Raw genomic sequence first — 72,089 nt, 5'->3', positions numbered from 1 at the left:
ACGCTTTTATAAAAAAAAACTTGCATCTTAGGGGGGACAAGTTTCTCTCTCGACACCACTTAGGGTTAGGGTTTCGAGAGTGCGATAAACTTGAACCTATCTAAACTCAACTAGGGTTTTCGAGAAGAGAGGGGAACAATCTACCTCTCAACTTAAGTTGCATGATTGAATTCAAACAAGTTGAGTTTGAATTTTAAATTCAAACATCAATTATATATACCATAATTCAAATTGAGATAATTCATTAAACAAATAGATAATCAAGTATATAAAACAATACAACACATAATTAAAGCTCATTAGAGAAACCTTGAGCTTTATTGATTATCATACAAGATACATTGTCATTTACAATATCCACATGAATAATCATTATTACAACACATTACAGAAATAGAAGAAATGAAAAAGAAAAGTAAAAAAGATTACAAATGATACTATATGGCTAAGCTAGCTAATCATTCAAGGAGTTTTGATCATCAAGTGATGAATAGCTTCTTGATCATCTTCTTTAACCCTGCACAAAGAAACAACAAAGACAAACACATTGGTTATGCCAAGTGGCAAAGCCACTTGGCAGATTAGAGAAGAAATGGAAATTTGGTGGATAATACCACAACCCTGCCGAGCTGATTCACCACAAGCTCAAGTTCCAAGCCACACACACACAGGCAGCACACAAGGCCTGCTGCATGCTTAACAACACACACGGCCAGGGGAGAGTCACCAAAGTGACCTGGTGGTGCTGTCGACCAGAGAAGCAAGGTACAAGGGGGTATAAAACCTTTTCACAGCCAAACCCTAGCTGTTCATCGCCAGATTCTTCAAGGGTAAGAACATCAAGAACAGGAAGAACAGCCAGAGCTGCTCAACCTTCCAAATACCACCAGAAATTAATCAAGCCAAGCCAGCAGGAGGAGCAGGGCAAACCTTGAACGATAACCAGAAGCAAAACCTCTACATCAGCACACTTTCTAGGAGCTGGAGTGAGGTATATCAGAAATCATGAGCAAGCACTGTTTTGCTCATCCAAATTAAACATATGCATAAGCCACTCAAGCCAGAGGGTTGAGATACCTTGTTTGTATCATCATTTGGCTACCAGCCATATGGTGCAAGCAAAATAATGGAAAATCCATTAGGAAACTATCCAAGGGAACATTGATTAAGCCAACAGAATTATAAGTGGCATAATCAAGGAAATCCAGTATGGATTTAATCCCTATCTAGCCATCCAGACTCACCTAGCACCACACAGCTAGTTATACCATCGGAACATAGACATCTACATGTCTATTTTAATTTCAACATCAAAAGCTACTGAAAATCCAGTCAAGGATCAACCAGATAGCATGAGAGAGTCACAACAAAGCCACAGAAGGGGGAGCCACCCTTGGACAGCACCAAGGAGCTGTCAGGGCTACCTCAAACCCACAGGATCACTCACCAAGCCACTGCATCATGACCCAACAGGGTTCAGCATGAGCTAGGGTACCCAACCAGTGCTTGGCATCCCTATAGCTCCATTAAACCAAACTATGAGATCATCACTGCTAAGCAGTTCACATCATGTATCCATTCAATTAAATAAGGCAACACAGATAAATGATATACACAAGATAACTATGCATTAGAGCCTTGCATATGATCCAATGGATCATTGCAAGCATCAGCAAGTGCTGAAGCAAGCAGCAGCATGAGCCAGCAAAGGCTTGAGTGCCACACAGACTCAAGGAAGAGTATCAGTGAGTCACAAGTTATAGGATAGCAGCCATCACCAAGTAACTGATGATCATATAATCATCAGGGCTTGCCAGAGCATGTAAGAACATGCTAGAACCAAGCCTTGCATCAATTCATTGACCAGATAAGATAAATAGCCACAATTTATTAACAAATGCATCACAGATAATCAAATAAGTGATATATATTTACATCCAGAAGAAAACCATCTAGGGGCGGAGCTGTATAGACAACAGCTATGCTCAATAGAGCATTTCCATGATTCACAGCTCAATAAGCAACATTCCAGAGGCACTGGCTCTTACAGATTGCATGGATTACACATAGTAATCAAGCCAGGGGCCAAGATTATGAACACACAGGATAGCCTAGCAGCAGTAGCAATATCAGGAGCAATCCAATAAACCATGAGCATCACTGGATGCTCATGAACAATTACAGGAGTGCCACAGCAGTATTACAGCATGAACAGAAGCAGGTAGGAAGCACAGAATCATGCACAGCTAGTCAAGTAGAGCCGCACAAGATTGGGCATGAACGTAGCAACAGCACACAGCAGCAGCAGCACACAGCAGCATACGCACAGCAATAGCAAGCACTGCAGCAGCAGCCAATAGAGCAGTAGCAGCAGCACGGCATAGCCTCTCCATGAGGAGGAGCAGCCGCCGCTAAAACCAGAAGCAGGAGGAGGCACAGATGAGGGAGAGAAGGAGAAGGGCACATACCAGGGCGAGCAGACATGGGTCGCGGCCATGGCGGCCACGGCGGCACACGCCAGGTGCACGGCAGCGCCAGGCCAGGCCAAGCCACGCCTTGACCAGCGCCGCAACGCCCAGCACCACCACGGCGAGGTCACGGCAGCACCGCAGCCTCGGAGCATCGGCGAACACCAGATCGCCGCGAACCCGTGTCCGCGTGCAGACGAGAAGGGGGCGAGCGGAGGAGGCGACGAGGACCGAATCGGCGCGGACCAAAGGGTGCGCCATCGAGTGGCGGTTCGCCAGTGACTAACCACGTCGCCGGGGATGGCCGGAGACGGTCGGTGAAATTCGGCGACGGCGACGCGAGTCGCCAGAGCGTCGAGGAGAGCTAGGGTTAGGGGAGAGGCAGCGTCTACGACGCGACTGGGTCGGTTGGACCGAGCCCAGTGGGCTGGTCCAACCTAACCAGCTCGGGCCACCTGACAGGTGGGACCCGAGGGCATTTTGGTCATTTAATAAATGACCATTTAATTGGATATTTCCAGAATTTTTTATAAAACAAATACAGCTCTAAAAAATAAATATAAATATAAAAACCACTCAGAATAAAATTCTCTATCATAATAAAATGTGAAATAGAATTTTTGAGACAAATAAAATTGGACCATGATTTAAGGCAAAGAATAAATATTAAAAATACTCATTAAAAATAACACACCATATTTTTAATGATAAAATAAGTCCATAAAATTCTTTTGGACTTTAAAAACACCTTGGCAACATTCCAAGGTAGCATTTTGCCTTAAACAGAGTATCCCTAAATTATTCTTAGTAAACACCTCTTACATGAAATAATAAAGCACCGGGGAGGGGAAACCAAACCCTAAAATGTGGAAGGCATGCATAATTGCTTCTTTAAACATTGCCCTTATCGGACAATGATGCTTCTTTCAGAAACAGAGGATCAGGGTCAATCCAAAGCATCCAACTGCATTACATCGCAGTTGCCAGGCAAGTTCATCGCTTGCTCATGTCATTTGAGTATTTTTACCAAATTACTTGCAAAGTACTATACTTATCACTCTTGCATGAAAATCAAAGATACTATTTTCATAACTATGAATATGACTATGTGGTTGGCAATGGAACCATGGTATGTGTTGATATGGTGGAGGTTCCATTGCAAGGGTTTATATCCATCTAGGATTAAACAACAAATGTCGTCCAGTGATTCTTGTGCCGTAAAACTCGTGTTAACCATAAGATCTGGAGTGGGACGGAGTAGTCAATTGTATTTCCACCTCTCGTACATCAACGGATGCGCTTACCGTAGACACTTGATCCAGTTAAGGACAAGTGGTAAGGTGGGGAACCCGTTAAAGTCCCCACGGTAATGCGGTCTATGATGGGTTGCATCTACTGGCGAAGGAGTTTATGGTAGTTGGCCCAGAACTATCGTCGTGGTCAGGGGCCATCCTTAATTGGTATAAGTACACCGGTGAGGACCCAGGGTCGAGAATTGCAACAAAGGGTGGGTGTGCGAGGTAGCGGAGGAATATGATTGTCTAAGACCTTATACCGGGCCTCACACCAAAGGAAGTGTGGACGGGAAAGCTGCCCGGTTGGTACCATGGTTAAGATCTCTTATGGGTAAAGCAACACACCTCTGCAGAGTGTAATGAATTGTGACCTGTCACTCCCTGTTCCGGGTTTGGAACTGCGAACGCTGCCGGAAAGGAACTCCATGAAGTTCTAGTAAACCGGTGAAGGCTGACGGACATAGTTCTTCTAAATAAAAGCAACCTCTTGAAGAAATGATTATCAAAACCTGCATTGGTATTAGACTTTCTAGTCTAGTATCGTAGTTAGTGCATTAAACACCTCTTTCCTAATATGAACTTGTTGAGTACGCTCGTACTCATACCACTCTTAAATCCCTTGCTTAGATTGCCTGAATCGTCTTGAGGAGGACATCGACAACCAGGAAGGAGCAGAAGAAATCTGCTATGAAGAGCCAGACCTCTCCGGAGGTGTAGAAGGCGTAGACTATCTTATAGTCTACGGAACCGGGAACGGTTCCGAAGGAGAACAAGCCTAGGATCGTGGAGTAGTCGTAATAACCTAGCAGTATGAACACTTAGTACTTAGCTGCTCGAGGAGAATAAATGTATAACCTGCTAAGACTTCTATATTGTAAGTTAAGCTGGGTTCACCTCGAACCCAGGAGTATTCCTCTCTGGACCCAGGAGGAACTCCGTGATGATATGTACATATGGTTTGTAATAATAAATGAATGAGTTATGGACCAGCTATGTTCTGTTGTACTACTCTGAGGGATGTAATATTTGCGGATTTGTACTTCGTGAATGTTATATCAACGTCTGGCATACTACAACATGCAGTGGTATGCAAGGTCACCACAGGAACATCTCTATCATATTCTCCCCTCGTCGTTTTCCTGCCAGATTTAAAGCTAGCGGGATTAATAGACATATTGAGAAACATTGTTGACTATGGCCCGCGAAGCCGATCTTGCAGCCGACCTCGCCGCCGCCGCCACCTCCGGTGCGCCTCCCCCTACTCCACGCTCGCCTCCCTCAACCTCTCCCCCTCTTCGTTTGCCTCGTTCACTTCGATCTCGCAGGAGGGTTTCCTGATCAATCGGAGAGGTTTCGTCGGTTCAGATGCAGATCAGTTTTGGTTAGCGACCGATTCTGGAGAGAAGATTCGATCATGGGGGAAGAATTCGATCGATAAGATTTGTTTTGGCGCGAGAATCTGCTTTGAAGATCTCGGGATTTGGATCGGGCCGCAGCTGGGTTTGATTCGTGCACGCGATTTTCAGCCCGCGCCGCCCTCTGTGCGTGCGTGCGCAGTAATCCGTGTTGGGTCGCAGGCCGGTAGAGCTTCTCCGAGTCAATCCATGGCGCTGTTGGGCGCTGGGCCGCAGCCCAACACTGTGCACCAGACGGAGGTTATACCAGCGAATCGTGGGAGTATCTGGCATTTCTCTTCCTCTCCGATCCGTCTCAACCCTAGATCTACCGATAGAGCGCGGGTGGTCTTCGTCCCAAACCCTAATCCCCAAATCAACAATCGCAGCTTCCAACCCACAAATCCTCCCCAAATCTGGCAAGGAGTTAGATCCGGCGACCGTAGATCATACGCTCTTGTTGCTGCTTCCCCACCAACCATGGATCGTAGATATGGAGGTCCTCGGAGGTCTCCGCCTCGCAGATCTCCCACTCGAGGTCGATCTCCTCCGCGCAGCTACTTTGGCAACCGACCGCGCGTTGGATCTGAAGCAGATCGACTTGAGGAGCAGCGGCGATGGGAAGAAGAAAGACGCCGTGAAGACAACTGGCGTTGGGAGGAAGATCGACGCCGTGAGGAAGATCGGCGCCTCGCCGACCAAGAAAGGCTCCGTGAAGAAGAGCGACGGCGTGTGGAGGTGCGCCGTCGACTTGAGGAAGAACGCCGTCGTGAGGCGACCCGCAACACAGAGCGGCTCGCTCGTGAGCGGGCGCTTGCAGAGAAGCACCGCCTGGAGGAAGAAGCTCGTGCTAGGGATCGCTGGGCGCATAGACCTGAGATGCAGCCTGGATCCTCCATCAACCCCTCTTCCCGCAGCAGATCCCCCGATGTAAGTCGTAACACCTCTAATATCCCTCAGAATGATGTTGTAGTTTCAGTGAGTGCGCTCCCAAATCAACCTGCTCAAGATAATCAACAGCAGCAACATACTCGTGTGACAGCTAGATCCATTTCTCTTTCTTCTGTCCCTGATCCAGTGGGGTCCTTTGCACCACCACTGGTGACGGCTCCCATCACAACAACTGCAAGACAACAACGCCATGCTTCTGATCATATTGTCTGTAGTAGGTGTGGTTTGAACCATTTGCTTGAGGTGTGTCAGGAACGTGAACCTTGGGAATATGTTGCTCCTTATTATGGCAGTGAGGAGTTTGGCTCTGGTTTTTATTCCATCCCTGCTGCAGAACTTGAGTCCCCTCCTTTAGATCAGATGAATTATGCTCATATTACTGTTGAAAAAGGTGAGGTGACATGCAGAAATATTGAACATGAATTTGATGTTTGGGCTAACTCCATGAAGATTAACTGGAGATTCTTTGCAAAAGTGGTGTCTCCCACTGAATTCAGAACAAGATTTCCATCTGCAAAAGCAATTGAAGAGTTATCCCACTTTGGAAAACTGTTTATGAGAACTGTCCCTGAAGCAATTATTAATATAGAGAAATGGTCTGGAGACATTGAGCCTATTAGTGTGATGCAGGAAGCCTGGTTCAGAATCAAGGGGATCCCCATGAAATTCAGAAGCAAATCAACTGCATATTATGCTGCAAGCTTTGTAGGGAAGCCCTTGGGGCTGGACAAGAATTGCTTGAGAAACTTTGCCTATGTAAGAGTAAAGATTGGCTGCCAGGACCTCTCCTTGGTACCTAATACCAGGATTGGTGAGATAAAGAAGGGCTTCTATGAATTCCAATACACTAGAGAGCTTTTTGAGCCAACTCCTACTTCTGGTAATAGAGCTGGTGTTGCTGAAACTACTGCTGGTGATGGTGGTGACCAAGGAACCCCAAAAAGGCAGAGGACAGGTGGAAATGATTCTGAGACAGGCTCCCAATCTGCTCCTCCAGTTGTTGGCACAGGTTCCTCTACTGGTACCCAAAGACAACTTAACAATACACCTCAGGCCAGACAATTCACTGAAGCTGAGAAAGGGGAAAACAAGGTAAGTGATGACAGCTCCTCTGGACAGACATGTGGTATGCAGGCCAACAGCCAGACAGTTCTGAATGAATTACAGAGTGATGTTGTGACTGCACTAGCATTTGCACAGCCCAACAGTGAAGATATTCTTCTTACTCAACAGAATGACCCTTCCTTTAGAAAGTTTATTAGTGAGCTTGCATCCTCCAATAGTGATAAATCCTTCCACCTGAAGAAGCAGTTTGGTCACTTCCTCCCTCCTATAGTGGAAAATGTAGCAGAGAATGAGGACATGAATGATGAACTGGTGGACTATGAGAGTGACACTGAGAGTGGTGAATCCAGCCAAGCATCTGACATGCCTTTCATTGAACCATGTAGGGGGATGCTTGCTCTTGCTGCCCCATCCCTCAGGCATGAACACACTGCTGTTGTCATTCCTGTTGATGGATCCTAGCCTAAAGTTGAATGCACCCAAGAGGAGCCTGCTTCACAGGTGGACAACCCCACAGAAGATGAAGGAGAGCAACAAGCTATGCAAATTGATGCACCTGCTAGGAGGAGCTCTAGGATGAACAACCAAGGGAGCACATCTACCAGAGTGGATGACAAGGCCAAGGCAGCTGCTGAGAAAAAAGATTTATCAGGTACTTCCCTTAACACATCCAATTCCTTTGCAATTTTAGATGATGATGATGTTATTGCTAGAGCTCTAGAAATGGGTATTAGTCATGATTCCTTACCCCTTAAAAAAGTAAACTATCTCAAAGATTTAGAGATTGCTAGACATGCTATCAAGGAAATGCAGGAAAAAGAGGAAGCAGTTATAGACAGTGAGCCAAGTAAGATCTTGCTGTTGGGATTCAGTGATAACATGGAAGATGATATGGTAGATTACATTCCTGTGGTATCCAGGAGAACAAAAAAACAGAGAAAATCAGCAGAAAAAAGGAGAAGGAGAGGGACACCAGCAAAATCAAGTGTTGCCTCTGGAGGAGCACTAGCAAAATCCAGTGCTGCCTCGGTGAAAGTCATCAATGACCACCCTTTGTGTGGCATTATGGAAGTAGAAAGAAAAATCAAAAGTATCTATGATAGGTGCTACTTTAAATTGCAGGGGTGTTGGCAAGAAGGGTATGAGTGTTTTCCTGTCAGATTTGCTTAGAGCCCAGGAGGTTGATTTCATTGGTTTGCAGGAGACAATAAAGAAAGATTATTCTCCTACTTTCTTCAGAAAATTTGATCATATGAATGATTTTGAGTGGAGATGGATTCCTTCTGTTGGCAGGAGTGGTGGGATTTTGGGTGGCTTTAGGTCATCCAGGTTTGACATTTGCAAGACCAGTGTTGGTAGATTCCATATCAAAGTTACTCTGTTTGATAAAAAGATACATGTGAAATGGAATTTGATTATTGTGTATGGAGCTGCTCAATTAGAAGACAAGGAAGATTTTCTGATTGAGCTGGGAAATGCCTGTAGTGATCAAGAGTTGCCTTTACTCATTAGAGGAGATTTCAATATCATTAGATTCCCCTCAGAGAAAAATAAAACCATGAGAAGAAACAGATGGACTGATATGTTCAATTCCATTATCAACAGTCATGGTCTGAGAGAGATTTACTTATCTGGTGGTCAATACACTTGGTCAAACAACCAGCAAGATCCTACCCTGGAAAAACTTGACAGATTCTTGATGAATGACTCTTGGGAAACTTTATTTCCCCTCACAACTGTTCATAAGCTTGTCAGAGAGATGTCAGATCACAATCCTTTGATTCTAGACACTATGAAACAGAGAGATAGGGTTATCAGAGATTTCAAATTTGAAAAAGTTTGGCTACAGGAAGAAGATTTCGTAGGCAGGGTATCCAGGACTTGGCAAATTCCAGTAAGAGCTTCTGACAGCTTGGGGAAATTACAACAGAAGCTGAAAAATGTCAAGAAAGATCTGAAGGGCTGGGGGGCAAATCTGAGAGGGAGAGATGTCAAAAGAAAAAAGGAAATTAATAGGGAGCTGGAAGAGTTAGAAAGATTGGAAGAAAATCAGTCCCTGACTGCCACACAGATAAGAAGAAGAGCTCAGATACAGCATGAGTTGCTAGCTATTATTGATAAAGAGGAGAGCTACTGGCAGCAGAGATCCAGAGAGTGATGGCTTCTCCAGGGAGACAGCAATACTTCTTTCTTCCATAGAATTTCCAATGGTTGCAAAAGAAAGAGAACTATTTTCTCTATGACTAATGGTGATAATATTATTCAAGGAACCACTGATCTTCTAAATCATGCCACTGCTTTCTAGAAAAATCTCTTTGGTCCAGCCACTGATTCTGGCATCAGGTTGAATAATCAGATTTGGTCTGCTGATGAAAGAATAAGCACTGAAGAGAGAGATATAATGGATAGGACTTTCAGTGAAGAGGAAATAAAAAATTCCATTGACCAGATGGAAAACAACAAGGCAGCTGGACCTGATGGAATTCCTGCAGAATTTTATAAAGAATGATGGGATATTATTAAAACAGATATGATGATTGCCTTCAATGACTTCACAGACATACAATTGACCTGAAAAGGATCAACTATGGCATTATTACCCTTGTACCAAAGGGACCAGATGCAGACAAAATACAGAAATACAGGCCAATTTGTCTCCTACAAGTCCTTTTCAAGATTTTCACAAAAGCTTTGACTATTAGAGCAATTCCCATAATGAACAAAGTTATACATCCCTGCCAGACTGCCCCTTAGAGATAAGATTTAAATGATTTAAATTAGAGATAAGATCTATCTCTAGATTTGAATGGTTTAAATAAGAGATAATGGTTTGGGGAGAGGTTTATCTCCTCCCCTCTTCTTGGTGCGACTTGGTGAGAGGTGGGGCCAGCCCTAGCCACCCCTCCCTCTATATATAGAGGTGAGGAGGCTAGCCGGCCCCCCAAGACTCCCTCTCCCAAAAACCCTAACCACCGATCTCTCTCCTCCACCGCTAGTCTGCTCCGGCTTGGCGAAGCCTTGCAGCTTTTCTCCTCCACCACCACCACCACGCCGTTGTGCTGCTGGGATTCTGAGAGGATCTAACACACCTCGGCTGCCCGCTGGAACGGGGAGAGGACGGACTACACCGACACCGTAAGCGCGACCGAGTACGGAAGTGCTACCGGATTGCAGCCCCGGGATGATCGACTACATCAACAACGAGATCTGGTCTCGTAAGGCTTTGGATCTTCGAGGGTTAGTCTTCATACATCTCGTTGCTTCGATCTTCATAGATTAGATCTTGCTTCTTCCTAGATTGGATCTTGGTTTTTGTTCATGTTCACGGTAGAATTTTTTTGTTTTCCATGCAACGAACCCATCAGTGGTATCAGAGCCGTGTCTATGCATAGATCTATTGCACGAGTAGAACACAATGGATTTGTGGGCATTGATGCTTTTGTTGTCTTTAGTTATGTGTTCTTTGCATCTTGCGGGATGGTGGGATGAAGCGGCTCGGGCTAACTTTGCATGACCGCATTTCATGAGACTTGCTCCACGCTTGACATGCAACTTGTATTGCATAAGTGGCTTTGCGGGTGTCTGTCTCTCTCACCATAGTTAAGATTCAATTTACTCTTTCAATTGACAACACTAGTATCACCGTTGTGGTTCATGTTCGTAGGTAGATTGGATCTTACTCGAAAACTCTAAACTACGTAAAATATGCAAACCAAATTAGAGGCGTCTAACTTGTTTTTGCAGGGTTTGGTGATGTGATATGGCCATGATGTGATGATGACTATATTTGATGTATGAGATGTTCATTATTGTATTATGGCAACCGGCAGGAGCCTAATGTTTGTCTTTAAATTTGTTAAGACCTGCGTGTATATTCATCATGTAATAGCTTTATTTCAAGTAGTTGTTATAGTAGCTATAAGTGTTGGACAACCATGAAGCGGCGCCATGGACCTTGGTGCAATGCTGGTGATGATGGAGATCATGCTTGTGTGCTTTGGAGATGGAGATCAAAAGCACAAGAAGAAAGGCCATATCATATCACATATTATGAATTGCATGTGATGTTAATCCTTTATGCATATTATCTTGCTTAGATCTCGACGGTAGCATTATAAGATGATCCCTCACATTAATATCAAGATAATAAAGTGTTCTCCCCTAGTATGCACCATTGCTAAAGTCCATCGTCTTGAAGCATCTCGTGATGATCGGATGTGATAGATTCTACGTTCACATACAACGGGTGTAAGCCATGTTGCACACACGGAAATACTTGGGTTTGCTTGAAGAGCCTAGCATGTACAGACATGGTCTCGGAACACAGGAAACCGAAAGGTTGAACACGAGTCATATGGATGATATGATCAACATGTTGATGTTCACCATTAAAGCTACATCATCTCACGTGATGATCGGACTTGGTGTAGTGACGATGGATCGTGTGCCACTAAACAACTATGAGGGATGTTGTATTAAGTGGGAGTTCATTAGTAATTAGATTAAAACTTGAACTAATTATCATGAACATAGTCTGAATAGTATTTTGAATTAAATTTGTAGAATTGGCATCCGTTATCTACCATGCGCTAGTCTAGTAATTGAGATAGAAACACTGTTAAATCTGACAAGTAACTCTACGGACTGGTACCGTATTGTTAAAGAATCAAGAAATGATTAAGTCCTATTGCGAACTTTTGGTAAACCTCACATTGCTAATTCAAAAGAGCAATGGTTTCAATTAGTACCTAAAATCATCTTGTCTCCGTAAAACTTGAAGTTCAAATCCATTTGAAAAGTAAGGAGGTGAAAAGTTAGTTTTCAGAAATAAGCAAGGTATGAGATATATGTGATATCTAATACCTTAGTGCAAGATGATAGAATATAATTTAGTGAGACTACATAAACTCATAAGTTTTATGGGAATGTACGAAGGTTGAAGACGCTAGGCGTCCCGATCCTCCAACTAGTTGGGCGCTAACGATATTCGCATATCCATGAAGTGGTTGTCCTTAGTATACACCGTTGCTAAGACTCGTCGTTTCGAAGCATCACGTGATGATCGGGTGTTATAGATTCTACGTGTGCATACAACGGGTGCAAGCCAGATTTGCACATGCGAATACTGAGGTTAAACTTGATGAGTCTAACATGTACAGACATGGTCTCGGAAAGACGTCATGATTTGATGGATAAAAATTATGAGTGAAATTGTTCATCACATTAAAAAGTTACTAATAGTGAAATCTGGAACACTTGTCATGTGATGATCAAACTTCAAAGTAAGAACCTCAAGGTTATTGGTATTTGACCAGCGGACCTAGAAGTTGTTGATGGTGAAGTGTTTTCTGAAAATGAGGAAAGCTAAAAGAGAAACTACAAAAGATTTTGGCAGAAAGAAAAAAAAGACTAGAAAGTCTAGCTCAGGTATATATAGATGATATACATGTTATGAATGTATTCTTTGTTTGGTCACATAATGAAATTCTTGGGTATTTGTACCATATTGGTTGGTATGAGGTGTCGTACAAAACAACGCAATACAAGAATACGATGGCCTAAGTGACTGACAAGGAATATGGTAGGAATGCACGTCTGAAACAAAATAAAGTGTTATTGTGTTCGTCGTTGGCATTCTACCTAGCCTTTCAGATTTATAATAAAGAACTTTATAATTGTTGTTTTGTTCTGGTCAAATGAAAACAATGAGTTGTTCAAATTATGACAGTATTCCATGTACGATGGATAAGTTATTATAAATCTTTATGGTGAAACACACATGCATAACACTGACGCTAAAATGCCATAAGGCAAATGATGTGAATTCCACTTATTAGTGAAACCGCCATTTAGGTCATGTTAGAAAGGAACGCATGAAGGAACTCCATGCAAATGGATTTTTTGGAGTCATTCGATTTTTGAATCGTTCGGCGCTTGCAAATCTCTTCTAAAAGAGAATGACTGTAATATTGTTCATAGGCCAAGAGTTGAACGGGCAACTAACTTTGTGGAAACATACATGATGATGTATGTGGTTCATTGGGCATAGTTGTGTGCGGGAGATTCTTCTACTTCATGAAAACTTCCAACAATGAATTGAGTGTATATATAAGGATATATTCAATAAGGAAGAAGTTTGAAACATTTGAATAGATTCAAATAAATTTCAGCATGAAGTGGAAATCATCGTAATAGAAAAGTCAAATATCTATGATTGGATCATGGTGGAAATATTTGAATTACGAGTGTTAGCGAACATCTAAGAGAGTTATGAAGTTGTTCTATAACTCACGTTTCTTGGAGTATGATAGTGATGAAAATGGAGTATCCGAGAGACGAATCCAAACCTTGTTGGGTTAATGATGAGATAAAATTGAAATGACGCCATTATATTTTTGTGGATTATGCTTTAGAGACTACCGTTTTTACACTAAATAGAGCGTCATCATAATCCGTTGAAATGACACCATACGAGTAATGGCAAGGGTATAAACCCTAATAGTCCTTTCTTAAATTTTGGTATGCGTAGCATAAGTAAATGAGTTTACAACCAAAATCGGATGAATGTCTTTGTTGGTTATCCCAGAGAACAAATTGGGAATTCTTTCCACTATGAAGTCAAAGACAAAAGTGTGTGTCGATGTTTCTTACTTATTTCCAAGAAATTGTTTCTAGCGAAGTATTTGAGTGGGAGGACAATGGAACTTGATGAGGTTTATGAACCTGAGCATGATGATCAGAGTAGCGCAGCATCGGAAATGGTTCCGGAAGCGGCCACGATGATCATGGCTCCCATGTCTACAAAGTGTTATAGTCATGGAGATTGAAGTACCTATTGAACCTTGTAGGTATGGTTTACTTTGTGATCAAATAAATGATTTGTGGACAAAGGATTGATTTTGAACAATGATAAACCAGCTACATACAAATAAGTTATGATGGGCCCTGACTCCGTTAAAATGGCTAAGCACCATGAAATCCAAGATAGGTAAATACTTTTTGAAAGTAAATGGATCTATAAAATTGATGGACTTGGATGCAATATCCTTGAAGAAGCTCGACTTGTCGAAAAGTTGTTTACGACAAAGTTCAAAGAGTTGACTACGATAAGATTAGATCTTTCGTAGCGATTCTTAAGTCTATGTGGATTATTCTAGTAATCGCTACATATTTCTTTTATGAGATATGTTAGTAGGATGGCAGAAATACATTCCATAACAGAAGTGTGTATTAAGGATGTATACTAGATACAACCAAGAGTTTAGCTGGTCCGTGGAATACTAGATAGGTATAAAAACTTCAATTGAATGAAGTGAGTATCACGGAGTTGGAATCTTCACCGGATGAAATAACCAAAGAGTTTTGATTTCATCAAAAACGATGAAGATACTTGCATTTGCAAGAAATTAAGTGGGAGCGCTGAGACATAGTTATAATATTATATGTGGATGACATATCATTGATTATAAATGATGTAATTATGTACTTGATGTGATTAAAAGGTTTCATTGAGAATTAGCTTCAATGAAAGGATATGGACTGAAACATACTTAGCGTCAAGATCTATGAAGATAGATTGAAACGCATAATAAGTTTAAGTCAAAGTACATAGAATGAATATTGAAATAGTTCAATACGAAAACGTTAAGAAGGTGTTCTTTTCCATGTGGAGTTTTGAACAAGACTTGAGTGTATTTGATATTCAATGAGTAAAAACACATGAAGTGATTTTAGATCATGAATAATATGTACACAATCAGATGTCGTATGCTCTAAAGTGTCACGAGCATTTACCAGAATGATTCATGTGATGATCATTGGACAACAGTAAGAATATCCTTGAGTACTTTGGAAGAGCCAAGGATATATATATATAGTTTTGTATGAGGTAATGACAAACAAATCGATGTAAGGCGTTGCACCGATATTAGTTTGGTCACATATAAAAATAGATTTCAATCTCAATTAGGCTAAGTGTTTATTAAAAGGTAGCACAATGAGCTAGAAGAAGTCTATGCTAGATTTAGATGAGTTCTAAATATTGTGATGGATTCTACAAACGAAGGCAGAGTATGTCATTGTTTTAACAATGACCGAGGGTGTTTGAGTCAAGGAGTTCTTTGAGAACTTGGTGTAGTTCCGGTAGTGTCAGAACTATGAAGCTATATTGTGTGTGACAATATTAGTGACATATTTCAGACCGCGGAATTAAGGTTCCACCAGAAGACTAAGCATATAGGATTAATGCCGACTCATTTGGAAAATGAGTGATGCGTGGAGACGCAAATGAATTGCAAAATACATACGTTTCTGAGCGTGTCAGATTCGTTGACTGAAACATCTCCCGTGAGCAAAACATGATAAGCACCAGAAGGCCAAGGTGTTATATCTTTACAAATGTAAACTTGATTATTGACTCTAGTGCAAGTGGGAGACTGTTGGACATATGCCCAAGAGGCAATAATAAAATGGTTATTATTATATCTTTGTGTTTATGATAAATGTTTACACCCCATGCTATAATTGTATTAACCGGAAATATTAATACATGTGTGTTGTGTAAACAACCAGAGTCCCTAGTAAGCCTCTTGTTAAACTAGCTTGTTGATTAATAGATGATCATGGTTTCCTGATCATGAACATTGGATGTTGTTAATAACAAGGTTATGTCATTGGGTGAATGATATAATGGACATACACCCAAATAAGCGTAGCATAAGATCAAGTCATTAAGTTCATCTTGCTATAAGCTTTCGATACATAGTAACCTAGTCCTTCGACCATGAGATCATGTAAATCACTTACACCGGAAGGGTACTTTGATTACATAAAACTGAAGGGTTCGTTGCATGGAAAACAAAAAAAGTTCTACCGTGAACATGAACAAAAACCAAGATCCAATCTAGGAAGAAGCAAGATCTAATCTATGAAGATCGAAGCAACGAGATGTATGAGAGACTAACCCTCGAAGATCCAACGCCTTACGAGATCAGATCTCGTTGTTGATGAAGTCGATCGTCCAGTGCTGCAATCCGGCAGCACTTCCGTACTCGGTCGTGCATACGGTGTCGATGAAGTCCGTCCTCTCCCCGTTCCAGCGGGCAGCGGAGGTGTGGTAGCTCTCCTCGGAATCCCAGCAGCACGACGGCGTGGTGGTGGTGGTGGAGGAGAAAATCTGCAGGGCTTCGCCAAGCCGGAGCAGATGTGTAGTGGAGGAGAGAGGGGGCGCCAGGGCTAGGGTTTCAAGGGTGTGCGCCCCCATTGCCCCTCCCCTCTTTATATAGGGGGGGGAGGTCGGTTTGGGGTGGCCCCCCCCACGCCCCAAACAGATCTAGGGCCGGCGGCCAAGAGGGGGGGAGTTTTCTTCCCCCCCCAAGTTGATCCCCCCTAGGGTTTTGGGGAACCCTAGTGGGCTGGCCGACTTGGGCCTTGAGGGGCAGGTGCCCCTGGCCCATTAGGGCTAGGCTGCACCCCCTCGGCCCATGTTGGCCCTCCTAGGGTCGTGGGCCCATTGGTGGACCCCCCGGAACCTTCTAGAACCTTCTCGGTCTTCCACCGGAAAAATCCCGAACTTTTCCGAAACCTAGAAATCAACTTCCCATATATGAATCTTATTCTCCGGACCATTCCGGACCTCCTCGTGATGTCCTGGATCCCATCCGAGACTCCGAACAACATTCGGTCTCCATCTCATATTCCAAAGCTACTATACAACATCGAACCTTAAGCGCGTCACCCTACGGTTCGTGATCTATGCAGACATGATCGAGACTCCTCTCCGACCAATAACCAATAGCGGGACCTGGAGATCCATAATGGCTCCCACACATTCAGCGATAACTCAGTGATCGATTGAACCATTAGCATACGATACCGATTCCCTTTGTCACGCGATACTTTACTTGTCCGAGGTTTGATCATCGGTATCTCTATACCTAGTTCAACCTCGTTACCAACAAGTACTCTTTACTCGTACCGTGGTATGTCATCTCTTGTGACCTTGTCACATGCTTGCAAGCTAATTAGACGACATTCCACCGGGAGGGCCCAGAGCATATCTATCCGTCATCAGGATGGACAAATCCCAATCTTGATCCATATGCCTCAACTCATACTTTCCGAATACTCAATCCCATCTTTATAACCACCCATTTACACAGTGGCGTTTGATGTAATCAAAGTACCCATCCGGTGTAAGTGATTTACATGATCTCATGGTCGAAGGACTAGGTTACTATGTATCGAAAGCTTATAGCAAGTTGAACTTAATGACTTGATCTTATGCTATGCTTACTATGGGTGTGTGTCCATCACATCATTCACCTAATGATATGATCTTGTTATCAATAACATCCAATGTTCATGATCAGGAAACCATGATCATCTATTAATCAACAAGCTAGTTAAAACAAGAGGCTTACTAGGGACTCTGGTTGTTTACACAACACACATGTATTAATGTTTCCGGTTAACACAATTATAGCATGGGGTGTAAACATTTATCATGAACATTAAGATATAACAATAACTACTTTATTATTGCCTCTCGGGCATATCTCCAACACAAACGCCACTGCGTAAATGGGTGGTTATAAAGATGGGATTGAGTATTCGAAAAGTATGAGTTGATGCATATGGATCAAGAGTGGGATTTGTCCATCCCGATGATGGATAGATATACTCTGGGCCCTCTCGGTGGAATGTCGTATAATTAGCTTGCAAGCATGTGACAAGGTCACAAGAGATGACATACCACGGTACGAGTAAAGAGTACTTGTCGGTAACGAGGTTGAACTAGGTAGGGAGATACCGATGATCGAACCTCGGACAAGTAAAGTATCACGTGACAAAGGGAATCGGTATCGTATGTAAATGGTTCAATCGATCACTAAGTTATCGCTGAATGTGTGGGAGCCATTATGGATCTCCAGGTCCCGCTATTGGTTATTGATCGGAGAGGAGTCTCGATCATGTCCGCATAGTTCACGAACCGTAGGGTGACGCGCTTAAGGTTCGATGTTGTATAGTAGCTTCGGAATATGAGATAGAGACCGAATGTTGTTTGGAGTCTCGGATGGGATCCAGGACATCACGAGGAGGTCCGGAATGGTCCGGAGAATAAGATTCATATAATGGAAGTCATCTTCCGGGGTTCGGGAAAAGTTTTGGTGTTTTGACCGGAGCTTCTAGAAGGTTCTAGAGGGCCACCGGTGGGCCCACCACCCCGAGAGGGGCCACATGAGTGCTACATGGCCTAGTGGGCCAGGCAAACTATGACATGTGGGCCCAAGTCAGCCAGCCCCTTAGAGATAAGATTTAAATGATTTAAATTAGAGATAAGATCTATCTCTAGATTTGAATGGTTTAAATAAGAGATAAAGGTTTGGGGAGAGGTTTATCTCCTCCCCCCTTCTTGGTGCGACTTGGAGAGAGGTGGGGCCAGCCCTAGCCACCCCTCCCTCTATATATAGAGGTGAGGAGGCTAGCCGGCCCCCCCCAAGGCTCCCTCTCCCAAAAACCCTAGCCGCCGATCTCTCTCCTCCACCGCTAGTCTGCTCCGGCTTGGCGAAGCCCTGCAGCTTTTCTCCTCCACCACCACCACCACGCCGTTGTGCTGCTGGGATTCCGAGGGGATCTACCACACCTCCGCTGCCCTCTGGAACGGGGAGAGGACGGACTACACCGACACCGTACGCGCGACCGAGTACGGAAGTGCTGCCGGATTGCAGCACCGGGACATCGACTACATCAACAACGGGATCTGATCTCGTAAGGCTTTGAATCTTCGAGGGTTAGTCTTCATACATCTAGTTGCTTCGATCTTCATAGATTAGATCTTGCTTCTTCCTAGATTGGATCTTGGTTTTTGTTCATGTTCACGGTAGAAATTTTTTGTTTTCCATGCAACGAACCCATCAAGATATGCAAAGAATAAAAGATATTTATCTAGCTGGCAGAAGAATGCAAGTGGGAGATGGGAGAATGACAAGTTTCTGGCAGGATGCCTGGTGTGGGAGTATTCCTTTGAGAGATTCTTTCCCTGCAATATTTCACATCTGCAATGAACAAGATGTCACAGTTGCTGATGCTGCTGCCCTTGGCTGGAATTTTTCCTTTAGAAGATATTTGTCTCCAGATTTAGCTGTTCAAGTTCATGGCCTGCTGGGTATTGTGAGACAAACAGTACTATCTCAGGCAAAAGATAAACCTTTCTGGAAGTGGACAAAAAATGGGATTTATTCTGTGAAATCTATGTACAATCACCTGTGCAGGAATGGGACAGACAGATCCTTCAAACACTCGTGGAAAAGTAAGATTCCTCTGAAAATAAAGATATGGCTTTGGCTAATCTGGCATAATGCAATTGCAACAAAAGACAACCTCTTGAGAAGGAATTGGAATGGGAGTGCCTCCTGCCAGTTTTTTCACCAAAATGAAAGCATATCTCATCTCTTTTTTGAAAGTGTTGCAGCAAAATATGTGTGGAGCACTATTGCCATGGCTATTGGAGCAACTGACAGGCCTGGAAGCTTTACACAATTCTTCTGGTGGTTTCCTCACTTTGTTCCTGCTAGCAGGAATGTCCAGATTGCTGGCTTGGCAGCAATTTGTTGGGCAATATGGAAACTTCAAAATAGAGCTTGTTTTGAGATGAAGCTGATAAAATCCCCTAGTGAACTAATCAGTTTGTCTGCTGTCTTTATGAACTACTGGGCAGATCTCCATAGTTCAGCTGATGAAGGAAATATCAAAGCAGGTGCTGATAACTTGCTCCGGCTGGCGGCGGCTGCTGCTGCTACTTCTTCAACCACTGGAGGGAGGGCTGGTAGAAGAACTCTGACAATTACTGATGCGGCGACAGCTGATCCTGAAGGGGAGGATATGGAGACTGATGATACAGAGAACTGACGCTCTTCTCCCCAACTGCTTTTGGTGTTTGTCGGCTGACCCTGGCTTTTGATAGCTGTTAAGATAGATGGTGATCGCTGGTGCTTTTGTCTAGCTGACCTGAGGGTCCTCTTGTTGCATACTTATGTTGTTTGGTTTTCTGTCGTTCTACCGGCTGGTCTGTAATAACTCTATAATGCTAGCATTAGGCGCCCCCTCCCCCCCCCCCCCTCCTGTGATGCAACAAACTACTGATGTTTTCGTTATCCCTTGATAATGAAAATCGATCCCTGAGAGTGGATCGCTTGGAAAAATATACTAGATCATAATGGCGCGCGTTGCTGCGCCCGTCAATTTTGAATTTAAACAAATACGTATGATAAAAAACTTAACCCTTAATGAAGCAATATATTATGGTTATTGACACAAACATATAAATACTGTATGCAATGTGAAAGGTATTTTATATGAACTAATATCTTTATTTTCTAGTACCGAAAAGGTGAATGTTTGTTAGTAACGGTCTCACAAGACATCAAGCCCATCTCAGGGGAAAAGTTTAATCCGTTAGCCAGTGAAGGCCAAGAAAAGTTATGATAATATATTAAGTAGAGAATTTTATAATATTTAGCTTTGATAAATTTAGATTGGTTCTAAATACAAAATTTTAATATAAGTGATTGGGAAATTTACAAAAGTTATAACTGATGCACTCACATAAATGCCATTCTTTTATGTATTTACATGACAAGAGAGATTAATATAATGAATAAACTATCCTTTGTCAGCAGTGGTCGATATCAAGCCTGCCAACAATGTAGTTCAGCTGGTCGACCAGCTTCATTTATCCAGCTCCGGTCTAAGAGAAGGGGCCCATCTCCATCCTAATACAACATTACCAAATAACGCAACAAAGAATGGCGCTAATCAAAGAAAATTAAATGTACCTAGTGAAAGAGACTATTTTTACAACAACAAAAAACAGAAAATGAATATTCTTATGAATGCAATCATATCGTTTTGTAAGCATCAATGGACAAAGTAAAAGTTAGTTGCAATAAAAAAACTTCCTACAGATAGCTGTGCCACACATACGTTCTCTCCCACTTTTATGTTCATAGTATGTTCCACCACCACATGACAAAAATATTTAGGCTTCCTGCACACATGTTCTCTTCCTCTTCTACTATCAGAGGCAACTTGGTAGGATAATTATTTTAATATACACCGATACTTTGCCAATTATAGCTAGTAAGTTGGTACATTATTGAATCAGTTTGTATGTAATTGATACCAAAATATCCACCTGAATTTGTAGGGCGGGAAATAGGCTCATGAAACTAAAGCATCTACTAAATCAGACATGAGCCCAATCTCTTCAATAATTGGTACATGCCTATTAGAATGTTCTTTAAACAAATCTGTACATACACACACTTTGCTATTTTCAGCATTTTAAAGTGCAATCAAGATAATGAAGTAATAAAGCATTAGTTTGTAAGATATATATATTGTCTGGTTATGTCAAGATTAAAAACTCTTTGCTGCTTTGCTTAGGTTAGAAGCTTAATTATCATAGGTTCCAGATAAGAAATTGTCCTTTTATCTCAGTGAAAGCAAACCAATGTTAAACTTATAACTATCTTTTTGATGGAGATATGAGTTGATATCGCACTGTCCAGCATATGAGAAATATGAGGCTAGCAGCGATCGACATCAAAATGATTTTTAATGCGAAGTACTGCAGTTGTATGGTATTATCTTCAGAATATTCATCTTGCAAAGAATCTTGATGCAGTGATATACTGGGTTAAAAATCTTGCAACAAAATAAGAAACTTCTTTTTTGTTTTGATTCTACAATACATAAAGGGAAAACACTGAATAACCAAATCTCAAATCGGGGCTCAGTTCATATAGAGGGGAAATCCAACCTAAACATCCAACCATCAGAACATGATTCATGAGAAAATAACTATAGGTACTTATAGCTTCAGATGATATTATTGCTTGGGCCCATTAAAAAAATGGTTTGTTCTATGTAAGAAGTGCTTATAATCTAGATGTGCAAATTCAGGAAAGAGGAAAGCAAGAGGCAACCAGTTCAAGGCCTTGTGGTCAAAGATCGCTTTGGAACCTTATTTGGAAGTCAAATGTCCCGCCTAAAGTAAAAGTTTTCGGATGGAAGCTTGCTTCAAATACGATTGGAGTCCAGGTTCACCGTTGTAAAAGGAACATGGAGGTCATGTCGACCTGTCCTCTATGTGCTAGGGAGCCCGAAAGAGCCCACCATGTCGTAGCTGCCTGCACCAAATCAACTGCTTTAAGACAATGTATTAGAGAGGTCTATACAGTGGAGGATTGGGTACTTGTACTGCCTAAACTAATGCACCGAAAACATGAGATCAAAGTTGCTCTTCCTCTGGTGGCGCTCTTGGCACTTGAGAGACGATGTGATTTTGGTGCTGGTAAATGTTGTATTGAACAGTCAGCATTTTGTATCCAATCCTATTTGTCCTATTTCATGCAGGTTCTCAGGTTGACGACCCGGAGAAAAAAATGAACTATACGGAAAAGGGAGTTGTTGGGACTTGGACAAAACCTGATGAGGGGTGGCTCAAACTTAATACTGATGCAAGGTTCTCACCGGAGGAGAATAATGGAACATGGGGTGCAATCTTAAGAGATCAAGAAGGTAAGGTATTGCTCTCCCCGTGGGGCATAATTAATCGTTGTCACTCAGCTGAGATTGCAGAGGCTTTGGCTGCCATGGAAGGTACAAAGGCTATTCTACCTAGTGCGGACAAATCGGTAATTTTGGAATCTGATAATGCTGCTGTAGTGGATGACCAGAAGCCTGAAGGTGGCGAACAAAAACAAGTCCCAGATGTCTTTTATCTTGGGCGATGTTAGAGAGCTGCTTGCTCTTCTACCGGGGTTTAGAGTCGAGAAAGTTAATAGGGCACGCAATTGTGAATTTGTGATGCACATAACCTTGCTAGCTTTTGTCGTTCTGTGTGGAGTGGGGGTGTAACTCAGAATACGATCCTACCATGTGTGGCTGAGTCGGTTAAGAAAGATTGTATTGGAGCCTGTAACCATACAATTAAAGGTTGAGTAATACAAACTAACCAGTGCAGGAAGGGGCCAGAGCGGCAGAGGTGTGGATGCCTAGTGCAGTCTTCAATAACTTTGCATAGTGCACCATCAGATAACAACATCTTTGTGGAGTTTTGGCTTCAGAATAGACGCCATTTGGTTTTGACCATGTCTCTACAAACTTCAGAAGAGAGCATAGTTTTTCTACTATACTAACATTATCATCATGCACAATAAACAAAAATGGAAAATAACTACATGGACAGAAGAGTGAAGAGATGATCTTTGTAAATGATTCTTCCAAAAAAAAACTGCAAACATGACATCTGACTAATACAATTGTAGGGTTTCTTGTCACCGCATGCCATTATTTCAAAACTTTTTCTTCCTCCAGAAGATGCAGCAAAAACGAACTACAACTTGTATCACTATGATAAAGTTAGATGAGGAACAACAGAAAGACATAATTGTGGTCACCTATGGACATAGATTACTCAGTAAGGGAAATCGCTCACGAACAATGGGATGTCGACGGCGGGACAGATGGGGTAAAGAGAAACGATTGCTCGCTGCACATATATATGAATGAAGTGAAGAACAAAACTGACAATAACGCAAAGATTAATCGCCATAATTATAGGAGAGAGGGTCGAAATTTTTACCACCTTGATTGCGATGCTGCAGCTGCAGGCAGTTTCATTTTGCAAATCATTATTATGATGGCAGTTGCACGAACGGAAGGGGAGGCGTTCCTCGGATGGTGGGCCAGGTCCACAACCAAATCGAAGAAGCCCATGCCCGCATGGAGGGAGCCCATTCCGCTGCCTGCGCGCGGTCCACACGGCGGCGACGCCGTCGCCGGAGAAGGAGAGAAGGATTTGGGCGGCTTTTTTCTAAATCGATGGGGATCAGAGGGAGATCGGCAGCCAGCAAGCATACATCGTTGGTTGATTGACTTGGCTCGCTGGTTCTCCACCATCGCGAATCGATTGCGCAGCAAAGCAAACAGACAGGGAGTAGATGGAGGAGGAACGGCGCGGGAGGAGGGGAGGAAAGGAGGACTAACAAATAAACATTATTCGTTTTTCTTTTCTTGGAATTCCACGTCCAGGTGCACGCTTTAACAAGGACTGGATGGTAAGGCCCAAATGAGCGTGTCACGGCCCGATTAATTAGAAGCGACCTAACTCATTTTGCGGAGTAGCAGCCCTGCAACGGTTCGGTGGCCCATTCAAGGTGACGGAGCTCGACTGAACGGCCTCAAGTTTAGCGAGCGTTTGGGATTACCGGGGAGATGATCAACAGCGTTGGATGACCAAATCGGATGGCTCAGGGTCCCAAATCTCTGTGGAGGCTCCTAGGTAGGTAAGTTATACTGTTAACTAATTCAACACTGGCATGGCCCGGCCTGGGAGCCTGGGACCACACCATGTCGCCATCGTAATTGCTGCCAATGCCAGCACGGAGTTGTTCGCTTGCAACAGCTAGCTCATGCATCAACGTGACATGATACTCCTATACCACTTCTCCAACATATTACGAGCCATCAGTTAATGAATAGTGATACTTTTTCTTGTACCCCTAGCCTCCAATATCCTTTGGAATTACAAATCAAGGCAGCTTTGCTGTGCAAAAAGAAGTACACAAATATCTGCTTTTAACTATTCCATCTTTTTCCATTGATCATGTATAACAACATTGTCTTAGGTTCAGATTTGTGAGGCAAAATACATACACCGATGATGCTAGCATACGTAAATGCTGAAAGCGGCAGATATCACTTCCCATGAGTTTACCTGTGCCATGCGTATTCAGTATTTCAATATAATATGCAATTAAAAGACACAAAATCACTACCATGCAATAGAAATATATTTGTCAAGGCACGCGATTTATTTTTTCCTTGAAACAGGGTTTTGCCCCGCTATATTAATATAGTAACCACACCGATACAACAGTTTGAAACAAAGAAAAATGCTGGGGCAACATCAACAACATGCCCAAAAAGAAATGAAATGAAGGCAATGGGGAAGTGATGAAACGATGATGACCCGCAACCGCTGCCCCCCCCCCCCCCCCCCTCCCCCGTGTATGACCCACCACGCTTCAAGCACCCCAAAGGACCACGTGCCAAGCAACCCCTTCGAGAAGGGAAGCACCGTTGACACAACGTTGTTGCTCGGACCAGATCGGTCCTAGGGTTTCCCCCGACATGAAGAGTACAGTGGACAAGGATTTCCCACGACGGCCCTTCATGAAGGAATGGCGCCACTAGACGGCGGTACTGCGTCAGGGTTAGGCTAGCTGACAGAGATTTTTCCTGCCCCCGTCCACAAAAAAAAACCTGGTGCAAGGGGGTACCACAACCTAGCTTCATCACGCACCAGCATGCACCACCACGATCTTGCAGTCACCATCATCGGACACCTCGAGATACCGACATGTGGCCTAAAGGACGGAGACACACTACATCGCCGTAACGAGCAGCACCAGCTTCGCAGCCGCGGGAGGAATCCACCTCCACTGCCGAGAGGCAGTCATCGGCCAAACAGAGCAGCAGGTGGATACCAGACCTCGCTGGCCCATCCAGTCTTAGATAGGCCCGTAAACCCACCGCTGGTCTTACCAACCTCGTCGTCGCCACCACCTCCAGACAGCTCCACATCCGCAGCGCCCGGCCAGCTCGAGCCCATATGGGCTCGCCCGAGCCCATTTAGCGCTCGGGAACCCTAGATCATGGCCGAGCCCGTAGCCGACGACCACAACCGTGGATCCCTGCCGTCTTCAGCATCTCCTGGCCGCATCCGGCAGGACCTCTCGAGGAGCACCGCCGCCATGGAAAGGGATGGCCCCGACCGGCCTTCCGTGACACAGGTAAAGGCAAGCCGTCGTCGGGCGAAGCCCGGGAGACGGTGATGCCCCATCGACTCGGGGGAGCGGGAGCGAGAGGGGGTGAGAGGTGAGGGTTGGGGTTTTCTGGTCACTGGCTATGCTTTCTCAGCGCTTCATTTTTTGACCAAAGGCCTGCACATTTATTTAAAATTTGCTCGAAAATACAAGTATACACAATGCAAGATTAGGGGTCGATCCCTTCAGCGGCTGCTCGACCCCTCCACTGAGGAGGAGGAGTGGTGGGCGGCCTCGTTGAGGCGGAGCTCCGCGACGCGGCTGGTGAGGCCGAGGGCCTTCGGGGACCAAGTCCCTCTGCGGATGTCTGCGGGGCGGGCCGCCATGGCCGAGGCGGAGAAGCACCCTTGCCTCCGGCGAGGGCGTCGGGAGGGCAAGGAACGGCGCCGGCGGTGCGTCCTCGTTCTCCTCCTCCATTTCTTCTCCCGCTGGGAGGGTGAGGTCGGGGACGAGCGGGCGGACGCGAGCGGTTGCCACGGCCTCGTTCTCTTCCATCTCTGTCTGGAGGTTGGTGGTGAGCCCCGGCGGGAGCGCATCCACGGGAGCCGCAGCCGGCGGCTGGAAGACCTCCGTCACTGGGGCGTAACCCGGCGGAGCGAAGTGCTCCGGCTCCTCGTCGGAGGGCGTCGGAGAAGGCAGGCACTGCCCGTTCCCGTGGCGCTTGAAGTAGCATATCAGCGGCGGCTGATTCTCGAGTTCGTCATCGGAGAAATCACACTCGGGGTCATCCACCAGCCACCCTTCACTTGGCCCGCCCAGCAGCCACTCCATGGACGGGACCATGAACGCCGGTGGTGGGGGTAGAAGTTCGTCAGCGTCTACAGTGATGTTGGAGGCAGAGGCCTCATCTTCGGCATCAACGAGTTATGCAACAACTTCCTGCACGGCGGCGAAGTCATGCGCAGCGGCGACAACATTCGGTACATCAGCAACCTCCGGCATGGCTGGAACCTCTTCCCGGGGCACAACCGCCGTGGTACTTGGGCCTGGTGCTCCAGGCGAGTGGCGGCGTTGCACCCAGCGGTAACCACGGTGGCTGTGCCGGCGATATGGGTGGCGCCGACGGAGGCCAGCACCAGGACCATATCGGCGGCGAGGGGTACTCCATGGTGTCCTGTGGTGGCGGAGGCCACCATTCCTGTCCAGGCGATGGCGACGGCCGAGGTTCCGGCGACGAACAACGGCAAGGTTGAACGTCCGGCAACGGAAATAGGAGCGGCGATGCTCCCTGGCCACAAAGTGAGCAAAGGAAAAAAAAAAAAAAAAGCAAATTCCGGTAGGGAATCCATCGCTCTCACCTTTTTCTCTGTTCTCTCCTGTAGCCTACTCTGTCTAGAGCGATGCGTGCTTGATAACGCGAGAAGAAACCGAGATTGAAAGTGAAATGAGTGGTCTTTATTGATGTACTGTTCACCTATATATAGGCTGTGAACAGGCGCTATACATTGTCGGTTACAGTGTTTGTGTCTCTTGTGAAAAGATACAACGGTTCGCTTTGCACAGCGATTTGACAAAACGTAAATATTCTAACTGCTAAGAAGAATATGCTAGGGAATCTAATAACTGCCTTAAACTAACGCTAATTAATTCCTAACAGTTTCACCCAGCAACCAACCAGGCCGCACGGATGACACCACGTGTAGCTTTCCTAGTGGATTCCTCGTACGGTCATTGGTCCGAGGACACTGACGGGTTTCCGAGCCTCGTACACTCTGATGGCCCCTACACGCTCGCGATTGGCCAATTGTCGCTGCTCCATCGAGGCGCGGGCCCCAGGGAGACCCAGCGAGACGACTTCTTTTTCTACCCAGCGCGCGTGAGAAACGCGGGCCCATCGATCTGCTGCGCGGTGGGTCCTTGGTCTTGCCCATCATCGGGTCGCTGGGGTGCATGTAGCAGTCGCAAGTGGAGCTCAACACATTTATCATCCAGTCTATGCGTACTCGGTACTAAAAAAAGTGAACATCACGTAAAAAACAAGGGGAAGACAAAATATAAAAACAAGTTAAGATAACACTTCTTTTTTTCAAAAAACTGTACGGACACATACGCTCACAAATACGTATATACAATCGACCCTATAAAAGCACACACAATCTACCCCTATAAGCACCTCCGGGGCTGAGTCTAAGAAACTAATCTGACAGGTCTTAAGATAGACCAAGTCAACATAGCCGCATCGCTATCGACAGGAACATCATCTCCAACCGAAGAATATTTCTTCTTTTATGAGGCACCAAAGTACCAAACATGGGCAAAACTCGGGTCGAGCCAGGCTTGGGGCCGGGCCTAAAAAGCTAGAAGCTGGAAACGTAGGCCCAAGCCCGGCCCAACCTGGCTCGATCGTCGGGCCTAGAAATCAGGCCCAAGCCCCGCTCGAAACATGGAAAAGCCCGACCCGGTCCAACTCTTACCTAAATCACACACCTTGGAGCCCTGAGCCCGGTCGGACTGTCGGGGCATCCAGGTCGGGCTACCTATGCACAGCTATAGCTAGGGGTGCAACTGTCGTCCTAACCATCAAACCACATGCTGGCTCTCAACACCTATGTTTCTCACACACACGTGTGTGCATGCGCTTGCACACACGAACAAGCACATGTCACCATTTATGAGACACCAAAGTCTCAAAGCTAGGGTTTGATCCTTGGTGGGCCGGGTGTGCCACAACCCCCATAACCATCCAACCACATGTTGGTCCCCCACACCATAAACTAGAACACCAACTATATAATCTACTCTCTTCTATGGTCCCTATACGCCTCCCCCACTACTAGGAAACAGCTAATCAGTGGCGCACCACTATTGCCTATCAGTGGCGCACCCTGGTGCGCCACTACTATCACACCACTGCTAACAGTTAGCAGTGGCGCACCATTGCTATCTGGCTTAGTAGTGGCGCGCCAAGCAGTGCGCCACTACTAACTCCTTGGTGCGCCACTACTAAAAAGGGGAGGTGCGCCACTGGACCAAAACAAGGTGCACCACTTCTAAAATTTGAAATTTCTGGATCTTGGATCTAGATCTGGCACATTTTTTCGATTTTTTTGCTCGTTTTTTTTTCTCGCTTTTGTTTCTTGTTTTTGTTCTGTCCCGTGTTCATTCATAGCCTAGACGCCGTTGGTGAGGATGGATGAGAGAAGGGAGGAGAGGTGAGGATGGAGGATGGAGGAGAGGAGGGTTCATAGAGAGGAGGAGGGTAATGGAGGCCGGAGGGAGGAGGGAGGCCGGAGTGTCGTTGGAGTTCACCGGAGAGGAGGAGGGTCGTTGGAGTTCGGCGGAGAGGAGGAGGGAGGCCGGAGGGTCGTCGGAGAGGAGTAAGGAGAAGTAGATGGTGGAGTGGATGGAGGAGTAGAAGGAGTAGGAGAAGAGGAGAGGAGTAGGAGGAGAGGAGTAGGAGAGGAGAGTCTGGAGGAGGATGGAGGTGGGAGGAGGGAGTAGGGGGCTTAAGTAGCCGGCCTCCAAATTTCAAATTTCGTGGGAGGGAGGTTTAGCAGTGGCGCACCAAGGCATGGGTGCGCCATAGCTATTTTTTTTTCTTTTTCTGAAATTTCTGCTCAAAATCTAAAACCTAAAAAAAGTCCTGTTTCTGTTTTGAATTTGCCGAATCCAATTTTTGTCTAAACAACCATAGGTGGTTGAATTCGGTTAGGAAATTTCGCGTAGATAGATTTTCATATAAAAAAGATTTTCATCGGAGGTCGTATGCAACCAGAAATTCAGTTTTACCGAAAGATGACGCCATTTTGCATAAAAAGTTGAAATTCATTTCTGTTAATTATCATTAAAACAAGATGACATAATACATGGACATCTGGAAGGATTTTATTTTTTAAAATTTCTATCTATTTCTTTTATTTTTTTCAAAACTGAAAAGGCGATCCACGGGGGGCCATCACCCCCTGTACATAGCAATGGCGCATGGATGGAGTGGTGCGCCACTGGTATTTTCCTTAGCAGTGGAGCACCTGTAAGTAGTGCGCCATTGGTAAGGTGCTTACCTATAAAAGGCCATGGCCCACCCCTCCCCCAAACTTAGCAGTGGTGCACCCCATAGCGGTGCACCACTATGGGGTGCGCCACTGCTAAGTTTGGGGGAGGGGTGGGATCTGGTCGCACTTTAGGGATGTCGCACCCCAAAAGCAGTGCGCCACTGTTATATTGGTACCAGTGGAGCACCATTTTTTGGTGCGCCACTGCTAACTAGCAGTAGCGCACTAATATTGCAGTGCGCCACTGAGACCCTTCTTACGGCTAGGCCTTTTCCTAGTAGTGCCCCTCTGCATCCACCGCCGCCGCTGTCACCATTCCTAGTAAAATGTTTAAAATTCACCAAGACACACTGCCTCATCCCTCTGCTAGAGATCAAGTTTTCGTACTTCCTTAATACTTATGTTTTTTTATCAATCTCCAATCGACCATCAATTTATTTGTCATTCTTCAATACGCATTATCTTGAATGGTCGTGGAGAACATAATGACTATGAAAAATATTCAAGGCAATCTCCATTAGTATTGAGCACCCACGCACAAACACACACGGATATATTGTCATGATATGTTGTTATGCGAGACTAATTATATTATATCTATGTTTATGAGGAATGCTTCAAGCGGCATGTTATTTTCCACACTGTATAAGGCCAACATAAACTTCAAGCATAATTGTATAAATCACACTATTTTCTATGATCTCTATAACTCCTACCCCGCCTCACGCTTATGCAACCATTGTCACCGTCACCACGATTAAACAATTATGATTTCTTGACTAGACTTCATCATTTCAGTTGCTACAGATCAAGCACTAGTTGTTGCCTTGAGAGCTTTATGCTTTTCATCCATCTCCCTTCTGCACCAATGTATTTGTCAATCTCTATGATCCATGTTATACCTTAATGATTGTGGGCGACCTAGCATTCAGGATGGTCGTCATTAGTACTGGCACCTACGCACAAACATGCTAAGATATTTTGTTGTACAAGGAGGGGAAATGTAATATATATTATATTTTCTGCGGTACTAAGTAATAATATGTACTACTATTAGAAAACCGCTAGTTGAAACTGGTCGAGCCAATGGTCCGGTCACCGGTCCGGTTCTTACACTGGTATTACATGCCACATGAGTCAGATTAGGATCCTATTTCGCATTTCTCTCCAAGGCCCCAAATTTTCGGAGACTATCCTGATAATTACTCCTTAAAACCATTGTTGAGGTAGATTATGTGACGAATTCGTATCCCAATTACTACTCATTTCTATCTATGCTCACTATAAAACAGAACGTTGAAAAGAGTGTATGAGGCAAGTGCATTTCTCCCCGCGTTCGCAATTACCCTACGCGTTTTGGGTATAGTCAAAGTCGAACTTAATAAAGTTTGACTAAATATTTTAGAAAAAATATCAACATTTACAATGTAAAATATATTGTGTTAGAGTTGTTGCAAAGCATACTTTCACATTATATGCGTTTGGTTTTATGAATATTGATATTTTCTTTGACTAAAGATAAAACCCAGGGCAAATAAAAAATGGAGGGAGTAGTATCAAGACCTAGGTCCTTATCTCAGTATCACATCGTAGGATTGTGCGCAACAAATAAGCGATTTTTTTTAAATAGTACGATATTTTCATTATTTTTTACAAATATTACACGTTCTGAATTTTTTTCAAAAGTACGACTTCATCGGCCAAACCGCGGCCGATCGGCCAAACGGTGGCCGATTAGTTCATCGGCCTGGCAGTTATACTCAGAAAACAAACTAGTTGGCCGTTCCATCGCTGATCGGTCACCCATGCACCGACCAGGCCAAGGCACGGCCGATCGGTCACGCTGGGCATGCATGCATGTACTACATGCTTACACAATACTGATGTGGACTGGCGCCGTACCTAACGCATGGTGAGGTGGGGTTAGAGCATCTCTAACGGAACGACGCAAACGGATGTTTCGCGGCTGCGTGGACCGAAAATGCTTTGTACCCTATTTTAGCGGCCCGACGTATAGTATCCGACGCGTCCGTCGAGACGCAAATCTTGGCCGTTTCGCAAAACCAAAAACGACCACGAGGCTAGCGGCTCGCAGACATGCAAGAAGCTGTGGGTCGGGCGGTATGTCCGCATCGAGTTCGCGCTGCCTCTGAGAGGAAAACCGGCCGGTGCCATGGCCGGATGCTAGCCTGCCTGGAGGAGGCTAGTACCTCAACTCCAGGCGCGTGCCGGTCCCTCCCGTGCCACGCGAGGGCGAGAGCGCCGTGACGAGGTGCGCCGCCGTCGAGCCATCTTGCCGGCCGATCTCCGAGAAGATCTGGCGTACGCTCTCCTTCAACGGCCTGGGATCCGTGGCCACCTTCACCACAGTCTCATGCGCCGCCGACGGCCTGGCCACAGTTGCCACATGCTCCCATTCCTCCTACACCGCCGGCGTACTAGCTTCCATGGCGTACGTCGGAGTTCATCGACCTCGTCAGCGACGACGAGCAGTAGCCCATAGCTAGGTTTTAGCAGGCCTTGCTGGCCATTTGTAAGTTCTAACCTTTTTATGTATTTTTTTAATGTAAATTATGGGTTTACCAATGGAGAAAATAAAATTATGCTTCAGCCCGCTGGGGAGACCCCTAGATACAAACGGACGTGCGGTCGATTTCAACCATTCGACCTGACGCAAACAGACGTTTTGCGTCCATTTTTGCGTCCGAAATAAGTTGCCCCGCTGAAGATGCCCTTAGTTGATAATCGGCCGGCCTTCTCGGCCAGGTTCGGACAAGAGTATGCGTGCTTGCTCAACAACCTGCCTTATTGAAAGCATGTAGGCATTAGGGCATCTCCAACGGGCCGACGCATTTCAGACACCCAAATTATCCGCGCGCGTCCGTTTGCGTCGGCCCGCGATGCTATAAGGGTCGGGACGACCGTTTGCGTCTGGGGTATCCCCAGCGGTGCGGGCGTATTTTTTAGCACAGACACCATCAAGGTTGTTAATGGCGGTTTAATGTCCCGTCGAGGCCTGTCGCTGGCGATTATCGGTTCCCGCGCGACGACGGTCGTTCCGACACGTGCCCAAGAGATTGGCGCGTTTCGCCGGTGTTTCGCGCGCGTGGGAAACGACCTGCGCGCCAACGCCGTTTGCTGACGTGCGACAGAGATTGCAACGGCGCAAGAAAGTAGCTTCCTTGTGACGGTAAAGCACACGTCCGTTGGGAACCCCAAGAGGAAGGTGTGATGCGTACAACAGCAAGTTTTCCCTCAGTAAGAAACCAAGGTTTATCAAACCAGTAGGAGATGAAGGCCACGTGAAGGTTGTTGGTGGAGGAGTGTAGTGCGGCGCAACACCAGGGATTCCGGCGTCAACGTGGAACCTGCACAACACAATCAAAATACTTTGCCCCAGCTTAACAGTGAGGTTGTCAATCTCACCGGCTTGCTGAAAACAAAGGATTAAACGTATGGTGTGTAGAATGATGTTTGTTTGCAAAGAACAGTAGAGAACAATGATTGCAGTAGATTGTATTTCAGATGTAAAAGAATGGACCGGGGTCCACAGTTCACTAGTGGTGTCTCTCCAATAAGATAAATAGCATGTTGGGTGAACAAATTACAGTTGGGCAATTGACAAATAGAGAGGGCATAACAATGCATATACATATCATGATGACTAATATGAGATTTACTTAGGGCATTACGACAAAGAACATAGACCGCTATCCAGCATGCATCTATGCCTAAAAAGTCCACCTTCGGGTTAGCATCCGCACCCCTTCCAGTATTAAGTTGCAAACAACAGATAATTGCATTAAGACTGTGCGTAATGTAAATAATACAAATATCCTTAGACAAAGCATTAATGTTTTATCCCTAGTGGCAACAAAGCACATCCACAACCTTAGAACTTTCTCACATCGTCCTGCATTCAATGGAGGCATGAACCCACTATCTAGCATAAATACCCCCTCTTGGAGTTACAAGTATCAACTTGGCCAGAGCCTCTACTAGCAACGGAGAGCATGCAAGATCATAAACAACACATATATGATAGATCAATAATCAACTTGACATAGTATTCCATATTCATCGGATCCCAACAAACACAACATGTAGCATTACAAATAGATGATCTTGATCATGATGGGCAGCTCACAAGATCTAAACATGATAGCACAAGAGGAGAAGACAACCATCTAGCTACTGCTATGGACCCATAGTCCAAGGATGAACTACTCACGCATCAGTCCGGAGGCGGGCATGGTGGTGTAGAGCCCTCCGGTGATGATTCCCCTCTCCGGCAGGGTGCCGGAGGCGATCTCCTGAATCCCCCGAGATGGGATTGGCGGCGACGGCGTCTCCCTAACTTTTCTCGTATCGTGGCTCTCGGTACTAGGGTTTTCGCGACGGAGAGTTTAAGTAGGCGAAGGGGCAGAGTCGGGAGGCGCCCGAGGGGCCCACCCCATAGGGCGGCGCGCCACCCCTCTTGGCCGCGCCGCCAGGTAGGGTGGCCACCTCGTGGCCCCTCTCCGTCTCTCCTTCGGTCTTCTGGAAGGCTCCGTGGAAAATAAGACCGTGGGCTTTTGTTTCGTCCAATTCCGAGAATATTCCCTGTGTAGGATTTCTGAAACCAAAAACAGCAGAAAACAGGAACTGGCGCTTCGGCATCTTGTTAATAGGTTAGTGCCGGAAAATGCATAAAAATGATATAGAGTGTATATAAAACATGTGAGTATTGTCATAAAACTAGCATGAAACATAATAAATTATAGATACGTTTGAGACGTATCACCGTTTCCCACCCCGCCGTGGCTATATATGGTGGACACCAGCGGAGGTGACGGGCACACCTCAACCTAAACCCTAGCATCCATCCATGGCCGAGCACAACCTTTGCTGGGATCAAGTTGTTCAGATGTGCCGCCAAGTCCACCCAGAGGAGGAGGAGCAGCTAGCCGCCGTCGCCTTTCAAGCCGAGCAGCTGGATCGGGAGGCGGCGGAGGCGGAGTGGGAGGTTGCGGAGGCGGAGGTGGCAGGGCACGCGCTAGAGCGTCAGCGCCTGTTGACGGGAAGGGCGGAAATCGCCGACGACAGGGTTGAACTCCGGGCCGAGCTCGCCGAGGCGTGGGCGGAGCTAGCGGAGTGATACGTCTCAAACGTATCTATAATTTTTGATGCTCCATGCTTGTTTTACACCAATTCATATATGTTTTGTTTACACTTCATTGCACTTTTACATGATTTCCGGCACTAACCTATTAACAAGATGCCACAGTGCCAGTTCCCTGTTTTCTGCTGTTTTTGTATTCCAGAAAAGTTGTACAGGAAATATTCTCGGAATTGGACGAAACAAAAGCCGAAGTCAATATTTTACCGAAACGAAGACGAAGTACGAAGGAGGGTCGAAGAGGCGCAGCAGGTCGGCCAGACCTACCCTAGGCGCGGCCTAGGCTTGGCCCGCGCCTAGGGGTGGTCTGGGCCCACCAGGCGCCCAACCGACCTCAATCCTCCGCCTATTTATACATCTTCTCGGAAAAACCCTGGATACCCGAGCGTCCATCCACGAAAAGTTCTGTCGCGGCCGCCATCGCCGAACCCATCTCTGGGGGTTCTGAAGCTCTTCCCGGCACCCTGCCGGAGGGGGAAATCACCGCCGGAGGTATTTACATCGCCAAGCCCGCCTCCGAATTGGTCCATAGCAGTAGCTAGATGGTTGTCTTCTCCACTTTGTGCTTCATGTATCGATCTTGTGAGCTGCCCTACATGATCAAGATCATCTTTATGTAATCCTATATGTTGAGATTGCTGGGATCCGATGAATGTTGAATACTATGTTGAGATTGATTATATATTCATGTCATATGTTATTTGTGATCTTGCATGCTCTCCGTTGCTAGTAGAAACTCTGGCCAGGTGGATACTTGTGACTCCAAGAGGGGGTATTTATGCTCGATAGTAGGTCCATGCCTCTAGTTTTGTGGGAGAGTGAGTTTATAACTTCTAAGATTGTAGATGTGCTGTTGCTACTAGGGTGAAAACAACAATGTTTTATCCAAGGGTAATTCTATTGTTTACTTTACACACACTGCTTAATGCGATAGTCTGTTACTTGCAACTTTATACTGGAAGGGGTGCGGACGCAGTTGGATTATGGTCTATGTATTATGTTGTAATGTCCAATACCAAATATCATAGTAATCATCTTGTCATGTATGGTCGATATTCTGTCAATTGCCCAACTGTAATTTGTTCATCCAACATGCTATTTTTTTATGGAGAGATACCTCTAGTGACCTGTGGACCCCGGTCCTATTTCCTTTACTGATAAATTCAACTGCAATCTTGTTCTGTTTACTTTCTGCAAACATCTCCTTCCATTCGATACGTCTAATCCTTTGTGTTCAGCAAACTGGTGAGATTGACAACCTCACTGTAAGTTGGGACAAAGTACTTTGGTTGTGTTGTGTGCAGGTTCCACGTTGTTGCTGATGCCGGTAGTTCACCCTGCCACTAGTCAGCCAGCAACACCTTCAGAAGTCACGCCTTTCTCCTACTGGTCGATTAAACCTTGGTTTCGTACTGAGGGAAAACTTGCAGCTGTGCTCATCACACCTTCCTCTTGGGGTTCCCGAACAGCGTGTCTGCGTACTACGAGCACACGCCATCACGGAGGCGCGGGCGGAGATGGCGGCGGCTAGCGCGGCCCTTGCTGCGGCTGCTCTGTTGCCTGCGGAGGGGACCGGATCCCGCGCGGGTCGAGCAGGAGAACCAGGAGCTGGTGGACGCCATTGCCACCAGGGACGATGCGGTGGCAACGGCGGCTAGGGACAGGGCCCGCTACCACGCCCACATGGCGGCGGTGGAGGTGACGACGGAGGAGGACGCGGCGGCGGAAGCGGGGGCGAAGAGAGTCCAGTGGGACTCCTCTCTGGCCGAGGCTCTCGAACGCCGCAAGCGGTAGGACGAGATGTCCGATCGCTGGCGTGCGCGGCGCAAGGAGTGCGTCAAGCGCTTCGTCGACGGCGCCGGCCCCTCCGGCGGCTAGTAGTAGGCAGCGCGACTGCGAGTAACCCCGGCCGTAGTAGGCCGCGCGACGGCGAGTAGGTACGGCCGTTGTAGTTGTAGGTTAACTCGACTAACCATCTCGGTAAAGATGGTCCTTTTGGCCAATCAATAGTAATGAAGGAATATTTTGTTTAGCTAGTTGGGTCCGGATGCAACCAACACGGTCACTTTGCGCGACTGTGCAGCGTCCACGGAGACGCAAACCTGCCGCATATTTGGGCCGCGTTTACATCGCTGCGGACGGCTTGGTCACTATGTGTCACCCCGCTGGAACAGAGTCCAGGCGTATTTTTCGTCCGTGCGGGCGCAAACAGTAGGTCAGCATCCGTTACGTCGCCCCGCTAGAGATGCTCTTACAAATCATTCAGACAGCCAATGGGCGCGGTGGCTGGTGGGGGGGCCGCTTCGCTTCCGGGGATGGAGAAAATCCATTTTCCCCGTATGGGAAATATTGCCGTTTCTTGCCCACCTCCACTCGCCCCATAAAAACGGCCGGCAGGGCCACCGACCCTGGCCTTCCCCACCACGAGCACAAAGAAATTTCCATTTTCCTCCGGCCGATTTGCCCTCTCCACCACCACCCACTCGCGTCTCGCTACAGCGTCACGGCAACGCCATCAGGGACCAAAAAGGAAAGCCGAGGAGCGGGCAAGGAGCAGCGGCAGCAGCAGCTACGGCCGAACCCTACACCACCACCATCTCATCATCTCACCGCGCCTCCCTTGCCATTTTTGGTGAGTCTCCATTTGCCGTCCTAGCTAGCTTAGATCCCCTTCCTCCTCCCCCGGGTTTCCACTTTTCGCCCTGCCTGCGCCGCCCCAATTGGGATAACTCTCTCACTTCTCCTTCTTCTTTCCCTCTCACCACCACCACCACCACCACAGCCGCACCGATCAGGCCAGAGGAGGATTTCCGGATTTGGGATCCATCGGAACTTCGCAAGGAAGGATGGTGCGGGGGAAGACGCAGATGAAGCGGATAGAGAACGCCACCAGCCGCCAGGTCACCTTCTCCAAGCGCCGCGGCGGCCTGCTCAAGAAGGCCTTCGAGCTCTCCGTCCTCTGCGACGCCGAGGTCGCCCTCATCCTCTTCTCCCCACGCGGCAGGCTCTACGAATTCGCAAGCGCCAGGTACCCCCTTCCCTCCCGCTCTCTACTTAATTTGCCGTGTCTTTCTTTACTATTGTTGGGATCGATTTGTTTATCCCCAAAGCCTGCCAAAAATAAAACCCGATGGATCTTTAGCGCCGCGCCAACTCATGTAGCAGGCTAGCAGCTCGCCGGCCAGTAGCCTGCTCGCGCGCGTGCTGTGCCCAATGGCCCTCCCCCAATGGGGAGGAAGCCTCTATCTCTAGTCTAGTATACTGTGCAGATGCATAACTGCTCGACCACTTCCTGCTGCTACCATCCACTCCCCAATATCTCTGCTAGAATCTTGCATCGGTTCCTGCGAACACGTCCTATATTACTTGTAAAAATCTCCCTCCGTACGTCCGGCTATCGCTGCGAATTGGGCTAAACTTTAAAGTGGTTTCAGGATTGGAGGACAGTTAGTACATGTAGGCTACTCATTCCCTATTGGCCTATTTTTGTAAATTAATCAGTAGACGTAAAGAAAGCCAAAATCTATGCTGCTGCTAGCAGTAGTAGTAGTATTGGCCAATCGGATGATAATTTGTGACCAACGAAAGCCAAAAACTATGCAGCTGCTAGAAGTAGTTTATTGGCTAAAAAGAGATTTTGTGACCAAAGAAAGCCAAAAATTATGCCGCTGCTGCTGGTACCAGTATTGGCCAAGCTAGAATTACCTGGGACGCACTATATCTTGTCTGAACATCGTTTTTCAGGCCGACCATGAGACTGTGTTTGCCTCGTTTTGGGTGTGGCTGTTAATCCGTGACTTAATTTGCTGTCCAGAAACAAAACTGTTGCATGCGATATGGTGTACTACTCCAGAATCGAAACAGTACTTATGAACTGTTTAGAGAGTACCACCCTTTTACAGACAATTAGTTGTGGAACGACACTCCACCAGTATTTTTCATTGTTCAGTTGCTGCTACTGTAACAGCCTTATATCCTCGCAGGTAGATTTAAACCGACTACTTCAATGCATACATAAATTAGACAGAGCTTTGGATTTCATAGGAACTGAAACTGTGAAAAAAAAAAAACTAGGAGCCAAAAACGTTATTACGAATTTCAGGGCAACATATGTGGTCATTAAGGTTTAGCGGCAGTGATCTTGTTCTCAATACGCCCGTGTTTAATGTACGTCTTAGTGTTCTATGGGAGACAGAAGAATAGATTCATGTATAGTTACTGTTGGTATCTTAGCCAAATCAAGATTAAACTTGCCAGGTTTTCCCAGTACGGTTCCAATCAAACTATGAACATTTTCCTAAGATGATGAATCCCCTTTGTAATGCTATTATGAGCATAGTTTCTGCCTATTTATCATTTGTAGGTTAGATCCTTTCTAGAATCATGCGCCTGCAAACCAAAAGCCAGACCAAAATCAATGCAAACAATCTCCATGATCATAGGGCGTCCACTAGGGAGCCAAAAAATCATTCAGATGATCTCGGCAGACAATGGTCGTAGGGAGGACTTGTTCTGTATTTTTGAGTGAAAATATATAGGCTACTTGCCGGCCCAAAAGTGTGCTTGAGCTGTAGTTAACATACAATTGATAATTTACAACGCTCTCTGTTTCGGAATAAGACTGACTAATATACGAGGGGGGTACTTAATACCTCCCCGTGCTGATCGCATGCAATATCAACAGAATTACCATTTTCCTTTTGCGCTTTTGTATATCTTACGAACTATGAGTACATCTAATGATACATGGGAAACAAAGGGTGCACCTCCAGTATAAATTTTGGGCATACCAAACTTGTAACTGGGGAAGCAAGGGGTTATCACATATTGTTTCAAAATTTATCTCGCATATAAAAAGCATTAATTATTCTGATTTCTTCTCAGGCTTCTCATCTCAAAATAAACTTAGATCTTATCTCATTTTGGACTTTCTTGTACTTCTCTCTTTTCTTTACCCCAAAAGGATTGACCCAAGTGGTTGATGTACAATTGTGTCTAGAGTTTATACGCTAGTTAAATTATCTCTACCTTTCTCTCGCATTCTTTGCATTTCTTTTTAGACATCCTAGATTTCACTCTTGATAAATCATTCACTCGCACCAACTTTTTGATACTTCTCTCTTTTCTTGTTAATAAAAAAGGGTTAACCCGGGTAAATGATACACAATTTTCTGATAAGGATAATGACTAATATCATGATGATACCAATTATCAGGATAATATAACTAAAGGAAATTTCATTAGCAACGTAAAATTCCGGATATATCGCTGGGAACCCAAATCCATTATTCAGGCAGTCCCACAGCTTATTGGCGTCCCTGAATTGATGCCAAGCAACCCCTTCTTCAAGCCATACAACTGTGTTGATCTTCGAATACAGACCATCAATTCACACCAGGTCTCCCGCATTCCTCGCGTCGCCATCGGAGTCACCCACCGTTTGTACAAGCGTTGCCTTCACCACGAGTAGCCCTTCCGACCTGCAACGATAGTTGTGAGATCTTGCCGTGCAGCAACCTCAAGAAGTGGAAAGAAGAGGGAGTCGGTGAGGGGAAGGGCGGAAACAATTCGATCTAGGGTTAGCCCATCCGAGTGGCTTGGAGGTGATTTTTCCCGACCTGCGGGGCTCCAATCATTTTTAATGATTATATGCATTTTGCTCTACGGGCATCTCTAGCGGCCCGACGCAAAGGTACGCAAAACCTTTTGCGTCCGCGGACAAAAAATAGGTCAGCACACCCCAGCCCAGCGGCCCGATGTATAATGACCGGCCTGTCGCTGGTACGAAAAACTGCGCGGGGCATGCGTCCACCTCATTGCCCATTAGGTCTGCCTGGTATGTTTCGTCTTCCGTGCGCGAGTAATGGTTCGGTTCCTCAAGCCGCGTAAATGACGCGGTCCTATCTCCAAGTGTGCTAGTGTCGGCGCGAGCGACGCTTGGGTGTCCCGCTAGTTGAAGGCGCCGCCCGACCTTTAAAAGAGGGTCAGTCTGCCTGCACCTCTTCTACGTCCAACTGCCACCGATATCGCCATGGGAAAGGGCTGGCCGTTCTGCAAGACGAAGCACGACGCCGATGCCGGGTTCTCTCGCGCCAAGAAGAAGAAAACACCACGCAACCGCCAATACGTGCCGGTGGAACGCCCAACGGATGTACGAGGAGAACCGGCCGGTCCCTTGGTGGGATGCGGGCATGCCGAGCGTTGGCTGGTACCTCAACCACCTCAGTGTCCCGGTGCCTCCGGTGCCGCACGAGGGACGGCAACGGCAGTACGAGATCGATTCATCCTCCCGCCAGATCTAGGTGACGATCCGGCCTTCGCCCTCGACTCCTACAACTGGTCCACCTTCGAGAGGTGGGAGTTCGACCTGCGCCGATGTGTGGGTTACCTAGGCAACGTGGACTTCATCCAGGAGCGCTACGCTCGCTTCGACGAGGAGGTGGAGGACGCGAAAGAGGAGGAGGAGGACGAACTCCAACCAATGAACCTCACGGAGGACGAGGCCATGGAGATGGCCATTGCCAACAGCGAGCTCGATGACCTCAGTCAATGGGATGGCCTCGCCGTCCAACTGCGGGCCTCCGTGCCTCAGTAGCCACCTTCCCAAGGGAAGCCACTGACCCATCCGCCTCCGTAGCCACCTTCCCAAGGGAAGCCACTGACCCATCTGCCTCCTCCTCCCGCTCCAGCAACGCCACCGGTGCCTCAGCAACCACCTTTGCATTGGCCATGGCCTTGGGTGCCTCCGGTCTGCATCGACCTCATCGACGACGACAACTAGGCTGCCATGGCGGGCGCCATTGTTATCTTGGGCTATTATGTTGCCTTTTTTACTTATTTTTGGCACTATGTAAATGCTTATATTACAAATGAAAAAACAATTTACATTAAAATGCGTCGGGGTGGGGGCACCCGACGCAAATGGCCAATTGTGGCTAGGAGTCCAATTCGTGTCCGTGGCCCAACCCAAACCGATGCAGACGGTCACTTTTGGTGACCGGAATGCGTCGGGCCGCTGGAGATGCCTTAAGTTTGTATGTTTGTCTAGATATGCTACAACTTGTACCTCGAGTACACGGGTCGGTCATGTAAATAGGAGTATTTACTTGTTTGCTAGATCTCACATACCCCTCCTGCCAAAGGACTCGGTGTCTTGGTTGACGATACCCACACTGAGCCATGTACTAGTCATCACATCTATGTTGGAAATCTCGTATACACTACTACCAGCGTAAGTACTACGTGATGCTTATATAAGCTGAGCTATATGCCTAAATGATGTGGAAATTCTTTAGGACGCGCTTAAAAGCGGCTTGGGAATAAACATGTCGTGAAAATTAGATCACCACACCTTTGTAACCTGGTGCATAGCTACATCGCACCTTACTTGCCGCGGTAGGCGTATGCTAGCTCGAACTACCATGCACGGCATAAATAGTTCCTTCTATGGTCTTCGGCAGTGCAGATGACTTTGCATGCTATTTTAACATGCCCGCTTCATTTAAATACTATAATAAGTTACATAAAAGCATAATATAGATAACAGATGCTTGCAAATATCGTCATGCAACAGAACAATAAGTTACATAAAAGCATAATATAGATAACTGTCGGGGGAATGGGCCCCGGTAGGCCAAAGGCCTGGCAAACTTGCCCTGTTTAACCATAAACGTACCGGATTAAAGGTTGATCCGGTAGGCTAAGTTAAGTTGACTGGAGCCAAGTACAAGTGTACCGGTATCCCGGAAGGGTATACCGGAATATGAAAGAAGCCGGAGTACCGGCATGATCCCACTGAAGCACGTCGGTAAGTTGGTCAAAGATTCTCTCAAGAGCTAGAGGACAAGGATGAGCGAAGCACTTCAGCTTTAAACGAAGCCCTGACGTCTAAAGCAGATGATGACGTAAAAGGTACCGGAGGATGTCACCGCTCTTGATTAAAGACATACCGGCGTCACCGGTAGCCAAAGTGGCTTTATAAAGTAGTTTGTCTAGTCAAAGATGCCATTAGGGTTCCTAGGGTTTCTTCCCCTGTAAGCCACCCTCTCCCCTATATAAGGAGAGGGATCACCCCCTTGCGCGGGTACGTGTTATGTGTCATATGCTATCTTGTATCCAGAAACCGGTAACCTCTTATGATCAAGGAATAGAGAGATCTGAAGGGGAAATAATTCTTGTGTTCTTCTTCTTCTACCTCTGGCCAAAGCCAAGTTCTTGAGGAAAGCATCCGGAATCCATCCCATCCTTACCAAAACCCTCCCCCGAATCCTCTAGCGCACATTCGGCCCCAACTTAAGCCATCCCATGGCATCTGTCTGTTCACCACGACGACAGTTGGCGCCCACCGTGGGGCCAGCAGCTGCGCTTGCTGGAGTTCATATTCGGGCGGGCCTCCTCACCATCTCCGGCGAGCGTGTGGTCACTGCGCTCGTCGACCGCGTCCTCTCGACGGACTTCGTCAACGACAACACTGGCTGCTTCGCCAACGGCGGTAAGTTCCCCAGGAGCGGGAGCATCATCGAGTTCGGCAGTTTCCGCGTCTACTACGGCACCGTCCCCGAGCGCCAGTGCCTCTCGCCGGTGCTGCTAGCTCCGGACCCGTCAAGACCTGCAGTTCGCACCGGCCACGCCGCCGGCAGCATAGAGGTGCTGGTGGTTGGTGCGGCTGACGCCGGCAAGGAGGCTGCGGCAGAAGGCGCTGGACAGACGAAGTCTACGCGCATGGCAAAGCCTCCGACGGAGCGCGACGGGATCATCCCGGCGCCCATACCGCGCCACCGGCGGCAACCCTACTGCAGGCCGCCGTGAGCTCGTTGACCACGCCCATCGCTATCAACCCCGGTAATGTAAGGAGTTCTTTTTCGTACCTTATTTGCTATCAGTAGTATGCTGGCACCTCGAATGAATCTCGGGGACTGCCTCTACCGAAATTGCATGCAATGTGTTTATTTTTTTCAGTATGCCGGTTTGGTTGTTGGACGCTTTCTCTTTCCGGTTTAGTAATATGCTAAACCTACCGGAGTCTTCGACTTTGCTGCTGTCCGAAACCCGGCTTCATGGCAAGCAAGATAAACCGGAAGGTCCCAAGCACGCGAAAAACGAAAAAGAGGCAAAAAACAAACAATCCGGAATAAAAGTTTAGCTAACCCCGGCCATACCGGTTTTTTGCAAAATTTTCGAGTTACTCGAAGTTTTTTCTCTAAGTTCAAGAAATTGAACTCGGGATTGAACCCGGAGTGCTTGACATAGCGGTTCACGAAAACCAAGCATAGTTAAAAACACACCGGACTTAGCAAGTCTAAGCTTACAAGACCTAAAAGCTGTTTAGTTCAAGGCACAGAGGATTTAACTGTATATTACATTATCCTACCCGGCGTACCGGGAAGATTTCACGAGGTTGTTTTTCATGAGACAGGAACAGAGTTGTCACAGGTAAAGTGGAGATGAGCTCTTCGGGGCTTGAGTGGCGGTAGCAGGTGTTTCTGGGGCTTGCTCAGGCGCAGCGAGGCTCGAACAAAGCCGGGCCGACATTCTTATGCGTAGAGTTGCTACTAAGGTTAGAATTTTATGGTGTACATGCATTGACTAACCTTGTCTTTAGGCATAACTATTCCCGGATGAGAATTCATCGCTACATTTAGCTTTCTTAACTCATCATGTATCATGGCATTACCTAATATCCCAGATCGCCGTTTATCGTGGCATCATCTAATATCCCAGATCGCCGTTTATCATGGCATCATCTAATATCCCAGATCGCCGTTTATCATGGCACCATCTAATATCTCAGATCGCCGTTTATTCCAGTTGGCCAGAGTATCATGCCAAAGCCAGCTACATCATATCATAAGTAACGTGGCATTGACTACTATATCAAATCACTGCATATCTGGGGTGGCCAACTGTCATGGCTCATCGAGTATCATTCTGACAAAGCCCAAGAGGGCAAAATGTCAAACATGCCAAGATGGCAAAATTCCAATCCGGTATACGCCAAGAAGGCTATACACCGGTATGTGACAAAAGCCCAAGAGGGCAAAATGTCAAACATGCCAAGATGGCAAAATTCCAATTCGGTATACGCCAAGAAGGCTATACACCGGTATGCGACAAAAGCCCAAGAGGGCAAAATATCAAACATGCCAAGATGGCAAAATTCCAATCCGGTATACGCCAAGAAGGCTATACACCGGTATGTGACAAAAGCCCAAGAGGGCAAAATGTCAAACATGCCAAGATGGCAAAATTCCAATCCGGTATACGCCAAGAAGGCTATACACCGGTATGTGACAAAAGCCCAAGAGGGCAAAATGTCAAACATGCCAAGATGGCAAAATTCCAATCCGGTATACGCCAAGAAGGCTATACACCGGTATGTGACAAAAGCCCAAGAGGGCAAAATGTCAAACATGCCAAGCTGGCAAGATTCCAATCCGGTATACGCCAAGAAGACTATACACCGGTATGTGACAAAAGCCCAAGAGGGCAAAATGTCAAACATGCCAAGATGGCAAAATTCCAATCCGGTATATGCCCAAGAAGGCTATACACCGGTAAGTGACAAAAGCCCAAGAAGGCTAGGCCGGTATGAAAAAGATGCCGGTAAAAGAAGGAGATGAGAACAAGAGCTAACCATTGGCAAGTTTCGCGCTGTGCATCACAGGCTTAACCCGAAATCCCTGGGACCGGCTATGCCGGTTTTTTGGCAAGTTTCGCGCCAAGTACTGCGTGCTTAACCCGAAACTCGGGGACTGTGAGTATATACATCGGATTTCATGTGAAAACCGGCATAAGATACCAGATAAGTTATGAATGTTCCGGGTAGGTGCGGTCCTGCGTTGGAAAAACGCAGACGATGTTCGGAGCGGTAAAAATAGATACCGGAATAACTAATCCGGTATGGAGTTTGAGTGAACCTGGTACGGCCCATCGGCTGATACCGCTGACCCGCACCAGCTTCGGGTCAAACAGCAGGCTAGGGTAAAAGAGCTACTTGATACAATTGAGGCACAAAATGCAGAGATGGCACGCAATAACAAAGCGGCATCTCAATCCGTGCGTTCGGCAAGAAATGCCGGAAGCAAGTCGCACGGGCAGGCCTCGTCCCCTTATCCGGACAGGAGAAAAGAAAAAGATGCAAATGCACAGCAGATGACTGTGTATGATCCGGTTCTGGCCGGAAAGCAACAAGCCGGGCAACATGATGCCGGTAGAAAAAGCCAAGGGGCGAGGTATGCCGAAAATGGCTATGCCGGAAAAAAAATGATGCCGGAAGAGGCGAGACCGGGCAAAATTATCGCGCGCCCAGAGCGGCGTATGCCGGTGACGAAAGGCCGCCAAGGTACGCAAGGGGTAATGTCACGGTGCCAAACCGGTATGATGAAGCCGATTCCGGAATGGAACGAGCTTACCGGAACCCATTGGGGGAGCGTCTCGGAGAAAGATGCCTGCCAGATCGGGATGCGAGGCACAGGCTGGACAGGGTCTATTTATCCGAGATGATTGAGTCCGAGGGACCGCCAGGCCCAAGGTGCTTTGGCCCCCGGATCATGAGGGAAGAACCACCAATGCGCAACTTTCAGTTGCCCCGAGACACAAACGTACGATGGCACCACTAAACCGGAAGGCTGTGATGATGAGGTTTACCCGGAGGAGACCGCCATCTGGTTCTTCCTCTTCCGGCCTGAGGGAATAGAACTCGATACCTTCCAGCGCTTGGCAGCCGGAGCATCGCTGCTGCCGGCATCGGAAGCCGGAGCCTTACGCACTCTGGAGGCCGGGGGATCCCCTGCTTCGGCATCGATGGGAGTCATGTGCTCCAGCACCGGGGGTTACCGGTCAGCTGAAACCGGCGCCACTAAGAAAGCACAAGATAACGCAAGTGAGGTAAATACCTCAAGCACAACACAATCGTTGTCGGAACCGGCGGCCCGAGTTCCGGAAGGGTCACGTGGATCCGGTGCGCCACATTAACTGCGCGCTGGAGACGAAGGATTTGAAGCCCGACGCTGGCGCGCCAGGTACAGTGCGCATGTCTCTGACAGTGCCCATGTCTCTGACAGGCACAAGTTTCGGGGAGACAAGCATTAAAGACCAAGAAACCGGCAGAAAGAAGCCGGAGAGGTTCGATGATGGTTGTTTAGCTAAGTGGGTTCGGCAAGGAGCCGGATGAGTTTAAATGGAAACCGGAAGGATTAATCCGGTACATTTGGAATGGGAACCTGGCATGGCGCGTCAGAAACAGTGCGCATGTCTCTGACAGGCACTGTTTCCCACAGTCTCGACTTCGCCGAGAAGGATTTGACGGCGAAGCAACCGGAGAAAGATACCGGAAGCTTTTGTCGTGAACGTTATACTAGTGTGAGTCCGGTAAAGAAGCCGGGAGGTTAAACTTGAAACCGGAAGGATTAATCCGGTACGCTTGAAATAGGAACCTGGTATGGTCCGTCGGATAGGATCCGCCGGACTATACCAGCTTCGGGGACTAATGTCGGGGGAATGGCCCCCGGTAGGCCAAAGGCCTGGCAAACTTGCCCTGTTTAACCATAAACGTACCGGATTAAAGGTTGATCTGGTAGGCTAAGTTAAGTTGACTGGAGCCAAGTACAAGTGTACCGGTATCCCGGAAGGGTATACCGGAATATGAAAGAAGCCGGAGTACCGACATGATCCCACTGAAGCACGTCGGCAAGTTGGTCAAAGATTCTCTCAAGAGCTAGAGGACAAGGATGAGCGAAGCACTTCAGCTTTAAACGAAGCCCTGACGTCTAAAGCAGATGATGACGTAAAAGGTACCGGAGGATGTCACCGCTCCTGATTAAAGACATACCGGCGTCACCGGTAGCCAAAGTGGCTTTATAAAGTAGTTTGTCTAGTCAAAGATGCCATTAGGGTTTCCTAGGGTTTCTTCCCCTGTAAGCCACCCTCTCCCCTATATAAGGAGAGGGATCACCCCCTTGCGCGGGTACGTGTTATGTGTCATATGCTATCTTGTATCCAGAAACCGGTAACCTCTTATGATCAAGGAATAGAGAGATCTGAAGGGGAAATAGTTCTTGTGTTCTTCTTCTTCTATCTCTGGCCAAGGCCAAGTTCTTGAGGAAAGCATCCGGAATCCATCCCATCCTTACCAAAACCCTCCCCCGAATCCTCTAGCGCACATTCGGCCCCAACTTAAGCCATCCCATGGCATCTGTCTGTTCACCACGACGACAATAACAGATGCTTGCAAATATCGTCAAGCAACACAACAATTTCAAACGTTATGACATAACAGGACAACAATATGTATCATTGTCAATTCCACACGGCAACAGAAGTTATCCTAAAATAAATTTTGAGCTCTTCTTGTGAAAAAATAGTGTCATTGCGCTTGTAAGCGTGTCATCATGTTTATAATCGTAAGGCTGAAAATCGATATCATCTGAGCATGGGGATCTTGAGTAACCGCTAGTGTCTCATATGCTTGGATACCGGAGTGCAAAAGATCTTTAGCTCATCTGTCCGCTTGTACCAAGCTCGTGTTGATCTTTTGGACACCTACAACAAGCGCGTGGGTGATAGAATTGCCACCCACAACCTTCTGTTCCATCCTGCATTGTGAATGATTCACCAAGTGGATGTGCACACTTTCAAGGCACCTAATCATATGATCATCAACTATCTCGTCGCCCTGAGACGTACGACTGATCTTGAGCACCGAAACGCTTCTTGCCTCTTAAGAGATTATATATATTTGGTTTCTACAAATTGCAAAGAGCAAATCGATGAGCATTTTTTTTTGCCAATAACACATCTAAAATAATTTAAATGCAGTTGCATAGGGAAAGAGTTCAACAAATGCGGTGTCTCGACATGAGTAGTCACATGCTACTTAAGTATTATAGATCAAAATGACTTGGATGCTGCCAATTGCGATGCAGTAACAAATTTGATCGTTATATTAACTACATATCTAAAAAAATTAACAAACATCATGATGGTATTTCTTCATCCACTGCCTCTTGGCTGGGATACAAGTATGCTTCTAAATGAAATTCAGCGAAATCAACATATCTTAGCGAAAACGCATCTGTTTCTGTCCCAAAGGATCTAGAGCTTCATTAATTCTCGTTGGTGGAAGTTCATCTTATACATAAGGCCTCAAGTAAACAGAAAAATACACACAAACTCTTACATTTCACACTTAGGGCCTTAAAGTAAACTGAAAAATGCGATCAAGTCCAACTCCAACACGATGGATCTGAAGCTTTGGGCAGCAACCCTCAACATCATCGGGAACGAAACCATTTGGGATGGGGAGGCGGGAGCCTGCTGCACTAGAGTCGGAGGGCTTTGAAATGGCATGGCAGGCTGGAGGTTCTAGTAGTCCATTTGGCGCTGGCCAAAAGAAGCCATAACCTACGCCTCTGGTGGGAGCGGTTGCCTTTTGACGGACTCTCCGTCGGGAGGAAGCTCCCTATTGAAGCATTGTTGGTCCCCTTCTGTAGATCCGGCCAGCAGGAGCAAGGAAGCCCCTTTCTTCCTTGTCTCCCCGACGAGCTCAAAAAGAGGACTCCGAGCTCCAACCGTAGATGCTAGACCCACAAAGTTTTTTGGCCTTATTGATGGAAATCTCCATTGCTCCCCGTCTCATCACCTTCGGCTCCACCCATCGAAGCTCTACGACAAAGTGGAGAACTACGAGCTAGCATCGGATCCGGCCGAAGGGATCCCACGCCATTTTCTTGGCATATAACCAACTACCGTCTGAGTGAAGAACTTCCATAGAGGCTTATTACTATAAGGGGTAGGTCCCTCACCTAACTTGACACCAGTGACTACAAGAGAGGAGGGGCCGAGCTGCATGGATCTGGAAGACTCTGGGAAGTAGCATGCTAAAACTAGGTGGGCTACTAATAGTGAATTAATGGTAGTATGCTCGAGAAAACACACGCTACTAGATATCATTATTTGGGCATGCACTCGCACACCACGTCGTGGTTGGGCCCCATGCATTGCCACCTTCAATCTCCTCATATTTTCTCCATCTTTCTCTTCTCTCTCTATCTCCTCCTGGACACATCCCATCCTTGGCCGCGGTGGCCATCGTCGGGAGCATTGGCTCCGCCAGGTTCAACAACAAGAGCGGGTCTGCACCGCTGCTCGTGAGCGCTCCATCAGGCTGCGCGGGGCACCAACAGTAGGGTGATGGAGCACGCAGTTCCTCACCGAGGATGGGAGGCCGATGTGGCCCCGTTCGAGTGATGATTTCACTTCGGCTTGATTCCCGTTGATTTTGGCTATTATTTCTTGCCTCGTTTGATCCTATAAGATCCTCACCTCCTCCTACGCATTTCTCTCCCTATTGTGCCGCCGGGCTAATGCTATTCCTTGCTAGAGTCCGACAGTTCAGTCGCCGTGTCCTGAACTAGGCACGCTCTAAGCTCCCGCTGCCTCTTTTTGGTCTCTGCTAGATCATTTTGTCTTTGTCTCAGTGCACCTCCTGATGCCCTCGGTCCCTATTATTTCGCACCAAAATAATGCGCCCTTCCTCGACTGCATCTCTCCGACGGCACTACGACTCCAGCTGCCTCTCATTGCTCTTCCCGGAAGCAAATGACAACGCCAAGGCCACCATGGAAATTGCAGAGCCCATCTGTACCCCGTCGACCTCTTCACCGACTCTAGGGTAAGCCAAACTCGGGCCAGCCAATACATCACATAGAATATGTTTCGTATTCCACCTAAATGGTAAGCCAAACTCGGGCCAGCCAATACATCACATAGAATATGTTTCGTATTCATTCTCATTATGATATTTGTGAATCACATTAATCTCAAAAAAAATCACCAAAATTATAGAAAAAGTTAGAAGTTCATTCAAACATGAACATATTTTATTGTAAGTTTAACACATCTAGAATATTTTCTCTAGAAATAAGTAAAGAGAACGGAAAACATATTTTATTGTAAGTTTAACACATCTAGAAGTTCATTCAAAGATGAAGAATATGTTTTCCGTTCTCTTTACGTATTTCTTACAATGTTGTCTTTCCCATTTCGTCCCCCCTTGATGTAGTTGGTAACTTGTCTTGGTTGCTTGCCTTAGGCATTTATAAATAAAAAGAAATCACTCCGTAGGGGCTTTCCCTACCGTATCAACGTAAAAATATGTTATATTACTTCCGTGCTTCGACTCGAATACAAAAAAGAAAGTAAGAACATATGATTAAGTGAATTAAGTGATTTATATTAGAGGCATATCTTGAATGTGACTTACAGACAAATTTTCATGAAAATAAAGGTATTTATTTGGCTCCATTTAGAGTCAGAAGAATAAATGATCCTTTGTCATCAACTCGTCGGAGGCCAAGTATCAGCTGAAACAAATCAAAAAGGTAAAAAGGTTTATACGAAATCAAGTTTTCTTGAATGACATAAGTTCATAGAACAAATGTTCACATTGATTGAATGACAATCACAATACCACCACATGTCGATGTGAGCACGCTGGTGTTCAACAAGTTTTCTTGTGTAATACCACCAAATAAAGCACCACCACCGTTAGAATATTTGTCACACAACGCAAGCCACTTTTAGAAAATTGCTTTAAGCAAGACACCAAAATGTCAAAATGTTGAGGGAGATGAAGTTCATAATACAAAGGTTATCTTTACTAATTCCTCTTTACATCATGTGAAATTAAGGCGTTTGATTGTCATATACAAGGTCTTAACATCATTGATCAGACTAAATTAATATTTTATTATTTTGGTGGCATCCGAACTTTGGAATAACATAATAACGTGAAGCAGACAACCCAACTTGCGTTGAATGTGAACATATAAAAGTATTAGCCAGTTGCATCGACAATATAGCCCTACACTCTAGTACCATTTGCATATATACATTGAATATCATCATTTGCCAGATAAATACTACATATGCAATTTCACAAGAATTTCTTATTATAGGAAATAGTCATGTGTTAGCACTTCACACGTTTTGGAATAAAAAGTTCTAATGGGCATTTGTTACCGATTACTAAATCCTAAAACCTCGTTATAAAGGTAGAACTCACATTTATCACCATTGTCAAAATAGAAAATGCATATCAAGTAAATCAGATGTACCAATAATAAAATGCTACAAGTTAATTGGTGCTAACTCGTCTAGCAATGAACATACTCTTGATGGGTGCTACCAAATGAGGACATCAACTCGTGCAAATGTAGTGTTAATGTTAGGTCTTCTTGTCCCCTAGCATGATGGCTCTAAATAGTGGTGGTGGCGGCCAACCTATATCTCCCTCACGCACGACATCCATGTGGGCTGGAAACTAAATCTCCTTCATGCAGTGATAGGAAAGGAGGTTGGAGGGGTATGTTGCAGGAGAATAAGAGAATGGAAAGGAAGCCTCATTAGGCTAGGAAGAAAACTTGTTCGAGGCTAAGTGGTCAGGATTATGACCCCATGAGTTATAGGCACAAGCCATGTGTTTTTTTAGCTAATTGTGGATGGCTCTTCAAACTAAATTTCTGATTGCGGTTGTTAGCAAGAGTTATGAGATGATGGAGACACATAAGACTAAATGTGAGTACTATCAGTGGTTCCGCTAACTGTTTAATCCAAACCTCCTATGATAAAAATATTTTGGAGCTAGCTAAATATAATCGGTGGCAATGAACATTGTGGTATTCCTACACATTTACTTAGGCTTAAATATGGATGGTTGGAGCTTTCGTATTATCCACTACTTATCTAGATTAAGCCATGTAATTTGTTAACTTTTAACCTTTTTATGTTCTTATGGTGGCACCGTTTTGACAGAATTAACAGTTGGAGATGTGCCTTAAGACAAATGGAGCTGATGTGCCAAACCGAAAATATGTCCGATGCACCACTTCATGGCTTTTTCTTGTAATGGTTGTATCTTTGGCAATTGACAAAAAATTATACACAAAACACAATAAGCAAAATGATGGTATATTGTGCAAATGTAACATTTATATATTTAATACTATACTATGTGTATAGTTAATTTTATTATCCAAAAAGAAAATACTTTCTTACATTTGTCATATAAGTGTATGTTAAAATGTTGTGCTCTTATCAATTGTTATGTTTTAGTTTCCAACATTGATACTAGAAGAAACTAATGGCTATGTTGATCATAGCTAGAACACCTAGCCTTGCAAATTCAAGTGAGTAACAACAAAACATAGTTATCATAGTTGATACTGCAATAAGTTACAATTACAAGAAATATTTTCAAGATCTTCATCTTCCCTTCTAGTATATTCTTATAAGAATATTATTGGCACTAGATTTCCACCTATTGATTCCTTGCAAAGCCTTCAAAAACCACACTTGTTTATCGGAAAATTAAACTACTTAGATTAAAATTTGATATTTGCTACTCAATATCCATAATAGTACTCCCTCCGTCCTCAAATAAGTGGACATCTAGCTTTAAACTTTGTCCATGAAAGAGTGTACTTCTATGTTCCCAATGCACATTAAATTAGCAAAAATTGTTTCTTTCTCATTGCATGAAAATCAAACCTAATAATATTCAACACATGTTATCTTAATTTTATACATGCACTTAGCCTATTGGAGGTGAAATAATTAAAGAAGAGAGAGATGTTAGTTGCATCTTCCCAATGCAATTTTTCTCTCCTTTTGCTAATCTACCTTGAAAATCCCGCACGTCCACTTATTTGTGGACGGAGGGAGTATGCATTTGTGGGAACATATTGATCATGTAAACAAGGACAAAATTTAGCTTTGGTAATTTTATGTGAAAACAAACCACTAGAAGAGAAACATCAAAAAGAATATTTGGCTCCATGGTAGCTTTGCATGATATAGTAAATGAACAAATAGAAAAAACAAACACTAAATAATTTCGACTCTCATCTCCTTATTGTTTTTCTAAGTCGGTGTCTAAGTCTAGATAAACATAGTATGTACAAAGCCTCAAGATATAGTTGAGCAACATGTAGTCACATACTAAACTTTTATGTTTGTGGGAACATGCAATGTATCATGAAGTACTTGTAAGACAACAACTATCATTTAGAGGAGAGTGAGTTGGTGATTGTAAAATTCTAGGGGAGGTTGTCAACTTTACAAGGTTTTTTCAACGTGTTGGCTACAAATACTCTAAGCATGCAACAAAGGTACCCAATAAAAGACTGTAAAGTTGATGAGCTCAATTACAAATACAAGGATGTAGAATCGAGGTTCGGATTGTTGGTGCATTCCTAGGTCCTCATTGGAGACACGACACAAAATCCTCGACAACCAAGAACCTCATATCCCTCCTTTAGCTAGGACATTAAGTACATGCTCAACCATGAGAGGTAACTCTTCCCATAATTTAGGCGATCTTTGTTCTTCACAAACGCAAGGGGTTCCAAGCACACGCCTTTAAAATATAACAATAGATGGTCTTTAGTTGGATCTTGAATCCCCGGAGTGCCAAAGAAATCACTCGAAGCACCAAAGATCTCAAGTAAATATGTAGGTGATTTTCCCTTCGCCTCCCAAGGGGGCAAGGGCAGGTATATATAGGCAAGTTTGTAAATTCAGAAATATGTTTTTTAGATTCCTAGAAGATTTGATGGTGGTACTTAACAAGTTCAAATTTGAACAAGCAAGGCAGGATTGGTACTTTCTTGTACATTCTCAACCACGAGAGGTTGCTCTTCCATGATTTAGGTTATCTTCGTTCTTCACAAACGCTTCCAAGCACACACCCTTTAAAAGTTAACAATACATGGTCTTGAGTTGGATCTTGATCCCTTGCAGTGCCAAAGGAATCACTCAAAGCACCAAAGATCTCAAGTAAATATTTAGATGATTTTTCTTTGCCTCCCAAGGGGGCAAGAGCAGCTATATATAGGCAATTGTAAATTCAATTGTACATGAGGAAGACATGTGTTTTTAGATTCCTATAAGATTTTGTGGTACCTAACAGGTTCAAAATTTAAACAAGCAAAGCAGGATAGGTACTTTCTTGGAAGTACTAACAGCGAACCAAACCAAGAGGTCTTGGCCTGTTTGAAAGGCCTCGAGAATCCACAATACCTTCAGGACAGGGGTGAAGCCGCCATGGAAGGCCACTGAAAATATCCGACCAGCTGCACACGAGTGTTAGTGCTGATGTCGAGTCCCAAGTTTCCCAGTCTCGGGATGATTTTTTCGTGGTTAATTGTTGATCAAGTTGAACATGACTCCAAACGCCTTTTGCCCCATGGTGGGTGCCAACTGTTGTGGAATCGGGTGGTAGCTCACGACAAGGGGAGAATTAGGGCGTAAGGAGGGTGTATGTTCGGGATGGTGATCACATGAGTTACCCAAGTTCAGGTTCCACGATAGTGGCGGAAACCTACTCCTGCTATTATTCACTATAGGTTAACAAGTACACATTATGGCGGAGTGACATGTAATACCCTTGGAAAGAGTCACTAGTCAACTGTTTTTGCAAATCCTCGTGGGTGCATGATGCGCTAGAATTTGGAATCATGATCTTTGGTTATTGCGGTTTGCAACGAAAACTTGGTAGATTGGCTAGACGGTCATGAAAAAAATTAGTTGCCATAACCCCAACAAGTACTATGCTTGAACACTTGGTGGCTCCAAATCAAAACTACAATCTTTCGTTCAAAGAAAAGATGGAGTGTTTGGAAGTACCCAAAAATGTGCATCCAAAGGTAGTAGACTAAATAGAACACCCTCTAGAAAACAACCAACCTAGAGTTAGCACATACACTTCACCCCTAAAACCTAAAATTCATGGTAGACAACACATTTCTCATTTCTTGGGGTCACCATTGACTCACCCTCTAGAAATTTATGATACACTCTACTAGAATAACATGAGAAAGTGGATTGAGAGTGTAGAAATCCCTGTCTGTTATCATATTATTAGGCAAAAAAAGAACTACATTTCGGATCAAAGGAATTTTTATTCTTGGGGAATATCCAGCAAAAGATATAAGGCATAAGCTAGATGGTGCAGCAAGATATTTATCCAGTACCCATGATTTTATGGGATAAGGATGCCGAGATTGATGAGAAATATGAGTTCTCCCTATTCTCCAAATTGTATAAGGACGTTGGTGAAAATCTCAACTAAGCAAATTTAGTACAAATGGCGGGGAGAGAGGGCTTCGGCATCCTAGTACAGGGGTTGACATTTTTTGTTCAATCTTTAGGTTTCTAGAAACTTCGGTTTAATCAATATCAAGACCAAATATCTGACGAATGTGCTTTACGCAATACATTTTTACCCATGAGCATTGAGCTATATATATAGTACAAAAAGACCGATGTAGAAGAACAAGACCAAGAATCTTACTCTGAGTGTTGGATGCTTTGCTTGGTTACTGGCACACTCTTGGTGCCAACTAGGTCTAGAGATATTGTGGTGGAGGGGGGATGTCAATGGGGGAAACATGAAAAACAAGAACCGGACTCCAACCAAAAAACTGCTTCTCGGGTCGGTTTCGTTCTAAATGTGCTCAACCTATCCCACTGTGTGCCTCCTTTGCGGCCAATGCTTGTAGAATATGGTTCACCTCTTGGTGGATTACCCCTACTTATGACAATCACATGAGATGTTTTGATTAATATGATTCAAGCGCATAGAAGGTTTGAGAATACTTGTGCGTGGGCCATGATGATCTTTTTGTGTTTCTTTGAAAACGTTTTGCCTTAAACAAATTTGTTTTCATTTGTCTTGCATGTTTCATCGCGCCTTGGTACTTACACACTTTTGGTATATCTCGCAATATACATGAATACTATTGGACAGAAAATCACATTGGACCTTCCAATGCATTTTTCATATTATTACTATTGTATGATGTGTGGGGTCATTAAAAATGCCGCAATCTAGTTTCTGACTCTTAAAAACACATATAATCAAACATAAAGATTCTGTATTTTGTTAAGTCAAAATTTTCATTTTTAAATATTTTCTTATTTTAAATTTCTGGAACCTACAACTTTAAGTGTAGACACACTGAGAAAACCACTACTATGTCCAACATTTTCTTTTCATTTCTTGCAATGACCTAATTATGTTGTAGTGCTTTTAGTTTGTAAGAATGGCCGTGCTTTAGTAATACTACTCCCTCCGTCCCAGTTCATAGGGCTTACGCGTATTCCTAGGTCGTAAATTTGACAATGGTAATACAACATATATAATACAAAATATATATCATTAGAAAACTCACATGTTCTACTTTTGAATGATATAATTTTTATATTGTACAATTGATATTATGTTGGACAAATTGATAATCTTGGGATACGCGTAAGCCCTATGAACTGGGACGGAGGTAGTACTGAACTGAGCTAGCTATGTCACTAGCTGGTGAATTTTCTGCATTACAAACTGAACTGAGTAGGTTATTCTTGTTTTTTAAAATTAAATTACCATTGAAATTATGTCACTAACAATCAAAACCATCCGCTCATGAAGTTGTGCTCTGTCATCACACTGGTTGATAGAAGTACATACAATGGGGCTAAGTAATTATTCTAGAGTTCAGAAGCGAGTAGCCCAAAAATCTACTGTCTACCAGACTAGAATCACACTTGATTTTTCTCATGCTGTTGAAAAACTACACTGTAGCATATCCGTCAGTTGGACAAGTTCTGCGGTGACTGCTAAAGATATGCAGAATTCAAAACAAATACACTAACATTGTTTTCAATACTCTCTTAAGGAAAAGGTCGACGTATCAGACGTTTAATTACTCATCCCCACAGCTTTGTGTCAATACATGGCACTCCGTAAGTGTTTTTCAAAGTATACACCTATGCACAAGTCCTAGATATTATGCCTAACATTGATGCTGAGCTCTTGCATATATCCAATAGATTGGAGCTATAAAATGATGTATAGCTGATGTTCAACATTTGTTTTTTTTTGTAATTAGTGTACGTTTTTTCTAGTCCATAACAAATTCTATCTATATTCACGAAACCATAGGAAGGACCCACCAAATATTTTGGACTACTGGATGAAATATAGCTACATTTTTCTCCAATGGATCGAGCTGTGTTATATTATTCTGACATGTCTTCACATTTGTATTTGGAATCAGCATGCAGAGAACAATTGAACGCTATAAAACAAGCACAAAGGACAACATCAGAAGCCAGACGGTACAACAAGATATAGAGGTATATAGGTCTGCGCTTATTGGCATACTAATTTTGTGTCACATTTGGTTACAAAAATTAAGTATGGGAATACTTATCTTGTTTTGTAACAAGTTTTTCTCTTCACTGAAAGTTTAAGATAGCCAGCAACTTGGTATTTAGTAACCTATATATGTCTTCAATGCTCAAATTGGTTTGCTGCCATTTCCAAATACTCAGAATAGATGCTGCTTGTACTGAAATGCTAAAACCACCATGGACTGAAGCACTGGCGTTGAGTTAGCATAGCTAAACTTTTCAGAACAATCACAAGTTCTGAAAAATATTTCATGTCCGAGGAATTATCACATATTTTGAATTTAAATTATTCCAAACGTACTATGGAACTACGTTTCAGTCCCATGCTTAGCATGAGGACTCTGGATATAAATATACCTGATTGATGGTACACCTAGCGATTGTTTTTAATTTGACAATTTCAAGAGTTACATGATCTCTGTCGCAGAAAATAAAAGCTGATGCTGAGGGTTTGTCAAAGAAGCTTGAAGCACTTGATGCTTACAAAAGGTAACCATTTCGGTTTTCAGGAGACCGGTAGCGTGTACTAGCGAAAAACCGTGTGTGACCATCTAGTGCTGTTGAGATGCAGGAAACTTCTGGGTTGTAATTTGGAAGAATGCGCTATTGAAGAACTGCAAAGCTTAGAGGTCAAGATTGAGAAAAGCCTTGTTAGCATCAGAGCTATAAAGGTTAGCTATTCGCCACTCTACATTCGATTCTAGCCAACAATGAATCCACATATGCACAGAGGCTGAGACGACAATGTAACGGTACTTGCTTATCTTGCATTCCAGGCACGGCTCTTTGAAGAGCAGCTCGCTAAGCTGAAACAGAAGGTAGTAACGTCACCACCTTGTTGTGCTACAGAAACCTGAAATCACAAAAATATCAGTTTCATACACCGTTGTTCGTTTTTCCTGTATCGGCGTCGAGCAGGAGGTAACGCTGCGCAAGGAGAACGAAGATCTACAGGGCCAGGTAAAGATCAACGATTGATTTGTCTGCTTGAAAGTTAGTATGTTACTGTTACTGGACTGAAGATGAAGACGCACCTCGTATCCTCGTGTGATATCCTATGTGCATATGCCGGTTCAGACTGCAGATGCTACGTACCAACACATCTGAAGTATGATCATGTGTCTAATTTGAGTATTTCTCTGCAGCGCAAGAACGAGGAACAGCTGGCTGCAGCTGCAGCTGCGGCTCCAGTGGCGGTGGCGGCAGCGGAGCAGAGTCATCCTCAGCCGGAGCAGGAGAAGGATGAAATGGAGGTGGAGACGGAGCTGTTCATCGGGTTGCCTGGCAGAGGTCGCTCCTGAGAGGTAGCTGGCTGGCGTCTGCAGGATACATGAGCAGAGTGAGGCCATGGTGAAGAATAAGCTGGAGATGGGAGATGCAAGCAGCGACAAACAAAGGGCAACAGCAGCCTTGCAGCAATTACTACTACAGCCTAAGAAAACCAATTGCGTCGTGTGTTGACAGTGACAAACCTGTATCGATCGATCCTCCGCGAACGGCAGATAGATAGGAACACCCCTGTGCAGCTGCCCCCGGAATCCTGTGAGATCTGAAAAATTCATGCATATAAGTTGATTGTTTGGTGTTGTTTCCTGGCTATGGTGTGCTGGTGCTGATGAGAGGAAGAAAGCATCGTCATCGACTGCAGGTGACGGAGACGGAGGGGTGTGGATATTTATGGTGGCACGCGCACGCGGATGCAGATGCAGGAGCAGAGGCGGTTCTTTTGACAGGTGTGGCGCATGCGCGTGGTGGCGGGCTTGGTGCGATGCAGGTATTGGGGAGCGAAGCAACGGTTGGATCTTCTGCCGACTGGACTACTGCTGCGTCTTCTCGTTTCGTGAGCGTGTGCACGTGGTGTTTCTAGCTTCTTCCTCCAACGTACTCCGTGTCTGGGTACACGACACTTTCCCACACGTTCGAGTCGAGTTGAAGGCTCACGGCCAGAATTTGCGGAAGCAGAGTCGTGCTGCTTCAGCTGCATGATGAAGATGCGGGGTCGCTGTTCAGCCCAATAATCCAGGCACATCTTGTAAAACCCGGGGTGCTCCTATCTGGGTCCCCCTATTAATCTTACTTGAACTATACTTCCTCCATTCATAAATAATTATACATCTAGCTCAAAATTTTATCCACAAAAAAGTATAATTCTATATTTTCAATGCACATTAAAGTAGCAAAAAATATTTCTCTCTCATCGTACGGAAATCAAACCCAATAATACTCATCACATGTTTTTCTTGATTTCTACATGCACTTAGCTCATTGGAGGTGAAAGAATTATAGAGGAGAGATATTGATTTGCATCTTCCAAATGTATTTTTTACCCCACCCCATAATTTATCTTGAAAACCCCGCATGTACACTTATTTGTGGACGTAGGGAGTAAATATAAAATTTCACAAATGATGAAGTTCATTTGTTAGTTATCAAATATAAAAAGTGTGGAGACCTTTAAGTCATTTGAATATGCGAATAGTATGATGGAGTTCATTTGTTAGTTCTATAGTAATTTTTGTTCTTAAAAATGCCTCACTTATTTTAACGACTCAGGCTTCATGAACAAAGATGACTCTGTTTGTTAAGCTTTCATCTTGCTCGGGGACGAGCAAGAGTATAGCTTTGGCAAGTTGATGAGTGTATTTTTAGAGTGTTTTTACTCTGTTATTTTTGAGAGCGACTAGGACGCGAGCGCGCGCTGCGCTCCGCGCCAGCGCGCGGGATGGCTCGCGGGGTCGCTCCGCGCTTGACACGTGGCTGCGCTGCAGTAGTTTGTCCCCGCGTCCAACTACCCCACATTTAAAACAGTCTCCACGTCTACCTACCTCACGTCATTAAAAAAAACAGTGCAACGCGAGCAATGCACTGCCAGGACACCGCGCGGTGCAAAAGCGATCCAAGGCAGTTCAACGTGATACAAAAAAAATAAGAGCCTAGGCGATGCACTGTAAGGACCCTTCGCAGTGCAAAAAGAGAATAAAGGCAGTGCAAAGCCGTACAAAAAAGCAGTGCACCACCTCGTACAAAGAGGCAGTGCACGTGCGGTACACTCGGAGGACCCTACGCGGTGCAAGCGATCCAAGACAGTGCAACGCCGTACCAGAAGGCAGTACACGGGCGGTGCACTCTGAGGACCCTGCGCGGTGCAAAGCGATCCAAGGCAGTGCAACGCCATAGTAGAAGGCAGTGCACGTGCTACTATGGCGTTGCACTGCCATGACCCCACGTTGTGCAAAAAGAGAACAAAGGTAGTGCAGTGCCGTACAAAAAGGCAGTGCACGGACGGTGCACTCCGAGGACCCCTGCGCGGTGCAAAGCAATCCAAGGCAGTGCAGCGCCATACAAAAAGGCAGTGCATGGGTAGGACACCGCGCCGTGCAAAAACGACCTAATGCAGTGCAACGTGGTACCAAAAAGGCATGTGCACGAGCGGTGCACTGTTAGGACACCGTGGGATACAAAAGGACCCAAGGCAGTGCAACATGGTACAAAAAGCAGTGCACTGCGGTGCACTTCCAGGACACCGCGCAGTGCAAAACGACCTAAGACAGTGCAACCGAGGCATGAAAGGCAGTGCAAAATAAAAGTTTGTCCAAACCTATCAAGATGGGATCTATTTTTGTAGATCTCGGCGCGACTAGCACAGCCGTGAAAACGGAACTTTATTTGGATACTCGGTTTGCAAGATATTTCATTTTTCGTATTTGAATCTTAGAAAAGAAGGGAAAAGCCACGCAGCGACCTACTCCACGCTCACCACGTGTCGCGCTGGGAATGATGTGCGGGGGGCTCCGAACGTACCAGGTTGCGCCACTTGTCAGTGCACGAAGTGAAGCTGGGCGTCCTCCCCTAAAGGACGCCCTTTTTCTATTAAAAACGGTTATTTTATATAGATGTCCTTGTGTAGCAATAGGATTTTTGCATTTTACAGCGCTTATGTCCATCTTTTATGCTTGTTTACGCAGAATCTCTAAATATTAATGCAATGGTGAAATATCAACAAAAACTACCATTTTATACTATTTTGATGTGATAAAAACCATCTAAGCACTTAACCACCTGTCTGGGCCGAAGGGGAATGCGAGGACGGGCATCCGAGTGTTTAGCGAGCACCAGTATGGGGGACCCCGCCCGTACCGTCCGCCCGTACGCAGCACCAGGAGAACCACCTCGTCAAATACTTTCATCTCGCGCAGACATGAGGGAGATCTGAGATACACAGGCACCAGAAACACCGAAACACCGCCTCTCAGATATATCTGGAGGAGGAACTTGGGAGAAGACATCATCCGGGCTGCTACATGGATCATCGGAGGACAATACATCATCCCCTTCATCAACAACTGCAAGATCTCCATCACCATCACTGATCCAATTCTCCTTCAACCATAGTTGTGATCTTGATTGCTATTGTGGATTTGTATTCGAATTCATACCACTACTTTCATTCCATCCATAAGATTATGATGATGCTGTTGATTGTTTCCATGTGTGAGTAGTTCCTCTCGTTCTTGGGGAGATGGAGAAACCCTAGCATGAATATGAGATGAATCAAACATGATCTATGGTTTTAATATATGAATGTGTGTTAGTTCTCTCTCTTGATATTATGTGAAGTGCACCATGTAATATTTGACTTAGGGACTAGAGAGGGAACTGCCCTTTGAAGTATGATAAAAGTGTACGGCGAGAAGTGACATTACCATGGCGGCACTTTAACATATGGAAGAGGGGGACAAAGGGAGACTCACCAAGCTCATATAGATAACCATGGGGAAACCCTTGATTGTGATAGTCAACATGTGGTTTGCAGAAGGCTAGCCGCTGTGGTTATTTAGAGATGCGATGACCGATGGTTTTCTGGGCGCATCTTGTTACAGTATGGAGCTCTCTCCATACACAACATGATTAAAAGCATAGTTTATCTTGATTAACATGAATTCCAATGCTATAGGTGGATCCAATAATTCCCGAGAACACTTTGTCTTATTTGAGTTTCATTCCATTTCTCACTATGCTTGTTACTTATTGCTTTGTTTACTTTCTTCCAACAAATTACACCAATCTTTAAAACACCTTTATTTGAGATTAAAGAACGATTTACAAGTAGCCCTTAATAGATAGTAGCAAGGGGCATAAAGACCTTAACTAGTAGCTCCTCGTGGTTCGATACTCTTATTTCGAAACTAGCTACAATTGAAATGTGCACTTATTGTCACCAATCCACCACATAAGAATTGAATATGACCATAATCATGTTGGGCAGCTCATATGGTACTACAATCTATGAATAACAAGAGATAGATAGATCAAGCTACTACCATAAACCATAGTCCAGAGGTGACTACTCCCTCTTCATCACGGTGATGATGGTGGAGATATTGGAGAAGGTGGAGATCCCTCTAGCGGTGGCTCCGGTGGAGTTTCCCCTACAATTTTCACTGGTTCTAGCTATGTTTTGGTGTTTCTCTGTTTCGGCCGCGCTCTGCCCAAGGAAGCCTCAGGAAGTCCTATATATAGGGATTTTTAGGTCAAACTAAGTTCGTGGGCAAAAGAATCAAGCGAATCGGAGAACCGAGGAGGAAAAGAGAGGGGGTGGCATGCACTCCCTGCCTGGGCGTGCCATCTTCCCTTTTTTGGACCTCCTGGCCCATCTCGTGAGGCCAAGTGCTCCAGATGCTTCTCTTGATGAAATATTGACATCCCCGAAATCGTAGCTCAATTTGACTTCGTTAAGGTCCCTGAAAGTCAAAAAAATACACAAAACATGGTTTTCTTGTCCTGTAGAGTTATAACCCAAATGAAGTGGATCATTGGTAAATCCCAAAAAATCAATATAAAACATGGATATAACATCATATATGTTTCAAATATGTGGGAATATGTGTCAAAAAACTACAAAGTTCATGCATGTATTTTACATGCATCAACATCCCTAAGCTTAACCTATGCTCGTCCTCAAGCATAAAGGTGATAAAACTAACATGGACTTTGAAGTTTGTTGCTTTGCTTATTTTCATGATCGCGCAAAGTTCACAAGGTTCAATCATTAAAGAATAACAATAAGAAAGTGAGCTATAAAGTGATATCTTTTACAATCTACCAAACATGCTTAACAATAGTGGTCATGTGTTCAAACAAATGAAAAGTATTATAGACCATAAAGCATGCTTGTATGAACCTATATAATTTATGGAAGACTCTTTTTGTTTTTTTTTTGGGATACTCTTATTTTGATTCTTTTGACTCTTGGATAACAGAAAGTAAGTAGGAAATATATGTTCTAGACCTCGAATAAAATAAAAGATAGTTGAGAGAATAAAATAAAGTTTTGAGATATGTAGTTCATGTCAACAGTACTCATAAGGATGGGGTTCCAAGCATCTCTTTTTTACCTTTTTTAGAGATCATATGGGTTATATACTTGACATCTTATAAGTTGGATGTCGCATGCCCCTTGGCACAGGCAACCACACCTTATGCAACGCCATAGTAGAAGGCAGTGCACGTGCTACTATGGCGTTGCACTGCCATGACCCCACGTTGTGCAAAAAGAGAACAAAGGTAGTGCAGTGCCGTACAAAAAGGCAGTGCACGGACGGTGCACTCCGAGGACCCCTGCGCGGTGCAAAGCAATCCAAGGCAGTGCAGCGCCATACAAAAAGGCAGTGCATGGGTAGGACACCGCGCCGTGCAAAAACGACCTAATGCAGTGCAACGTGGTACCAAAAAGGCATGTGCACGAGCGGTGCACTGTTAGGACACCGTGGGATACAAAAGGACCCAAGGCAGTGCAACATGGTACAAAAAGCAGTGCACTGCGGTGCACTTCAGTGACACCGCGCAAAGGCAAAACGACCTAAGACAGTGCAACCGAGGCATGAAAGGCAGTGCAAAATAAAAGTTTGTCCAAACCTATCAAGATGGGATCTATTTTTGTAGATCTCGGCGCGACTAGCACAGCCGTGAAAACGGAACTTTATTTGGATACTCGGTTTGCAAGATATTTCATTTTTCGTATTTGAATCTTAGAAAAGAAGGGAAAAGCCACGCAGCGACCTACTCCACGCTCACCACGTGTCGCGCTGGGAATGATGTGCGGGGGGCTCCGAACGTACCAGGTTGCGCCACTTGTCAGTGCGCGAAGTGAAGCTGGGCGTCCTCCCCTAAAGGACGCCCTTTTTCTATTAAAAACGGTTATTTTATATAGATGTCCTTGTGTAGCAATAGGATTTTTGCATTTTACAGCGCTTATGTCCATCTTTTATGCTTGTTTACGCAGAATCTCTAAATATTAATGCAATGGTGAAATATCAACAAAAACTACCATTTTATACTATTTTGATGTGATAAAAATCATCTAAGCACTTAACCACCTGTCTGGGCCGAAGGGGAATGCGAGGACGGGCATCCGAGTGTTTAGCGAGCACCAGTATGGGGGACCCCGCCCGTACCGTCCGCCCGTACGCAGCACCAGGAGAACCACCTCGTCAAATACTTTCATCTCGCGCAGACATGAGGGAGATCTGAGATACACAGGCACCAGAAACACCGAAACACCGCCTCTCAGATATATCTGGAGGAGGAACTTGGGAGAAGACATCGTCCGGGCTGCTACATGGATCATCGGAGGACAATACATCATCCCCTTCATCAACAACTGCAAGATCTCCATCACCATCACTGATCCAATTCTCCTTCAACCATAGTTGTGATCTTGATTGCTATTGTGGATTTGTATTCGAATTCATACCACTACTTTCATTCCATCCATAAGATTATGATGATGCTGTTGATTGTTTCCATGTGTGAGTAGTTCCTCTCGTTCTTGGGGAGATGGAGAAACCCTAGCATGAATATGAAATGAATCAAACATGATCTATGGTTTTAATATATGAATGTGTGTTAGTTCTCTCTCTTGATATTATGTGAAGTGCACCATGTAATATTTGCCTTAGGGACTAGAGAGGGAACTGCCCTTTGAAGTATGATAAAAGTGTACGGCGAGAAGTGACATTACCATGGCGGCACTTTAACATATGGAAGAGGGGGACAAAGGGAGACTCACCAAGCTCATATAGATAACCATGGGGAAACCCTTGATTGTGATAGTCAACATGTGGTTTGCAGAAGGCTAGCCGCTGTGGTTATTTAGAGATGCGATGACCGATGGTTTTCTGGGCGCATCTTGTTACAGTATGGAGCTCTCTCCATACACAACATGATTAAAAGCATAGTTTATCTTGATTAACATGAATTCCAATGCTATAGGTGGATCCAATAATTCCCGAGAACACTTTGTCTTATTTGAGTTTCATTCCATTTCTCACTATGCTTGTTACTTATTGCTTTGTTTGCTTTCTTCCAACAAATTATACCAATCTTTAAAACACCTTTATTTGAGATTAAAGAACGATTTACAAGTAGCCCTTAATAGATAGTAGCAAGGGGCATAAAGACCTTAACTAGTAGCTCCTCGTGGTTCGATACTCTTATTTCGAAACTAGCTACAATTGAAATGTGCACTTATTGTCACCAATCCACCACATAAGAATTGAATATGACCATAATCATGTTGGGCAGCTCATATGGTACTACAATCTATGAATAACAAGAGATAGATAGATCAAGCTACTACCATAAACCATAGTCCAGAGGTGACTACTCCCTCTTCATCACGGTGATGATGGTGGAGATATTGGAGAAGGTGGAGATCCCTCTAGCGGTGGCTCCGGTGGAGTTTCCCCTACAATTTTCACTGGTTCTAGCTATGTTTTGGTGTTTCTCTGTTTCGGCCGCGCTCTGCCCAAGGAAGCCTCAGGAAGTCCTATATATAGGGATTTTTAGGTCAAACTAAGTTCGTGGGCAAAAGAATCAAGCGAATCGGAGAACCGAGGAGGAAAAGAGAGGGGGTGGCATGCACTCCCTGCCTGTGCGTGCCATCTTCCCTCTTTTGGACCTCCTGGCCCATCTCGTGAGGCCAAGTGTTCCAGATGCTTCTCTTGATGAAATATTGACATCCCCGAAATCGTAGCTCAATTTGACTTCGTTAAGGTCCCTGAAAGTCAAAAAAATACACAAAACATGGTTTTCTTGTCCTGTAGAGTTATAACCCAAATGAAGTGGATCATTGGTAAATCCCAAAAATCAATATAAAACATGGATATAACATCATATATGTTTCAAATATGTGGGAATATGTGTCAAAAAACTACAAAGTTCATGCATGTATTTTACATGCATCAACATCCCTAAGCTTAACCTATGCTCGTCCTCAAGCATAAAGGTGATAAAACTAACATGGACTTTGAAGTTTGTTGCTTTGCTTATTTTCATGATCGCGCAAAGTTCACAAGGTTCAATCATTAAAGAATAACAATAAGAAAGTGAGCTATAAAGTGATATCTTTTACAATCTACCAAACATGCTTAACAATAGTGGTCATGTGTTCAAACAAATGAAAAGTATTATAGACCATAAAGCATGCTTGTATGAACCTATATAATTTATGGAAGACTCTTTTTGTTTTTTTTTTGGGATACTCTTATTTTGATTCTTTTGACTCTTGGATAACAGAAAGTAAGTAGGAAATATATGTTCTAGACCTCGAATAAAATAAAAGATAGTTGAGAGAATAAAATAAAGTTTTGAGATATGTAGTTCATGTCAACAGTACTCATAAGGATGGGGTTCCAAGCATCTCTTTTTTACCTTTTTTAGAGATCATATGGGTTATATACTTGACATCTTATAAGTTGGATGTCGCATGCCCCTTGGCACAGGCAACCACACCTTATGCTACTTTAGTTTGGTTTTACCATAGACCTTCTTCATATGTATATTGTTTCAACCAAGTATCACAAAGGGGTAGCTCCATGCCTCATGTACGAAGTACCCAAGGAAATTGGATAATTTCAAATTTTGGAAGCCATCCATACCGGGAAGACATGATAATAGCCAAATGGACATCCTCTCTTTTTTAATTTCCTTTTGTTGAAAGGATATTTAGAATGCCATTACTGCAAACTTTCACCATGATTGTTTTGCATGGCTTCCATTAGCGGCCCAATGTTTTAACATCTATGCATACTCCAGACTTCCGCATGATAGCCTCCATTCATTTTTCACAAGATGATCACCCATAACAAAAAGCTTAAACATGGCAACAACTTTAGTGCAATGAGTGTTCCCTATGCAGCATGGTTCTTACTTAATAACCTACTAATAATATGTCAAACACATAATGAAGGGATTCGTAGCATAGAAAACAAAAAATTTCCTACCGCAAGAACGAATAACAAGCCAAGATCCAATCTAGTAGATGGTAGCAACGAGATGAAGATGAGACTAACCCTCGAAGATTTCCAAAGCCTACGAGATTAGATCTCGTTGTTGATGTAGTCGATCACTTGCCGCTTGCAAAAGCGCGTAGAAGATCTTGACGGTGCCACAATCGGGCAGCACCTCCGTACTCGGTCACACGTTCGGTGTTGATGACGACGTCCTTCTCCCCGTTCCAGCGGGTAGCGGAAGTAGTAGATCCTCCTCGGAATCCCGACAACACGACGGCGTGGTGGCGGTGGTGGTGGAGATCTCTGGCAGGGCTTCGCCTAAGCGCTACGGGAGAGAGGTGGAGGAGGGAGGGGTGCTAGGGTTTGGGAGAGAGGGAGGGGTGCGGCCAAGGACAGCTTGATGTGGCCGGCGAGCCCCCCTCTCCTCCTCTTTATATAGGTGGAATCCCTAGGGTTTGCCCAAAAGATCTGAATAAGACCCCAATTCAAAAACTGCCATATGGACGAAACCTAGAGGGACATGGACTCTCCCTTTCCCCCTTAGTTGGCCGGCCAAGGAGGTGGAGTCCACCATGGACTCCACCTTCCCACTTGGTTGGCTGGTTAGGGTTGGTGGAGTCCTTCCGGGACTCCACCTTCCATGGTGATTTCTTCCGAAAGGTTCTAGAACATTCTAGCACCTTCCATAAATGCACCGGATCATTTTCCAAACTTGGAAAGTGACTTCCTATATATGAATCTTATTCTCCGGACCATTCCGGACCTCCTCGTGATGTCCTGGATCCCATCTGAGACTCCGAACAACATTCGAACTCCATTCCATATTCCATATCTACTTAAAATGACATCAAACCTTAAGTGTGTCACCCTACGGTTCGTGAACTATGCAGACATGGTCGAGACTCCTCTCCGACCAATAACCAATAGCGGGATCTGGAGATCCATAATGGCTCCCACACATTCAATGATAACTTAGTGATCGAATGAACCATTTACATACGATACCGATTCCCTTTGTCACGCGATATTTTACTTGTTCGAGGTTCGATCACCGGTATCTCCATACCTAGTTCAACCTCGTTACCGACAAGTACTCTTTACTCGTACCGTGGTATGTCATCTCTTGTGAACTATTCACATGCTTGCAAGCTAATTAGACGACATTCCACCGAGAGGGCCCAGAGTATATCTATCCGTCATCGGGATGGATAAATCCCACACTTGATCCATATGCTTCAACTCACACTTTCTGAATACTTAATCCCATCTTTATAACCACCCATTTACGCAGTGGCGTTTGATGTAATCAAAGCATCCTTCCGGTGTAAGTGATTTACATGATCTCATGGTCGAATAACTTAGGTAACTATGTATCGAAAGCTTATAGCAAGTTGAACTTAATGACTTGATCTTATGCTATGCTTACTATGGGTGTGTCCATCACATCATTCACCTAATGATATGATCTTGTTATTAATAACATCCGATGTTCATGATCAGGAAACCATGATCATCTATTAATCAACAAGCTAGTTAAATGAGAGGCTTACTAGGGACTCTGGTTGTTTACACAACACACATGTATCAATGTTTCCGGTTAATACAATTATAGCATGGAGTGTAAACATTTATCATGAACACTAAGATATAACAATAACTATTTTATTATTTCCTCTCGGGCATATCTCCAACAGTCTCCCACTTGCACTAGAGTCAATAATCTAGTTTACATTTGTAAAGATATAACACCTTGGCCTTTTGGTACTTATCATGTTTTGCTCACGGGAGAGGTTTCAGTCAACGGATCTGACACGCTCAGAAACGTATGTATTTTGCAATTCATTTGCGTCTTCACGCATCATTCATTTTCCAAATGAGTCGGCATTAATCGTATATGTTTGGTCTTCTGGTGGAACCTTAATTCTGTGGTCTGAAATATGTCACTAATATTGTCACACACAATATAGCTTCAAAGTTCTGACACTATCGGAACTACACCAAGTTCTCAAAGAACTTCTCGACTTTAACATCCTTAGTCATTGTCAAAACAATGACATACTCTGCCTTTGTTTGTAGAATCCGTCACAATATTTAGAACTCATCTAAATCTAGCATTGTGCTACCTTTTAATGAATACTTAGCCTAACTATGATTTGAAATTCATTTTTGTATGTGACCAAACTAATATCGGTGCAACACCTTACAGCGATTTGTTTGTCATTTCCCCATACAAAACTAATATCCTTGGTTCTTCTAAAGCACTCAGGGATATTCTTACTGTTGTCCAATGATCATCACATGAATCATTCTAGTATATGCTCCTAACTCTTTAGAGCACAGGACATCTGATTGTGTACATATTATACGTGATCTAAAATCACTCATGTGTTTTTACTCATTGAATGTCAGATACACTCAAGTTTTGTTAAACCTTCACATGAAAAGAACACCTTCTTATTATTTTTATATTGAACTACTTCAATATTCATTCTATGTACTTTGACTTAAACTTATTATGCGTTTCAATATATCTTCATAGATCTTGACGCTAAATATGTTTCAGTCCATATCTTTTCATTGAAGTTAATTCTCAATGAAACCTTTTAATCACATCAAGTACATGATTACATTATTTATAATCAACGATATGTCATCTACATAAAGTATTATAAACATGTCTCAGCGCTCCCACTTAATTTCTTGCAAATGCAAGTATCTTCATCGTTTCTGATGAAATCAAAACTCTTTGATTATTTCATCCGGTGAAGATTCCAACTCCATGATACTCACTTCATCCAGTGAAGTTTGTATACCTTTCTAGTATTCTACGAACTAGCAAAACTCTCAGTTGTATCTTGTATACACCTTTAATACACACTTCTGTTAAGGAATGTATTTTGCCATCCTACTAACATATCTCATAATAGAAATATGTAGTGATTACTAGAACAATCCGTATAGACTATAAGCATCGCTGTTGAAGATCTAATCTTATCACAGTCAACTCTTTGAACCTTGTCGTAAACAAACTTTCGACAAGTCGAGCTTCTTCAAGGATATTCCATCCAAGTCCATCAAATTTATAGATCCATTTACTTTCAAAAAGTATTCACCTATCTTGGATTTAATGGTGCTCAGCCATTTTAACGGAGTCAGGGCCCATCATAGTTTCTTTGTATGCAGTTGGTTTATCATTGTTTAAAATGAATCCTTTGTTCACAAATCATTTATTTGATCACAAAGTAAACCATACCTACAAGGTTCAATAGGTACTTCGATCTCCATGACTATAACACTTTGTAGACATGGGAGCCATGATCGTCGTGGCCGCTTCCAGAAC

General features: G+C 44.7%; 1 protein-coding gene and 1 long non-coding RNA gene across 3 annotated transcripts; one reads left to right on the top strand and one right to left on the bottom strand.

Annotated features, from left to right (window-relative positions):
- The first annotated feature begins 37,627 nt into the window (after window positions 1–37,627).
- LOC127291874 (MADS-box transcription factor 50) lies at window positions 37,628–60,049 on the top strand. Of its 2 annotated transcripts, XM_051321194.2 has the most exons (8): window positions 37,628–37,848; window positions 37,999–38,244; window positions 58,322–58,400; window positions 58,885–58,946; window positions 59,029–59,128; window positions 59,234–59,275; window positions 59,376–59,417; window positions 59,603–60,049. In XM_051321194.2, the coding sequence occupies exons 2-8, from the start codon at window positions 38,063–38,065 to the stop codon at window positions 59,756–59,758; spliced, it is 663 nt and encodes a 220-aa protein (XP_051177154.1). In that variant the 5' UTR covers window positions 37,628–37,848; window positions 37,999–38,062; the 3' UTR covers window positions 59,759–60,049. The 2 variants fall into 2 exon arrangements, with proteins under 2 accessions (XP_051177154.1, XP_051177153.1); XM_051321193.2 differs by having other exon boundaries at window positions 37,628–38,244.
- On the bottom strand, window positions 58,908–59,628 carry LOC127291875 (uncharacterized). Its single transcript, XR_011742391.1, has 2 exons — window positions 59,492–59,628; window positions 58,908–59,310 (listed from the first exon to the last, which is right to left on the bottom strand). It is a non-coding gene; the product is annotated as an uncharacterized lncRNA (long non-coding RNA).
- Window positions 60,050–72,089: the final 12,040 nt, after the last annotated feature.

The sequence above is a fragment of the Lolium perenne genome, chromosome 4 (assembly GCF_019359855.2).
Source record: "Lolium perenne isolate Kyuss_39 chromosome 4, Kyuss_2.0, whole genome shotgun sequence".
NCBI classification, from domain to species: domain Eukaryota; kingdom Viridiplantae; phylum Streptophyta; class Magnoliopsida; order Poales; family Poaceae; genus Lolium; species Lolium perenne.
Note: the sequence above shows the minus strand (reverse complement) of the source record. Positions and strands in the feature narration are given on the sequence as shown.

Coding starts and splice junctions, on each gene's coding strand:
- LOC127291874 (XM_051321194.2), top strand. CDS start 38,063: ATGGTGCGGGGGAAGACGCAGATGAAGCGGATAGAGAACGCCACCAGC. Junction 38,245..58,321: donor TACGAATTCGCAAGCGCCAG/GTACCCCCTTCC, acceptor ATTTGGAATCAG/CATGCAGAGAACAATTGAAC. Junction 58,401..58,884: donor CGGTACAACAAGATATAGAG/GTATATAGGTCT, acceptor TCTCTGTCGCAG/AAAATAAAAGCTGATGCTGA.